This window comes from Schistocerca cancellata, chromosome 1, assembly GCF_023864275.1.
Source record: "Schistocerca cancellata isolate TAMUIC-IGC-003103 chromosome 1, iqSchCanc2.1, whole genome shotgun sequence".
In the NCBI taxonomy this organism is placed as follows: Eukaryota; Metazoa; Arthropoda; class Insecta; order Orthoptera; family Acrididae; genus Schistocerca; species Schistocerca cancellata.
Genome location: NC_064626.1, coordinates 799,477,104 through 799,549,192, shown reverse-complemented (window position 1 = coordinate 799,549,192; position 72,089 = coordinate 799,477,104). Strand labels below are relative to the sequence as shown.

At 38.5% G+C, this 72,089-nt stretch overlaps 1 protein-coding gene across 4 annotated transcripts; it reads right to left on the bottom strand.

The window, feature by feature from the left end:
• Positions 1 to 16,049: 16,049 nt before the first annotated feature.
• LOC126187824 (single-strand selective monofunctional uracil DNA glycosylase) lies at positions 16,050 to 64,521 on the bottom strand. Of its 4 annotated transcripts, none has more exons than XR_007537795.1 (5): positions 63,916 to 64,521; positions 59,453 to 59,716; positions 31,129 to 31,281; positions 17,981 to 18,341; positions 16,050 to 17,366 (listed from the first exon to the last, which is right to left on the bottom strand). XR_007537795.1 is itself a non-coding variant. In XM_049929123.1 (4 exons), the coding sequence occupies exons 1-4, from the start codon at positions 64,240 to 64,242 to the stop codon at positions 18,228 to 18,230; spliced, it is 858 nt and encodes a 285-aa protein (XP_049785080.1). In that variant the 5' UTR covers positions 64,243 to 64,521; the 3' UTR covers positions 16,052 to 18,227. The 4 variants fall into 4 exon arrangements, 2 of the variants coding, with proteins under 2 accessions (XP_049785080.1, XP_049785092.1); XR_007537797.1 differs by lacking the exon at positions 16,050 to 17,366 and adding an exon at positions 30,359 to 30,509 and having other exon boundaries at positions 18,214 to 18,341; XM_049929123.1 differs by having other exon boundaries at positions 16,052 to 18,341.
• Positions 64,522 to 72,089: the final 7,568 nt, after the last annotated feature.

Genomic DNA, 72,089 nt, shown 5'->3' with positions numbered 1-72,089 from the left:
TTCTAATATCCAGGGAAGTTTCAAACTCTCTTACTGGCTTCCTTTTCATTTGTGTGAATAGCAAGTAGGGGAAAAAAAAGTCTACTCAACTAGCATAGTTTGCAGAAAGAAAGCACATTGCCATATCCACAGTCGAGTTCTGCCAGGAATGATGTGAACTACCGGTGCCTCAGACCACGCAATGTAGTATTATAATTGTTTCTATAACTATACTGTGGGATCTTGCCACATTTTCCTGGCAGAATATCATGATGCAGAACACAATTTGTCGGTGGCATTTCATGCTGAATACCAGCTTCTCCCAACTCTCTTCTCAGCAAAGAGAGAGCACCACACTTGTGATCCATCATTGCAAGAGTTCTATCTGCTGCTGTTTTTCCAACAAAGGTCAGATTTGTCAATTATCTTTTCTTAGAAAGAAAATATGTTGTAGGCCATAGGTGTCATGTACTGGGACTAAATCAAAGAGTCCATCACACTGCACACTCAAAGTCAACACAACCCACAAACCAGCTAGTTGACCAACATCAATGCTTTTGTCCAAAGCCATAGAGAGAAAATGCCATTTCTTCAATACATATGCAAATATTTTTCTTTGAAAAGATAAAAATTTTTTAAAAGGGAAATTTCTACTGGACATAAAATTGTTGAGGCCTTCACAAAACATACTTCCACAAATTCTGCATCACTTAAGACCTAAGTAGTGGATCAGTTTTATTCGAACATTACTATGCACTGCACGACTTTACTCCCATAAACTGGTTACAAGAAGGAGGTAAAACTGAGGGCAAAACCACCTGATGTGTTAGCAAAATTCCAAAAACTGACCTATCCACTTGCGTGAATGGTTAGTTCTTTCTCTCTCTAATGTCTTAAGCTCCATGAAGCTTGGGTTCCTAATTTTCAGTATTCAGATTGATGACAAATTTCTCAAGCAGCAGTTCCCGCTGTTGGTTTAAATGCAAGGATTCATTATATTTCCATCCTGATGAGCGTAATTACTCCTCAGCCACTTCCTTCTGATTAGTTAAGTCTTCTTACCAGAAACAAGGCATTATCATAGACAATACTAGCCACACATGGTCAACAGGCAGTTTTGCTGTGCATGTCAGTTTGAAACAAATAGTGCTAGAAGAATGTGGGGTGGAGGGGAAATTCCAGGCTCATAGCATTAGTGAGAGGGAGGCAGAACCATGGGCAGGCAATGTCAGCCTCAAGCAGACACCTGTGCCTACATTTGCCCAGACCTGGTCTATCACATTCCACAGTAATAATGTGTGATTTGTTCCTTAGGCACTACTAGAACTACAGTGCTTTTCTTTTTACATGAGCAGCTCACATTATCAGTGACATGTACATTAACCAAAGTGAGAGTACCACAGTTTTCAATACACAGTGTATCAAAAGGTTTAGTAAGTTCTGAACAGCTTCTTGTACACAGTGGTCAGACAATTCTCTGCAGCTGTGTTACCCAAGTGGGCTGCCTCAGTTTGTGCTTATTATTTCCGGAGCATTGACTGTGATGCTTTGTATTTTGTACTTTCAATGTAGCTTATGAAATAACACTGTTGAATTTTAAATTATCCATTTTTCCTGTTTCGTGCTAGCATAATAATTCGTCTACAGACAGCTTTCAAAGCCTGGATCTCTGTAATGGAACAGTTACTGGAAGCATATTGATATGTTTTGTGTGCATAAGCACAATGAATTGCCTCAAGGATTCAGACCCAAAATATTAAGTTGGCAGGATTCTTAGCATTCATTTATAAATAATTCTGTATGAGAAATATAAGTTGGTTTACAAATTATGCTTAACCAACATGATACAAACTGTGTTTTTTATTTTTGTTTTCCTTCCTTTCATGTACAACACACATCACAGACCTGAAACATGCAACATCAGTTTGTCAGTGCAACAATTCACAATTACACATATTTCTGAGTGCTTACATAAAAAATAAATTGAAAATTTATCTTGATACACTATGTGATCAAAAGTATCTGGACACCCTGTTGAAAATGGCTAACAAGTTCGTGGCTCCCTCCATTGGTAATGCTGGAATTCAGTATGGTGTTTCCCCCACCCTTAGCCTTAATGACAGCTTCCACTCTTTCAGGCATACATTCAATCAGGTGCTGGAAGGTTTCTTGGGGAATGGCAGCCCATTCTTCAGAGTGCTGCACTGAGGAGAGGTATTGATATCAGTCAGTGGCCTGGCATGAAGTCAGCATTCCAAAGCATCCCAAAGGTGTTCTATAGGATTCAGGTCAGGACTTTGAGCAGGCCAGTCCATTACAGGGATGTTATTGTCATGTAACCACTCCACCACAGGCCGTGCATTATGAACAGGTGCTCGATCATATTGAAATACGCAATCACCATCCTCAAATTGCTGTTCAACAGTGGGAAGCAAGACGGTGCTTAAAACACAAATGCAGGCCTGTGCTGTGATAGTGCTATGCAAAACAACAAGGGGTGCAAGCCCCTCCATGAAAAACATGACCACATCATAACACCACCACCTCCGAATTGTATTGTTGGCACTACACACGCTGGCAGATGACGTGCACCGGGCATTCGCCATCGGATCGCCACATTGTTAACCGTGATTTGTCACTCTACACAACGTTTTTCCACTGTTCACACTCCTTACACCAAGCGAGGCATCGTTCAGCATTTACTGGTAAGATGTGTGACTTATGAGCAGCCACTCGACCATGAAATCCAAGTTTTCTCACCTCCTGCCTAACTGTCATAGTACTTGCAGTGGATCCTGATGCAGTTTGGAATTCCTGTGTGATGCTCTGGATAGATGTCTGCCTGTTACACATTACAACCCTCTTCAACTGTCGAACAGAAAACTTTTCCCTTCTTCCTTCAGTCATCAGGATTTGACAAACATAATGAGTAATAAATTTAATTTTGTTAGTAAGATGATGGTGACACACATCTGCAGTCAAATTTCCTTTAGTTAGTAAGAGTAATAACAATGATGCGCTTATTCCTATTGCTGAAGAAATTTATGAAACTTTCACAAGTAACAATTATAATCCCTTTTCTGAACACTATGATTTATTAGGTGACATTCATGCAAGGTGGGTGTTGATAGTGATTTTCTTTTCCATTGCCTCGAGTCTCACTGAAAATTTTCTGTGCTGAAGTGTTCAAGGTACAATCAGTCTTCAAAAGAGATTGCACTCATATGACCCATCCTAAAACATTGGTCAAGGGTGTGGGGCACGTACCACATGGGACTAACAGGTGATATTGAACATATTCAGAGAAGGGCAGCACAAATGATCACAGGTTTGTTTAATCTGTGGGAGAGTGTCACAGTGATAATGAAGGAACTGAACTGACAGACTCTTGAAGACAGAGAAAGTCTATTAACGAAGTTTCAAGAACCGGCTTTAAGTTATTACTCTAGGTATATACAACAACCCCCTATGTATCTCTCACGTAGGGATTGCGAGGATAAGATTAGAATAAATACTGCATGCACAGAGGCATTTAAACAATTGTTCTTCCCATGCACCATATGTGACTGGAACAGGAAGACCTCCTAATGACTGGTACAACGGTAAGTACCCTCTGCCATGCATCTCACGGTCGTTTGCAGATTATAGATGTAGATGTAGAAGCGTATGTTTTTCACAAAGCTTGTGTAGCATTCTAAAATTTAGGGGAAAAGCAATAGCTATTCAACCAGTCTTACCATTATTTGAATCAGATGAAAACTTTCGATATGAGGATTATACAGCTTTTTCATACTCTCTCTTTCTTGTGTGTATTTTCTTAATGTCTTTTTCTGGAGCTCTGAGCAGAAACACCAATCCTGTTTGTCAACAGAAGAGATCTTATTATTACTAACTAACAGAAGTTAGTGGACACTGTTGTGGATATACAAAGGTAATAATTATCTACTGCTGTTGATTGTTGCCATCCACTGTTGTCAATACATTGTGGAACGTGTTAATGGTATTACTGTATGTCATTTATAGGACAATTAATGGAAAATAATTTCTTATGCATTGCAGCACCACTGAAATCAACTGTCATTGACACAGTATAGGACAAGACTACTTTACGCTACTATAAAATACAACACAGAAACAAAATGGGTTGTCAATGTTCATTCCAGATGAATATGAAATAAAAAAGGATGGCCATACAGAGAATAACAAACACTTGTGCAGTACATATATTGAAGTATTGAGCTAAGACAAAATTCACATGGAATGTTTGGAAGCAGTTTCCTATGGCAAGCACATTCTGCAAGATACCATACCATGTGCATATGGACCTGACATAGTTTCATGGTTGTAGTTTAAGAACCGAGCAAGAGTGCTGTAGTATTTATGTATCACACTCTCAAAGTTTTGTCCAACATACAGGTAATCTGTGAGTGTACTTACTTAGATATGAGCCATAAAATCTAAATATTTGGTGACATTAATACTAATGTAATGATGGATGTTGGATGCCTTGAAGTCTTATAATTTCTCTTGCCTTAACTATAAGTCTAATAGGCAGAATGCCTGTCTACATATTGTTATTTCAGACGTTTGCAAAGCTGACATAGTTTTAAATATTGTTAAAATTATGCTTTCTGACCATGGCAGAATATTCCTAAAGTTAATGAAGCTCAAAAAAGATCATGCTCAGCCAATACAATCAGGGCAGTTGTAAAGTTAAGTCCACCAAATGTGACAAATCTCTCACACAGACATTTCAGCACTGAATGGTGTATCATTCACATGGTGAATGAATAATTAAATTATGCCTTTGATTATTTCTTACAAACCATTATCACTATCTATCATGAATATTATTCTCTCATCACTAAACACAACAGACTTGAATAAGTTAAGAATTCTGTTAAAAATTACTAATAATTAGTAAAGACACTGATAAGCCAAATTAAAAAAGTTTTACAGAATAAAATCATTTCTTGAAAGAAAAAAAGAAAAACAATGATAGCTATATTTCTCAGTCCCATAACAAATGTAAAGCAGCTTGGAAAATAGTTAAAGCAGAAAGAGGGCTAACTGCAGAGAATGTATCTTTTCCTCAAAGTGCAGATGAGCTATGGAAAGCTAGCTATGACAGATGAAAATAATTTAGATGACAATGAGGATGAACTTTCCAATTCACAGGAAACAGAGTTACAGTAGACTTGCTAAATTTGGTGGAAAATTATTTATCTAAAGGATATACTTGATGTAGTCAGATCATTGAGCAACTCCAGAACTGAAGGCATACATGGTTTCTCCAATTTTATCTTAAAGAAAATAATAGATACTATATGGATTCCACTGTCTTACTTCATCAACCGGATGTTTAGGGAGAAACATTGTTGGAGTGCCTGAAACTGACAACTGTCTTGCCCATATACAAAAAAGGGGACAGAAATCATCCCAAAATTACGAACATATTGCAGTAGTACCAATATTACTGAAAATTATTGAAACTTTAATGAAATACCAATTAAATGATTTTTTTCAATGTACAAGTTCCAATATGGATTCCGAAGTGGGCTATCCACAATTAAGGCTGGCCAAGAAGCTGTATTATCAGTAAATGGTTTTGACGATAGAGACACACCTACACTGATAAGCCAACACATGACCACTGCCCACTGTGATGTTGGATGCCGCCTGGTGGTGGTGTGGGCTCGTGATGCAGTAACGAAAGCATGTAAGTGGGGCCTACATGGACAGAGGAACTCCCTAGTGAAGATATGGGTTGCAAATAGGAAATCTATTTGACAAAGGGCAGATTACTATTATTGTTATGCAGAGCCTGTGAATGAGTATCTCAAAGACGGTGAAGCTGGTCAAATGTTCACTTGCTACTGTTGTGAGCATCTACAGAAAGAGGTGAGAGGACAGTGAAACTATCATTAGGCCCTAAATGGTTGGACATCCACGACTCTTCATGGAATGTGGGGTTCAGAGGCTTCTCTGCTCTATAAAGTAGGATAGATGGTGATCTGTGGCATCTCTGCTGAAATAGCACAATGCTGGTGCACTCACAAGTGTTTCAGTGCACAACATTCATCATACATCATTGAACATGGAGCTCTGCAGCAGACCACCCATACATGTTCATATTTTGATTCAATGACATCATCAATTATGATTGTAACTGACAAAGGATGATCGGGATTCAACTGTTGATCAATAGAAATGTGTCAGTTCTTTTGAAGAATCACATTTTTGCTACACTAGGTCAATGGTCGTCTCCACAAATGCCATCATCGAAATGAATGGCGGCTCAAAATGTGGAGCTCACCATGGACGCAGGATGGTGGGAGCAGTATTATGCAATGGGAGACAGTCTCTTGCACTTGCAAGGAACTATGGTAGTGATCAAAAGACACACTGACAGCTTTGAACCACCTGCATGCCCTCAAAGCTTGATGTCTTCCCTGACAGTGATGTCATCTTTCAGCAGTATAATTGTTCATGAGTTGAAGCCAGAACAGTGCTACAGTGGTTTGAGAAGCATTGTAGTAGAACTTACACCGATGACTCAGTGACCAGATTGCCTGATGTAAATCCGGAACCCATCTGGGTCGCTGTCAGGTGCTATTACTGCGTACACAATTCAGCGCCCTTTATTTACACGAATTAAATGACCTTTGTGTAGACATTTAATGCCACATATCTTCACAAACCTACCAAAAAACTGTTGGATTAGTGATGTATTTCATTCCAAAGATGGACAAACATGCTACTAAGCAGGTGGTCATAATGTTTTAGCTCATCAGTGTATAACCACTCTAGTAGATCTGACTAAGGGATTTGACACTGTGTCATAAAGCATTTTAATTAAAAAACTTGACAATATTACAAAAAGGATAGATTGCTACTCACCATACAGTAGAGATGCTGTGTCACAAATAGGCACAATAAAAAGACTGTCAAACAAGTAAGCTTTTAGTCAAAAAGGCCTTCATCAGAATTAGACAACATACACAAACATTTGTTGAGGCTTTTTTCGCCAAAAACTTACTTGTTTCACAGTTTTTTTGTTGCACCTATAAGCGACTCAACATCTCTACTACATGGTGAGCAGCAATCTATCGTTTTTATATTTTATTGGTCTGTCCTGTATTTTCCATTGTTTAATTAAAAAACTTGAAAAGATATGGAATAACAAACAGAACTAGCACTACTGAAATCAGGTTTGGCAAACATAAACCAAATGGTTGTTGTTAATTCGAATAAAAGATCTGACCACCTCAAGGTAAAATATGTGAGGCGGAAATCGAAAAGGGACCTCTTGTTTAAAATTTAGGAATCTGAGTTTTTGTAGTTTTTACATTAAGCATTGAGGAAGTTATGGCAGGTTGAATATTTATGACATAAAAGAGGTGTTTTGAGAGATGGGCTTTTAAAGTTTCACTTTATTATCATTGCTTAACTTTACATATTTAAGAAACAAATTCTGCATATATATATTACACTTAGAATGTCCTTTGTCAAGTAATTTGGAGTTTTTTAAATTAACACTTCACAATAAGTGGATTACTCCCTCAGACCTATACCACATCAGAGTGTAAATACATTTGAAACCAAATAAATTGGCCCCTTGTTGAGAAAAACATAGAAAGCCCTGTGCTTATTTTTTTGGCATAATATTTATATTTTTACACTATGTTATGGCATCTTTTGGATCAAATTTTTATTCTGGAGCATATTAATGGGACTAGAACCACAAGAAATTGGAATTCACAAAGCCTCCAACATAGATTACTGAGATCCCATATTTTGTAGTTGCCAAAGAACTTGATTTTCTGTTCATAAAAAAAAGTCTGAATGGGGTTAAAGGCACTTTAACACGAGCATTTTTGCCTCTCTGGTTCTGGAATATACATTCATTTCCATCAATGTCCAGTTTGCAATGTACTCTACTTTTGTAGCTAATCTTGAACTCAAAGTGGTTGTATTTAGTTATGTTACGTACTTTGTTAGCATTACTATCCTTCAAGAAATTTAGCCAGTTATATGTATTCATAGCAACTTCACCTATTTCATTTCCAACAGCAACAGCTGAGTTAACATGTGTTGTAGGTGTAGATTTCTCAATGCAGTCGGCAAATTCTTGTATGGAAGAGATATAGGTGACCCTAAATCTTTTCTTTAAAAGTCCAAATGCCCAGTCACATGCAAATTTCGCATGACGTACTGGCATGAATGACAAAACAATTCTCTTATTTTTGTTATTACTGATTATCCAATCAAGATATCCTAACAAGATATTGTTCTTATTCTGACCTACACAACTGTCAGCATGAATGAACACTGTGTCTTCTCCATGACTGTAGTTTTCCAAGTAATTGTAGAAAAGACTGACAACAACGTTGGATCCCTTTGTTGTTCCTACACTTTCTGGGAGTGGATAGTTTACTTGCTTGTTCACACTTTCACACATAACCCCAAATATTCCTATTCTGAATAGTACCAAGAAATAAATAGGTCCCGGCTGCAACGGGTTACTAGGTATGTGAATCTGCTGGGCCATGTCAAAACTGTAGTGTACACAACTTTTATTACCATCTTCAAAATTTTCCTTAGTCTTTTTGATAGAAAACTCTTTCTTTTGCAACAATTTGTAGATGGGACTTCATTTTTTTCAATAGTTTCCATTTAGTTTCTTCAGGCACTGAAGCCATTGCAGTTTCTGAAGTGAAATTCCTTCGGCAAAATGCACAAAGATCTGATTTGGGCTTCATGACAACTATTTCTGGGCATATCCCCTTCCAAATATTACAAAACACACTGCTTGATATTGGTTTTATGGGCATATCATTTGTAAAGCAAGCCATGTAAGTTTCAAAAATTTTGGCTTTATTATCACTTGAAGGTAGAAGTTTGAAATTTGCATTATACTGAGAGCTACTTCTGCCTGGTAAAATTGCGGCATATTGTTCTGCGTAATTGTGTAAAAACCTGACGACAAACTCTGAATCAGAAAAAGAAGTCACATTCTTAGGAAGTTTTCTTGCTTTACCATGAGCTTTGACAATCAATCCTGTATCATTATACATTTTTGTTAGGCACTTTAGTCTTTTAATTTTAATATTGTTGGAAAACATGTAAGTGTTTTTACAAACATGCCAACCTTTTACTAAGTATTTACTTTGTGGTTGTTTCCTCTCAGTTTGCACTTTATGTTTACGAGCTGTCAAAGAAGAATCTGAAGTTACACACCGCAATTGGCCTAAAATTACTTGATCTAATGTGTTGACATTGTTCTCATAATGATCAATCTCAGCACATTCACGACGCATTTCCAAATATTCATCAACTGAATAGTAATTGCAACATTCTTCTTTGCACCCGCAACCTGCTTTTAAAAACTCTGAAATGAGAGCATGGTCTCTGTCAGCATCAAAAGAGTCAATTAAATTTATGCAGTCATCAGTTACGACCAGGTCAAAGTCTTCAGCACCATCATTCTCATCTACAACTTGAACACTATTAACATTTCATTCTATTTCAATAATAACATTATCAATAACATTATCGTTGTTACCTAAGGCTTCATTAAACTTCAGAATGTCTTGTAATAAAGAAATATCAGATAGGTTAACTGACTCATCACCTTGAGGTTCCAGTTCCTCATCACTTTATTCGTCACTACTTGGCATTCTTTCAGAAAAATAATCTTGAAATACTTCATAATCTTCCTCACATAAATCACCACCAACACAAATATCGTTTAGTGCTTTCACAATTCTATCTTCACACATTGCGTACTTTAAACTGAGCAAGCTGTAAACACGAATTTGTAACGTCAGCTGTCAGCTGTTCTTTAAGGGCTACCAACTATACATTGGCAACATCTGTAGGCATTCGCAAAAATAGGACCACATGTGTTGTTTGGCATTATTGAAATCACAATTCAGTTTTCTTCTATACGAAATTACTCTGAGCTTCTTAAAATGCTTCTAAAATTTAAGAGAGGCTATTTTGTGAAGTACTGCATGTATAGCTGCGATATTTAGAAAAGGGACCTCTTGTCGAACCTATGTTATTTCCCCATAACGACAAGAGGCCCCTTTTCCGAAGACTGACATCAATTGCTTTTAATGATATAATTGACTCTTGTTGCATTTAAACAAGTTTCAAATCAATACGAGCATGTACAGAATGAAGTAAACTAATATATATATATATATATATATATATATATATATATATATATATATATATATATATAAAAAGAAAGATGATGAGACTTACCAAAAGACTTACCAAACAAAAGCGCTGGCAGGTCGATAGACACACAAACAAACACAAACATACACACAAAATTCTAGCTTTCGCAACCAACGGTTGCCTCGTCAGGAAAGAGGGAAGGAGAAGGAAAGACAAAAGGATATGGGTTTTAAGGGAGAGGGTAAGGAGTCATTCCAATCCCGGGAGCGGAAAGACTTACCTTAGGGGGAAAAAAGGACAGGTATATGCGGATGGATATGTGTGTGTGTGCGCGCGCGAGTGTATACCTGTCCTTTTTTCCCCCTAAGGTAAGTCTTTCCGCTCCCGGGATTGGAATGACTCCTTACCCTCTCCCTTAAAACCCAAATCCTTTCGTCTTTCCCTCTCCTTCCCTCTTTCCTGATGAGGCAACCGTTGGTTGCAAAAGCTTGAATTTTGTGTGTATGTTTGTGTGTCGATATAAAAATTGATATTTTACAAATTATTGTATGTTTTTGCTTGTACTGAAAATTTTACTCTTGCGACAAGAGGACCCTTTTCGCTTTCCGCCTCACATATAGGGTCCCACAAGTATGCGTGCTGGTACCTTTCTTATTTATTGTCTATGTGAATGACCTGCCCAACTTATTGCCATCTAAAACCCTTGGGCGGCTGTGGTGCCCGAGCGGTTCTAGGCGCTTCAGTCTGGAACTGCGGGACTGCTACGATCGAGGTTCGAATCCTGCCTCGGGCATGGATGTGTGTGATGTCCTTAGGTTAGTTAGGTTTAAATAGTTCTAAGTTCTAGGGGACTGATGACCTCAGCTGTTAAGTCCCATAGTGCTCAGAGTCATTTGAACCATTTTAAAACCCTTGATGCATGCCTTGAAAATAGGTTGACATTAAATGAAAATAAAACTGAACACACCATCTTTTCTGTTAGAGATATTAATAAATGACAAAATGATCTCTAGCATTCTGTAAAATTGTTAGGTGTATACTTTTATAGTACGTTATGCTGGAATGTCCACACAGAAAATCTCTGCAGTAAGTTTTATATCTCCTTAGGAAACAAAGTGTTAGAATAAAGAGCTTATGCTTAAGGCAGGCTTTTTCACACACACTTGCATTATGGATTACTTCTTTTGGAAAACTCTGCTGGAGCAAAAGAGGTTTTCCTCTGGCAGAAGAAAGCCATTAGATGCATGTTTGGTTTGAGCAACTTCTTGCAGACAGCTCTTTATTGACTATAAAATACTTACAGTCTCCAGTATGCACATACTCCAAGCATTTATGCATGTCAAACAGAATGACCACATGTATGAAAGTAGATCAGATGTGCACTCATATCAAACCAGAAACAGGAACTTACTGGACATTCCTCAGACTCATTTAAGTAAAGTCCAAAATACATGAAATGTATTCATAGTTGTGAATGTGAACAACCATTAGCTGTATAAGGAAATGATGACAATGAAAATTTGTGCTACACCAGGAGTCGAAATTGGATTTCCCACTTTACATGAGCAATCACCTTAACCATTTTGGCTAACCTGGCATAGCCCACTGTCAGACCAAATTTCTAAATGTTGTTGCCCCTATGTCACATCCTGTACTCTTACACACATCATGTAATTCCCATACAGGAAGGAACATTATAGCATTCTCCTTAGCAACACAGGCACTGCAATATTGTATTTATCTGCTGGTATCAGGCAGCGACTTTCAGTCTACATTTCCTCCCCTGTACAGGAATTACATAATGTGTTTATGAGTACAGGCTGTGATGCAGGAATAACAACATTTGGAAGTTTGTGTCTGGCCATGACTCGTACACAGACAGCTAAAGCAGTTAAGGCGACTGCTTGCATAAAGTGGGAAATTCGGGTTCAAGTTCTGGTGCGGCACAAACTTTCATTGTCACCATTTCCTTATGCAGCAGATGGTTGTTTGTGTTCGCAACAGCAAATACATTTAATGTATTCCATATCAGTTGTAGCTGCTACAGTGCCTGTTCTTTGGACATGCATGTTCCGTAGAAACATTGCTTTTTTTTCTTTTTTAATAACACTGGCACTGTAATATCACAAGGTCCAAAATAATTTTTTACATGCTGGCAGAATATTTGTCATCAATATACTGCACGACTCAAGGGCATTACATGAAAATAAATTTAAAATATTTGTAGAGATATGGTTGAAATAAAAAGCATTTTATAACACAAATTAATTTATGTATAATGAGAAAAAAAATGTGATCTTTTATAATGAATGTCATTGTAACAAGATCGTAACCTGTGATATACAACCTAATTTGTCATCTAGGCAACAAAGTTACTAATATTTGTGTGTTTTAACTATTTGTATAATCATTTGTATAGCCATTTTTATAATTATGTATGCACTGACAATTCGTTGTAAAACACAACAGCTGTTTACAGGCAAATAAATCAATTCAATTTAATTGCATGTTTTATAGATCAACTTCATTTTCAAAGCTTTGATTCAATAATCAATTATTACTTTTATGACACCACTGCAGATGTGGAACTATTAAGAGATAGGTGGACACACTGTTCAATAATGAAACTGAGAACAGCAGCAAGGGAGATGAACTAGAGTTGTGCTTCATAGTACACTGTCTTAACCTGCATTGAAAAGTTATACACAGGGTCGTTAACAAGTACAATTGTTGATTTCTCTTTAGACAATTCATACACAAGAGTAAATAATTTTACTCACACATCCTTTGGACAGAAGTGTAGATTTGTTTAATGCCCAAAGCTGCTGATAATATCAAAGTGCATACACTTAAACTGTTTCTGGATGAAAAAATCTGATGAAATTCTATCATCTACAGCAGTGAATGTAGCCAACTTGGAAACCAGTTGTATCGTGATGACAGGTTCATTGCAACATGTGAACTGCTCCAATTTATTTCTATTACAAATTCAATTATATTTATTCATAGTGCAAAAGAAATCAAAATTTCTGCACAAAGCAATAATTTTTTTATTCACTGAAAATGCTTTACAAGTCTAACATAATTTTCATTTTGCCTCATCAAATCATCTTCATGATAACTAGGCTCTAGCGGTAAAGAGAGGATATGGATGCAGCAGTGACTCATTCAGGCAAGCATGGCAGAAGGAATAAGCTTCAATCTTATTAAATACAACATATTGATATTTCCTTAAAGTGACTTGGGAAACCCTATATAACCTAAACCACAATGGTCAGCCAAGTATTTGGATCACTCTTCCAGAATAATGGTAGTGTTAATGACTGTGCTACATCTCCTAATGTGGTAAAGCCAGTACGACAAGGATTAATTTCTGATCTACTTCAAACTAATCAACAACTATTCCATCTGCCCCTGGTAGCTGAGTGGTCAGTACAACGGAATGTCATAACCTAATGGCCCGGGTTCGATTCCCTGCTGGGTCGGAGATTTTCTCTGCTCAGGGACTGGGTGTTGTGTTGTCCTTATCATCATTTCATACCCATTGAAATGTAAGTGGTTGAAGTGGCGTCACCTCGAAAGACTTGCACCAGGCGAACAAGAGGCCTTAGCCACATGGCATTTCCATTTTCAACAACTATTCCCCTGCATCAGAAAATATTTTCTTCTGTTTGGAAAAAAACTCACTCTATTGTTAGCCTGTGTGCATATGGAGGTGCTAAGTGCTTGCCTAGTATCTTGTGCTCTTGCTTTCATGGAAGAATTTCATCTAAAAGACACCAGGACTTTATTTCATTCTGTGTGATTAATAATTTTAAGAGAGTAACTTTCGCATCACTTGCATTTCAGTCTTGCAGTCTGATGCCATCACAGAATTCTCAGAGCAGTCTTTAATTAGTTTCAAAATACTTCAGTTAGTATTTTTGCTCGTGTTGTTATACTGCTGCAGCTGTGGCCAATCTTACTGAGAGGTCGTGGCAAATATAAAGGATGGTTATGATGGCCAGTGGAGTTCTTTATTTGGGCAAAGGAACTCTTCAGGAAAATAGCTGAAAGGTCAGGAAGGAATACCAAGGTAAATTTAACTGGGGAACGTTGTCCAAGATGTGAAGACAGAGCTGTTGCTGGCTACTGATCACAATGGCTGCAGCCAGCTATAAACCATAGCTCATGTTCACAAGCTAACAACTCACATTTTATAGCTACAGTTTAAGCTCATAGCAACTGTTCAAAGTGACTACCACCAGTTTTAACGCACGCGTTACAGTGGTGAATAACATTTTCTGTACTCTCTTAAATGTCCCTGTTGCTTAAATTTCATGATCAGCTAGGCAGCTAGGATCATGCCAACAAGTTCCTCTCTTCTTTATACTGAGGATTCATACACCAATGACTTGGGAAAAATATATGGGGAAAAAATTAAGTAATTGTGCTAGCTATGATGAACCTATGTGGTGATTAGATGGTCACATGCATTAATATCAATTTGGGTCATAGGCATTAATATCAGTTTGGGATAGTATATTCTCATGTTGAAGCACATCATCATGTAGGCAAAAGGAGGTTCTGCCTCCAACAACTGTGGCAGCACACCTCAAATGAGCACCACACAATGTGTGCCACTTAAGGGATAGCCACACCCAAGGTGCTGTTAGTCGATCTTTTACAATTTCAGCACAGAGAATTATTACATGCACTTAGAATGGCATATGGACTTTCTTTGCTCCAGACATGGCTTCTGTGACAATTGGAAGCACTATTATGGTTGAGAAGGCTTCATATATGTAGGAAGTTTAGCACTACAGTACTGCACTGAATAATCCACTGACACAACTGAACTCTGGTCCAAATTATCTGTCTTCATTGCCCATATGGGTTTTTTATGATAAATGTGTGACTGTTGCTCTAATAGTACCCTCCCACACTGTATTTCTGAAAGCAGACATTTCATGATTACTTACTCTACTCAACTCAACCCAAAACTATCTCCTCAAAGTCTAATGTGCAAACAATCATTTGTTGAGAACCTTGATCAGCTCTCTGTGGCTTGAATGGCCAAGTTTCTCTAAGTTTTATTGCTGTGAGTAGAAACTGTTCCAACCATGCTTATACTTCTTGCCTGTAACCCACTGCAGTATACATTAAATGACTATCTGCATGTTCATGTAATGCGTAACACTCCATCTCTGCCAGTCAGTCATGAACTGGAAACAGTGGTAAACTTTATGATGGGCATGTCATGGTCAATTTTGTATTGCATTTCAACATAGCACCAGCAACTATGATGTGACAGGAAGTTCTCTGCTACAAAACAAATCATAAGCCATTTACAACCTGTGCCTCACTTGAATCCCTCATATTAATTTCTGATCACTGGTTCCTGTTTTCAAAATTGTCATTTTTGTGTCCTGTAAGGTATGTAGAATTTTGCTCCTACAGTTTGGGGGGCATCTTCTATACAGAAGGAAATGCTAGATGAGTTAGAAATAAGCCCTGTGTGGACTACCACCTTTTTCCCTACATACCTTAAAAAAAGTAACAAATGTAATTAATCAATTTTTAAAAGCAAATAAGATTTATTTCACCTTACTACACATTACCATTGAAAAAACATTTAACTACAATGTCTTTCTTTAAATTTCAAAAATGATTTTCTTCAAATGGCCACCACTTCAACACCAAATGTCTCAACATCTGGTGGAAATCGTCGTCTATCAAATCTCAACCAGTGGATAGCATTGCTTTTTTATGTTTTGTTAATGTTGTTTTTCTAATCCAGACATCCTTACACATAACAAATATGTGTGTGTGTGTGTGTGTGTGTGTGTGTGTGTGTGTGTGTGTGTGTATTTTTTTTCAGTGCTTGATTTGTGATGGTAGGACACTACTGGTACCTCTGATGAAAAAAAATCTGAACGCAGATTTTGAGATGTGGTAACATAGAGATTTTGCTACAGTTGAAGCAATGTACAACAAATGTTGTATTCACACTTTTAGAATGCTCAGAAAAGTGTTAAAATAACATGTTAAGTCTAAATTTCAAAAATACTCCCTGGAAAGTCAAAGTATTTTTTTTAACACAAATCAAGCAGAGTGTGTTTGTGTTTCATATCTCCTCCTAAGCCAATGGACTGATTTCAATGAAACTCAAATAGCTTACTGTCTGACAACAATTGCTTTGGGGGTAAGAATCACTTACCCATCAAAGGGGTAGGATGGGGTGGGATAGAGAAAGAAACGGAGACATTCGCAGGCTTTTTTCATCCAGTATTTGAGAATTAGAACACTAAGTGGCTTGCAACAAACTTTATACATAATTTCAAACCTTCACAGAATTTGTTCTTGCTGAAAACCCCTACAAAATGATGAAAGGAAAAAAAAATTATCACTTACTTCTTTTCTGTAATTCATGCAGTAAAAGTACCACATGAGACATGACAGTTTATTACTTGTTTACTACGAACTGTATTCACAACACATTTTGCAGAAAGTATGAATGTATTATACTTTATGTAACTGCAAAATTATATAACTGTACATCACACAGCTCATGAGATATGACATCATAAACAATGAGATGTGTGAAATACTGCCACATCATGGATGACATTTAATTCTATTCCTTCATTTCTATTAACTCTATTTGCAAAACATTTCACAGACTGTATTCACATATGCTGCAAGATGTATGTATAATGTTATATAATTGTATGACTCATAGTTCAGGAGACAGGACATCATAAACAGTGAGATGCATGACATTTAAATTTATTACTTTGTTTCCACAAACTCCATTCACAACACATTTTGCAGGCAGTATCCACATATGCTGCTGAATGTACCCACAAAATTATGTATCATTGTATAGAACATACAGTAGTTCAGGAGATATGTCATAAACATTAAACACAAACCAGACACCGTATGGATGCATAGTTATAAATAAATACCTGCACACTGCCAGGTGTTTTGATAATTAGAATATAAATGATGGTCCCCAGGACAACAATGCAGGGGAAATTTATGTGCACATTTGGTTAAAGATACCTGCAGAGGAACAAATCACATGTTGCCATATCTGTTAAACTTGGAGGCCACAAAGCATTGTAAGCCACAAACTACTGCAATATCTTGGTATGGTGCAGTATCGTGCATGGCTTCCAGTGAAACTGGCATGTTGTTTATGGATCACCATCCTGTAAGAATGAGTTCAAGTGTGATGAATGTGTTTTATGTGGGTGTATTTTGATTTATTGCTTCACCATTGCTCATCTCCAAAAGCGACTGCTGCAAACTACACTGCCACTGGCTGTACAATGAACTTTCATGCAGGTCACAGAAATTTTCCTTCCATTGGAAAAGACACAGTCATGCAGCAAATGACCACTGGACCACTGCTAAAAGTGAATGTCATTATTCATTCACTGTACATATATAAATGCTATGTTGCCTTTTATTTTAGCCCTTAATTCTGCTTGTAAATTCACTGTCCGATCCAATTTACTGCTGCACACTCTAAGGTAGTAACCTTAAATTAAACCATTAGATACAATGCGTAGTATGCCTGGTGATCAGCATAGCTGAGGATAGTAATTTAATAGCATGGTCTGAATCTTTTATTGCTTCCTGTGCACAACATTATGTCTTACTTGCTAGTTTTTGCTCCAACTCATTTCCTGTTCTTCAAACAGTGTCACCAACATTCTTACTACATGTTACAATGGTACAAGATTATGCTTCACAAAAACTGAAATACTGATTATTCTAATACAAGTGTTGTGGTATAGTTAACTTTGTAAAATATACTCACAATTGTACCACACTGAGCTCCATGTCTGTAAACTGCCTTTGCAAGTGGTTTATCTATGAGTGACAAACAGCAATTGCTGTCAGCTACACTGCTGAAACATTATTGTTGACATAAGGGGCTCACTTTTATGCCACACCCTATATCAATTGGGCAATGGTGCACAGTCTTGGAATATTCAGTATTTGCATTGTAGAACATTTGCTCTCAACTGGAATGTCATTAGCAATGTTGTTCTGCATAATATATTTCAAGTATCACAAAAAAATTTCATTAAATCATTTTTCTGTAAAAGAGCTTTAGTTTCTTCTTCCCAGTTTTTTGAATTGAAATTCCGTGGGCTGGGATGTAGAATAGTAATAATCTGGAACACAAATAGATGATCATGAAGGAAACCATCATTCAGTTTGTGAGGATGGTTAAATACAGCATGTGTTAATTTGCAGTAAGTACTGGTACAGTGTATATTAATACACATCACCTGGCAGTAATTGTTTCATATTTAACTACGCTAGTAGCATACCCCACCCTCCAAAACTAAAAGTAAAACACAAATGCAAAGGCAAATGTACTGTAGTTTCAATTCTGCATGAGACACTCATTAAAAATAAGTATGTACATGACAGATGATGGTAATGAGGTTAAAATGCAACATCAATATTTAATGAAAGTGTATGAATGCATGCTAACAAGTAAGTTCCATTTATGATCTTATGATAAATTTTGTCTAACTGAGATTCAAATATTAATTAAGTAGCAGTTTTTTTTTTACTGGACTAAGATGAGAGAAAAACATTACTTGCGATTTCATAATTAACAGGTTGTCATTTAATTTGTGCCAATGGCATTATTTCAGGCCAACAGTGTCCTAGTTTTCTCAATAAGAGAACATTAGAATAAGTCCACTAAGGAAAGTATTCTGTAGTACTAGATTATGGCTGGAGATGTTTCCTTTAAGAAATTGAAGGTGTTGGGGATTCAAAATGTTCTCTATGTATACTCTTGTTGTATGAGAAGCTGATACATGTGAATTTTTCTTTTAGATGTATCTAAGCTACCAATTTAAATCAATTTCACTACTGTGCCAAATTTATGTACACAATCATAGGTGACTAATGACATTGACCTTCCATTCAATAGCCCAATTCGTGTTTCCTCTGCAGTGGATTTCCATTTTTGTGAGACAGAAGGGTATAATAGCTTGTTAGACAACAAAATGCTCACAAGAGGCCTTTATGTTTCTAGGATGGCAGCAACAGTTAGGTTTTTCTTATGAAAAATATGAAACACAACCAAAACAGTCTCTCTGAAATTCACAACCTAATAACACATATTACATCAGATTGAAATCCATGTGAGCCTGTCATATGTAGCAATCACTGAAAATAGACAATGGAGAAACGAACAGCAATCGATCGTGGAATCCATTGTTTTTATTACAGCAGATCTAGATTTCAACTATTACATAATCATCTTCAGTGCATATAACAGGTGGCATTAGTTCAAAGTGTCACTTAGTAAACAACACTGGTGGTGTAGAGTTTACAAGGGTCTAACATGAACTATGTGACACTTTGAACTAATGTCACCTGTTGTTATATGCACTGAAGATGACGATGTAATAGTTGAAGTCTGCATCTGCTGTAATAAAATGACAGATTTTGTGATCAATTGCTGTTCTTTTCTCCATGGCATATATTATATCTCAAAAATGAAACTACTATCAAATGGAGATAAGAAAAAGTGTGCTTACTAGGGAGCAGACAGACAGATAAAAGATGGCATATTTTGCAATTAAACAGAAATATCCATCAAGATGTACTACCAATGGAATGTGACAGGACAAGCAATTTCTTGCTTATCTACACTCATTGTGAAATTAGCGTCAGTTGCTTTTGATTATTTTAGTTATTCATTGTGTGAGATCATGGGCTTTCAAAAACAACTTAAACCGAAACTCATGAATTTTCCCATGCCAGTAAAATTCTAGTTTGCTATGCCATTAAAGGATAGCAATATCCTTATAACCTACATCTGCTGTTTGTGAGTGACTGTAAAGTGAAACAGTGCACAAAATCAGTACTCATCCAGTAATGAACAATGGCATTGACCTTTTGTGTGTATGTTCTAACTGACAGTAAAACCATGGATGGGGCCTTTCAAACTGGTATAGTTTTAAGAAGGCAAACTGGGTTAAGTTTTCTACTGTGTTTAACAAGAACAGTAGTTGCAATAGTTCATTAAGAATATGAAGGCTTCAATAAGTTAGTGCTCTTGGTTATCCATTCCCATATGCTGCAGAAATCACTTATATCACCGAAACAGCAACCTCACTGGAAGAGTGCTACAAACTCCATGTTGCACAAAATAATCTTTCTTCCATTTCCTATGCTAAGAAGTAGTAGGTGTTAAAACTTATGACACAACAGGATATGAGCAAGTGTGGTCAGCAAACAAAGTTCATTAAAATGTCTCAGAAATGACCCTTTCCAACCAAATTCACATTCTAACAAATAAAAGTGTGGGAATTCACCATTCCACTGTCCCAAACTGCAGCAACAGCATACACCCATAGACACTGCTTCTGACACCACAGTACCTGTGTGACAGACAGGGTGCTCCATGTCAATATTACATGTCACCTCTGAGCCAGCATTCGACAGCCTTCTTCCTGCTTATCACCTTCTCTCTTCACTCCTGAATATGGATGTGTTAATTGTAAATCATGTCAGAAACAGGTGGCTTGCCTTTGTGCAGTGAGTATCACTCATTAATAATTAATGAAAAGCACAAAGAACACTGTATGTTGCCTGTGCTGCTATACATATTATCAATAAATCAGTTTCAACAAAATCTTGAGGTATGGCACAGGAATATGTCCTGAACTCGATCTGAGTACCGACTTAACTCAAAATACGCTCTAATTATCTGCAGTGAGGCAACTGCAATCTCATATACTTCTGGAAGTATTTGGCTTCCAAACAAAAATTCAACAGTCAACTGTTGTATAAATCAGCAAGCTACTGCATTTTTAATGTACTGTAACAATTTTGAATTAAAATTTTGTATCTCTGGGAATCAACAGCTTCCAGATGCTTAACAAATTTAAACATGCTCCATAATAGGCTGAAATGCGATGTTTCTTTAATCATGTGACTAATTTTGACTAAGCATCATTGTCAAGAACATTTGTAACATCTGTATTTCATGTAATTTTCAAGTCACTGTTAATTACAAGTAAAAAGTAGCCATATTCCATCATTTTATGAAAGGTAACTCCATGTTGTTGTACAAAGAACAAAGTTCAGAATATGATCTTAAAAGGTATCACTGTAGTGTGGATCCGTTTGTAAAATGATGGAATATGGCTAATTTTTACTTGTAATTAAGAGTCATTTGAAAATGACATGAAATACACATGTTATAAATGTGTTTGACGATGACGATTAGTAAAAATTAGCTAATCACACTATCAAATAGACATCGCATTACAGCCTACTACGGACCATGTTTACTTTTATTAATCTTGAATTATGTCTTTCTGGCAGTCCTCATAATTTACTATAACTGTTTGTCCAGAAAAGCTAAATATGTAATTGATTTTACTGTAGAACTGATACCTGGTTCCTTCCTCACCCACCACACCTCAAGTGACAGGTGATACGGTTTAGCTCCTGGAGGCTGCTTGTGTGTCTGTGCTAATGCACCTCTGCCTACTAGTCTGCAACAAAGTTTCCTGTGGTTTAATTTATTTCTTAAGCAAATACAACAAATGCACATACTATGTGAACAAAAAGTCACAAAGGCAAACAAGCTGCTCCAACTCCTGTCAAGTGGAAAGCCAACTGTGGCCATCATGACAGAATAGCACATTTTTTCAGGCAAAGTGCCCATGATGTCTGCCTCTGGCCTCTGTACTGAGCAGTCACATGTTTGTTGTCTTCAGTCCTGAGACTGGTTTGATGCAGCTCTCCATGCTACTCTATCCGGTGCAAGCTTATTCATCTCCCAATACGTACTGCAGCCTCCATCCTTCTGAATCTGTTTAGTGTATTCATCTCTCGGTCTCCCTCTACGATTTTTACCCTCCACGCTGCCCTCCAATACTAAATTGGTGATCCCTTGATGCCTTAGAACATGTCCTACCAACCGATACCTTCTTCTAGTCAAGTTGTGCCACAAACTCCTCTTCTCCCCAATTCTACTCAATACCTCCTCATTAGTTACGTTATCTACCCATCTAATCTTCAGCATTCTTCTGTAGCACCACATTTCAAAGGCTTCTATTCTCTTCTTGTCCAAACTATTTATCATCCATGTTTCACTTCCATACATGGCTACACTCAATACAAATACTTTCAGAAACGACTTCCTGACATTTAAACCTATACTCGATGTTAACAAATTTCTTTTCTTCAGAAACGCTTTCCTTGCCATTGCCAGTCTACATTTTATATCCTCTCTACTTCGACCATCATCAGTTATTTTGCTCCCCAAATAGCAAAACTCCTTTACTACTTTAAGTGTCTCATTTCCTAATCTAATTCCCTCAGCATCACCCGACTTTATTCGACTACATTCCATTATCCTCTTTTTGCTTTTGTTGATGTTCATCTTATATCCTCCCTTTAAGACACCATCCATTCCGTTCAACTGCTCTTCTAAAACCTTTGCTGTCTCTGACAGAATTACAATGTCATCAGTGAACCTCAAAGTTTTTATTTCTTCTCCATGGATTTTAATACCTACTCCAAATTTTTCTTTTGTTTCCTTTACTGCTTGCTCAATATACAGATTGAATAACATCGGGGAGAGTCTACAACCCTGTCTCACTCCCTTCCCAACCACTGCTTCCCTTTCATGTCCCTCGACTCTTTATAACTGCCATCTGCTTTCTGTACAAATTGTAAATAGCCATTCGCTCCCTGTATTTTACCTCTACCACCTTCAGAATTTGAAAGAGAGTATTCCTGTCAACATTGTCAAAAGCTTTCTCTAAGTCTACAAATGCTAGAAACGTAGGTTTGCCTTTCCTTAATCTTTCTTCTAAGATAAGTCGTAGGGTCAGTATTGCCTCACGTGTTCCAACATTTCTATGGAATCCAAACTGATCTTCCCCGAGGTCAGCTTCTATCAGTTTTTCCATTCATCTGTACAGAATTCACGTTAGTATTTTGCAGCTGTGACTTATTAAACTGATAGTTCGGTAATTTTCACCTCTGTCAACTCCTGCTTTCTTTGAGATTGGAATTATTATATTCTTCTTGAAGTCTGACGGTATTTTGCCTGTCTCATACATCTTGCTCACCAGATGGTAGAGTTTTGTCAGGACTGGCTCTCCTAAGGCTATCAGTAGTTCAAATGGAATGTTGTCTACTCCCGGGGCCTTGTTTCAACTCAGGTCTTTCAGTGCTCTGTCAAACTCTTCCCGCAGTATTATATCTCCCATTTCATCTTCATCTACATCCTCTTCCATTTCCATAATATTGGCCTCGAGTACATCGCCCTTGTATAGACCCTCTTTATACTCCTTCCACCTTTCTGCTTTCCCTTCTTTGCTTAGAACTGGGTTTCCATCTTAGCCCTTGATATTCATACAAGTGGTTCTCTTTTCTCCAAAGGTCTCTTTAATTTTCCTGTAGGCAGTATCTATCTCACCCCTAATGAGGTAAGCCTCTACATCCTTACATTTGTCCTCTAGCCATGACTGCTTAGCCATTTTGCACTTCCTGTCGATCTCATTTTTGATACGTTTGTATTCCTTTTTGCCTGCTTCATTTACTGCATTTTTATATTTTCTCCTTTCATCAATTAAATTCAGTATTTCTTCTGTCACCCAAGGATTTCTACTAGCCCTCGTCTTTTTACCTACTTAATCCTCTGCTGCCTTCTCCCACTTCATCCCTCAAAGCTATCCATTCTTCTTCTACTGTATTTCTGTCCCCCATTCTTGTCAATTCTTCCTTTATGCTCTTCCTGAAACTCTCTACAGCCTCTGGTTCTTTCAGTTTATCCAGGTCCCATCTCCTTAAATTCCCACCTTTTTGCAGTTCATAACCAATAGATTGTGGTCAGAGTCCACATCTGCCCCTGAAAATGTGTTACAATTTAAAACCTGGTTCCTAAATCTCAATCTTACCATTATATAATCTATCTGAAAGCTTCTAGTATCTCCAGGGTTCTTCCATGTATACAACCTTCTTTCATGATTCTTGAACCAAGTGTTAGCTATGATTAAGTTATGCTCTGCACAAAATTCTACCAGGCGGCTTCCTCTTTCATTTCTTAGCCCCAATCCATATTCACCTACTATGTTTCCTTCTCTCCCTTTTCCTACTCTCGAATTCCAATCACCCATGACTATTAAATTTTCGTCTCCCTTCACTACCTGAATAATTTCTTTTATCTCATCATACATTTCATCAATTTCTTCGTCATCTGCAGAGCTAGATGGCATGTAGACTTGTACTACTGTTGTAGGCGTGGGCTTCGAGTCTATCTTGGCCACAATAATGCGTTCACTATGTTGTTTATAGTAGCTTACTCGAACTCCTATTTTTTTTATTCATTATTAAACCTACTCTTGCATCACCTGTATTTGATTTTGTATTTATAACCCTGTATTCACCTGACCAAAAGTCTTGTTCCTCCTGCCACCAAACTTCGCTAATTCCCACTATATCTCACTTTAACCTATCCATTTCCCTTTTTAAATTTTCTAATCTACCTGCCCGATTAAGGGATCTGACATTTCACGCTCAGACCCATAGAACGCCAGTTTTCTTTCTCCTGATAACGACGTCCTCCTGAGTAGTCCTTGCCCGGAGATCCGAATGGGGGACTATTTTACCTCCAGAATATTTTACCCAAGAGGACGCCATCATTATTTATCCATACAGTAAAGCTGCATGCCCTTGGGAAAAATTACGGCCATAGTTTCCCCTTGCTTTCAGCCATTCACAGTACCAGCTCAGCAAGGCCGTTTTAGTTAGTGTTACAAGGCCAGATCAGTCAATCATCCAGACTGTTGCCCCTACAACTACTGAAAAGGCTGCTGCCCCTCTTCAGGAACCATACGTTTGTCTGGCCTCTCAACAGATACCCCTCCATTGTGGCTGCACCTACGGTACGGCTATCTGTGTCGCTGAGGCATGCAAGCCTCCCCACCAACATGTAAAGAACCCGTATTCAATTCCTGGCACTGCCAGGTCTGCTTCCTCAGTGGGAAAGCTAACTGAAGAGCTGCTTGAATGAGAAGTAGCAGCTCCAATGTATAGAAAGCTGACAATAACTAGAAGAGCAGCAGCGTAACCTCATATGCACACAAATGATGCCATATGGCAAAGGAAGCTGGTCGGCACTTGGTGTTTAAAGTATCTAAGGAAAGAATTACTTGTGTCAGTATATCACTGTAGAACTGGAGCTTGCTTTGAGTAAGTTTAAGGCGAGCAAACCAGCTGATGTCAATTATCTAAGAATGTAGTACATTCGAATATCAGCCCTGTTGCTGTGAATTGATTTCTACAGTTGAAAAACTGTGCCAGTTCTGAAGAATGCTTAACCTGTCAAAGAAAATTAAGGTCACACTTGCCCAAACCCAGGCAAAGACACAAATGATCTGAAGAACTACAGACTAATCTCTGTGTTTTACCTTCTTTACAAAATGCTGGAGAGAGACCACTAATGAGGTTGATGAGGAAGCCTGATGAAGACTGATTCATTACTGACTTTTTCCCATCATAATGAGAAGTGCTATTACAATCCACAGAATATGCAATAATTAACAAACTACCCTTTTATGATACCACACATCACCATCTTTTTTGCAGGAAGGTCTGCAAGTTCACAAAGGACTTTAATTTCATGTAAATTGTTAAGATGATTCTTAACTATTTAAGATTACTCATACAGTTCAAAGGACAGAGGAGCAGTTGAGGAAGAGACAATTGAGTCTCCAAAGGATATTCACCTAAAGTGTCAGATTTTGAAGAAACTTAAAATTTCATGTATGTGGATGATGTGCTGCAATAGATCAGTGAAGCAATTTTGAAAGCAATGAGTGGAAGCTGTGGAAAGCCTTAGATTCTCTGCCTGCCTGTTAAAAGAAAAATCAATTGACACAACAACCAGTCAAAAAACAGACATATGCGTAGTATTTAAAAAACAAGGCAGCCACAAGAAACTTGCAGATTAGCTGTGAAAGAATTCAGCTGGAACATCACACAACTCCCAACACTTTGGACTTAGTTTCGTCAATTTGATACAAGATAAAGTATGTACAATGCACAGTAGTACAATGTGTAGCAGTAACTATTAGCTCTACAAAGTTTATGCAGTACATAATAATACAATTAAAAGTAACAGTTTTTAAAAGTTAATATAATAATCTGGTAAGTCATTTTGTTTCTAATGTTCGCCGGTATGAGGTACTTACAGAAAGTTGCATATGTATATTGAAAGTGTGAATGATGACTCATTTTATAAGTAGAAAGAGGCTTAAAAGTTCTTGTACCTAGCTCTATTCAATGGAGAAGAAGTCAAGAGATTTTCCAGCAGCCGACTTCCCGTAAAGAAGAAGGGCTGCAAAATTCCAAGCAAGTCATCTCGTAAAGAAGTGGAATGTGATTGGGGAAATAAATCAGTATAACCCACACCCACACTCACACTTTAAGTCATCAGAACGTTAGAATGCATGTATTGCAGAGATGCTTTGGGAACTAAAATGAAAATCCTGGAGGGAAGATGACATTCTTTTCACAAAACGCTATAGAGAAAATTTAGAGAACCAGCATTTGAAGTTGACTGTGGAACAATTCTATCACTGCCAATGTACATTCTGCATATGGACCACAAAGATAAGATAATAAAAAATTATGGATTGTATAGAGGCATACAGACCACTGTTGTTCCCCCTCTATTTGTGAGTGAAACAGGAAAAGAAATTACAAGTAGTGGTACAAGGTACCCTCTGCCATGCACCATGTGGTGACTTGTGGAGTACATATGTAAATGGAGATGTAGAATTTAGGATTCATTTAGGCATTTTGCTCACAAGAATTGTACTGTCCCACATACTTTAGCTTTAGGTTGTGTCTCCAGTTGCCACGCCATTTCACTCCCACAGTGCAATGCAGCTGTTATCTGTACTACAGGAAAACTGTCTGCAGGAGACCTGAAATACGTACTCTTTTCTGACAATATGCCACTCTTGTTGCCTCATGCTCTCATCATGGTAAGGCATGAGTAACTTACCTTTTGATGTCCCAACGTATATGATGGATAAGATTTCTGAGATGATTAGATTAAGTAAGCACAATGGAAGAAGTGGAAAATGAATTCATAGGACAACAATCAGGGAAAAATTCAACAATGCTTTAAACAACTTGAACAGCAACAAAGTGACAAACAGATAACAGACCTGCTGAGTTGTTAAATAATGCTGGAGATAAGGCAACAGAACAACTGTACAGATATGTGGGCATGTGCTGTCAAAGATGGGATACTACCAATGGAATTAATTAAAAAAGCCAATGACTGTCTAAATTGTAGAACCTTAGCATTTCAGCACTATGCTTCAAAAATTATTCTCAATATTGTTAAGAAACACTGAAAGATTAACCAATATTTAGGAAACAATGAATTTGGAAAGGAAAATGAACCAGGGATGCCATAATGGCATACAAATGATTTTAGAAAGAAGAATTAAGATGAAGAGGAAAACAAGTGCTGCATAGTATACTGGAAGAGACTGTTAGGAAAAATGAATAAAACTGGAATAGACTGGAGAGAGAAAAGATTGATTCTCATTCTATATAAAAATTAGAGCACTGATAACAACGTGATTCTCATTCTATATAAAAATTAGAGCACTGATAACAACAGCATTGAACGAGAGGCTAGCATAAAGTGAGGTATCCAACAAGGTTGTCTTCTCTCTCCATATTTATTTATAAAAACAGCAATACAAATGATGAATAGTGGCACATAAATGATCACAATTATTAGTGAAAAAATACATTGTATTTAATTTCCAGTCTTAGCAGATTCTGAAAAGGCTTTAACTACACGTTAAAAATTTCGTCATGAGCCTTGGACAACTAAAATCTGAAAATGAACACAAACAAGAATAGAATAATCATGATGGATAAATTGAACAAACCAGGATGAACAAACATTAACATACGAAATACACAGTCCGCTCACGTTAATATGACCACTATCTTCAGTGTCAATGTGCAACAACCACTCACAGATGGCAGGTGGCAGCATTAGCAGTGGAGGGAATATAAAGCACACCCTGGGATGTAGAAAACAGTGCAGTCATTGTCGCAATGCAGAAATGGAGTGACTCGTCCGGTATCCAAAAGGGCAGGATCATTTGATTTCTGGCCAAATGTGGAAGCATTTCTGAAATGGCTAAGTTTGTAAACTGTTTGTGTGCTGCTGTGGTTAAAATATACTGGGCACAGCAAAATGGCACTATCCAAAACTGGTGCCGAGGCAACTGTGGCACACCATGGGCCATATATGAGATAGGTGAAAGACAGCTGCAGAGATATGTACGAGTGAACAGAAGGGCAACTATTGAGCAACTGACCACCCAGATGAACCAAGGCATTGTCAAACAGTGTCTCCTCACTGACTGTTCAGCAAAAATTACTGTGTATGGGCCTCTGCAGCAAGTGCCTGGTTCATGCACCCGCGCCGACTGCTGTTCATCGGTGACAAAGGCTGGAATTTGCACACTAATACCACAGCTGGATATCCACTGAGTGGTGATAGATGGCCTTTTCAGATGAATTATGCATGTTAAGCATGAAACTTCTAAAAGCAAACAACCTGCAACAATCATCAGAAGGGTCCAGGTTGGAGGAGGAAGTATTATGGTCTGGGAAATATTTTAATAGCATTCCCTGGATGATCTCTTAATTCTGGAAGGCACAATGGCTCAACACAAGTATGCAACTATCCTTTGGGGCTGTGTTCACCTCTTCATGCAGATTGTTTTTCCTTGGAATGATTGCAACTACCAGCAGGGCACTGCAACATGTCACACAGCTCGCAGTGTATGTGCATGGTTCAAAGAGCACCAGGATGGGTTTTTTCTGTACTCCCCTGGACACCAAACTCCTCAAATTTAAACCCAGTCAAGAATCCATGGGACCACCTCAATTAGATTCTTAAACGAGAAATAAGAGCAATTTGTTAACAAACATTCACTTTCATGTAGAAGCAAGAAAGAAATTATTCAGGACCTATAATCAGAGCATTTTAAGCTATGCTAGAAGAGTGGATTCTGGTAAAAACAAGAGAAGTAAAAATTAGAAGCAACAGAACTGTAGATATGGAGATGAGGCATAAATACATCCTAGACTGAAAGAAAATCTAACGAACAAATATTAAAAGAGATACAGCATGAATTGTTCCAACTTTTACACATTTATCGGTATAAATCCGCTAAGCAGAGCACCTTGGTGTCAAGAAACTTAACCATGTAATGTTTGTAAACACTACATGATGGCCAATATCATGCCAATGTCATTTTTTTCCATGAACATTTTTTCATAAAGCATAAATTATGGTAAAATTATAAATATGTTGACGCAAAATTGGGTTTGAATTAACATTGTGGACATAGGAAACTTGACAAGAGCAATAAAAAATGTTGTAAACGGTGGGAAAATGTTAATACTGAGAACGTAAAAGTGGGGTTATACTGTATCTTGTTGATTCCTACTCCTTGAGTCAAGCAAATAACTGTTATTAAACTATAACCTTTTAGCAATGCCATTATGCTACTGTCTGAATACCACATCTAGAAATGATGGTAGTAAGGAGACAAAGTTTATTACACGAATAACTCAAGAGTTTGGCACACCACAAGAATTCTGCAGGATAAACATTAGTGACAAGTGAATTCACCATTGAATGGAAACAGTCTTAAATCTCCTTTTACAACATGTATTGCCAGACTACTTACAAGGGAAACTCCCCATCGCACCCCCTTCAGATTTAGTGGCAAGATGGCCCAATAGATAACCCGTCAAAAACTAAACACAGATCAGATGTGAAAGAAGAATGTGTACTGAACTACGGAAAAAGAAAAAAATAGAAACAGTGAAGAGTCCAACATCAAGACGTGGAACATCTTCAATTGCCATGGTGTTGTGATTCATGTTCAGACATCCCTCATGCCCCATTTTCTTTCATCCCCCCCCCCCCTCACACACACACACACACACACACACACACACACACACACACAGTGTGTGTCTCATCATTAACGTGTCCATTCACTGTAATCAAATTTGTGTCTGTATCACGGTGTAAAGTCTATTTACAACAGCAAAGTTTAACGAAGGGACCTCCAGACATACGTACCTTCTATTTGTTCTACACAAGCACCACTTGTTATGATTATTGCATTCTGTTTCGGAAGTTTTCGCTCTTGAATTCCTTTGTTGTAACACAGTTCACACCCGTTTATTTGTTGCTTTCATTTCTGTGAGAGATCCCACTTTATCACATTTACCTGCAATGGTAATATATTCTTACCATATGACTGACATTCTACAACCAATGTGTGGTACGACAATTGCCAAGACTGCAGAAGGAGAACAGACATGTCAATGACCGGACAGACAGATCATAAACTTGTGAATAACAACAACAGCAGCAACAACAACAATAAATATGGGATACGAGGAAGAGTTGAACATGGATCTCCCACTTGACAGTCCAACACCTTGACTACACAACCAAGCTTGGACCATTTGCTGTTTCAATTTTGCATCTTTTTTCACAGTTCAGTACACTTTTTTCCTGTTTTCATGCTTGATCTATGTTCAGTTTTTGACCTACTGGATCATTTGACTATCAAATCAGGGGAGAGGGGAATTTCCCTGGATAGTTCCAATTCATGAAATGGTGTTAACACAAAACATTTAGCTCAAGGGATTGTGGGGGATGCGTGACATCCATATTATATATTAAGTTGTTGATAGATAGTGTTAACAGTGAAAAGTTAATATTTTCTTATATATCTAACTGTTTTTGTAGTTTTTTAATTTGCTACAAGATCAAGATGAAATGAATTCTTAAACTGATTTGGTTTCCTAATTTATCTATACATTACTTAGCTATTAATGCACCTTTATGTGGTTCAATCCATTTGCTTTTGTCACAGAAGCAGCTCTCTTCTCAGCATACTTCCCAACTGCAATTATTGTATCCACATGTAACAGATCCAGTACTTTGCAGAATGCTCTCTCACAAAGGGAATTTATCATCTTGCGATCACTACTCTGAAAATAAATTAGAACATATTCTTAAAGAGTGCAGAGTAACAATAACTACTCAGTATCCATTTTTCACTGTGGCTATAGTACGAGTATACAATTCCGAAGCACTTACAATTCCTGTCTGTTCTCGCACGACAGCACTCAGCATGGTCCTTAGTGTCCACACATTAATGTTTGCATTCCCAGATAATTAATATATATAATAACAAAGCAATATTAGCTTATAGTGAATGTTACTAATAAAACAGCAAGGTGATTAAAACAGTATGTGCATAAAAACTGCTGTAAAATGTACAAAGAAGAATTAAAATAATTACAATACTTGGGAGGTACAGTGATGCTGATCAACACATAAGGTGCTCCTTTCAAAACCCTAGAGGAGCAGCTACAAAGAAATAAACATCCAATAGCTGTTTTGCAGTATTGAAGTCACCATCAAAAATAGAGAGTAAATGCCTCGTAAGTCATGGGCTGCTCCATTATTGTAAAACTGGATGCACTTAAAATTTTTTGTATACTGATGTTTGTGTTTCATGATACCACATGCAACACATATGATTCAGGTCCTCAAATTTGAGTTTACAGCTTGCAGAGGACCTTAACATTTTGCCACTGCAGATACTGTACAAGCAACCTGTGTTGCTACAAATTCCCATATGCTCAGATTTCAGCAGTGTCATTTCATCCTCTGCTAGATTGCTGTTCTTAAATAATAGGTGGTATAGAAAACACCTAACATATTTATATTGAAACCAACATCTCCATCAGCTGACAGATAGATACAAAACACAAGCAGCTTACAGAGTAAGCCCAGCAGAATTTATTTGGTTTCTTGACTGAATTTTCCTTAGATATAATTACATAGCCTTACTTTCATCTGTCTATGCAGTGGAAGTAACCTCAAAACTTGTTTTTCCCTAATTTTCAATACTGACAGTAGTTTCCCTACCAATGACATACAAAGAAATGTGTGCTAAGGAAAGGAAGAATCTTAATGCAAACAACTACACAACAGTATACCGAAAACAATTTTGCAAACACGTTTTGACACTGAGGCTGTACATCTTTGAAGAAAATCCCAAAATGTTCTGCAAGTCACATCATGGAGGAGATGCCTTCAGGGATGTGGATCGAGTCAAATTGTACCTTAGTAGGGAAAAGCAACCAATACCAGTTAATTATGTAAAGTAAATTACTAATAAATTGCAACTAGTGCTAATCTACCCAAACTGATAATTATGGAAACTACTTCTATATTACTTTAAATATGTATATTAAGAGAAAAACAGCTACTTTGAAAGAAGCCGCCAGACTTCTGCCTATACTAACTATAGCCGAGTCAGTGTTAAGTTGATTCTTGACAGTTTCAGTGGGCTGGGCACAACAACTTTACAGGTCTATGTCAACCAATAACATAACACAATTTTGTAAATGTCTCTATGGCAACACCTCACTGTTGTCACAACTCTACAGACAGCTACTGTTTTTGCTTGCAACCATTAGCACTTTGCAGTTGAAAGACTGCACTGTGAGCTGCCAGGAATCGTCTCTTGCCATCTCAACTATAGGCACTTTTTTCACCCATTACTTTAAACAAAGTGTAACTTTACATAGACCACTATCAGCTGTCTATATACTATACTGACAAAGATGGGACCTATCTAATAGAAATATTAAGGTGGTGATGATTTTACATTCCTAAGTGACTATGAGGTATTCTTTTACTTTGTTTAAAAGTTTTTGGGGATTTTCAATTTTCTGCATTATGTCTACTGGCAACGTGGATAGTCTTTTGCACCAGAATATAAAACTCCATTCTGAGCCCTAGGCAGAGATGCATAGTCAACTGGAAATTATTTTTACTCCTCCTGTTGTGGTTGTGTATTACTGAGGTTATAAATTGACTGTTGTTACCAACCAAAAATCCATTAGGGAGTATATGTAAGTATCAGAATTTGCAGTCCCTGTACACTTCTGCAGACTTATCACTTCTTTCACCTTAGCTACAATGTGCACAGAGATTCTGACACAGAACAGACTCAGTGGAAGTATGCACGGTGTGTTAGCAATGCCATCTGCAGGTCAAGACAGTGAGAGAGATTTCTGAGTGTAAAACAAGTAAAACTGAGCTCTTTCGCTAACTTATACACATGCTGCAGCCACCTTAGTTTATTACCAATCTGCATGCCCAGGAACTTCATATAAGAAGCATCAACCAATGTACCCCCATTGACATATCCTTCTTGTACTTACAAGTCATTCTTTTTTTCTTTATTTTTATTTGTTTGAAGCTGCATAACATGAGTTTATGTATTAGAGTTAAACTGTTGGCTGTGATCCTGTTCCATTATTCTTATAGCAGTGTTGGTGTAGATTTATTTTGGCCTGTTATCAATATACAGTATAAGCCCACTTTTACGTTCCCGGAATTAATGTTTTCCCACCATTCACGTCATTTTTTATCGTTCCCTTCAAATTTCCTGTGCTCACAATGTTAATTCACACCTGTTTTTACGTTAACATACCAGTAATTTTCCCGCAATTTACATTTTATGAAACAATGTTTGAGGAGGAAAAAAAAAAGACTGGCGTGATTGACATAAAATGACACAGACACTTTGTTTGCCTTCAAGTAGTGTTTACATATTTCCAGAATGAGATTTTCACTCTGCAGCGGAGTGTGCGCTGATATGAAACTTCCTGGCAGATTAAAACTGTGTGCCCGACCGAGACTCGAACTCGGGACCTTTGCCTTTCGCAGGCAAGTACTCTACCAACTGAGCTACCGAAGCACGACTCACGCCCAGTGCTCACAGCTTTGCACTTGCCCGCGAAAGGCAAAGGTCCCGAGTTCAAGTCTCGGTCGGGCACACAGTTTTAATCTGCCAGGAAGTTTCAGTGTTTACATATGTTACACATTTAACTTTCTTGACACCAGGGTGCTCCACTCAGCAAATTTTAAGTCGGAACAAACCGTGATTTGTATCCTGCCGCTGCCAACCACAACTTGGTGGGGTCAATAATGGGAGTAACTGTTTCAATAGAAGCCAAAAGAATGAGCAACTTCTGAGGAACATTCATTTGTTTCGAGTCGACACCAACTTTATCTGTCAGTACTGTGTGCTACAATAAGTAGTACCATTACTTTATAGTATCCACATCATTTCAGCGTTAACTTCACCCTGTGATAATAATCACATACAGAGGATATCATTTTCCAGTATTTGTAATTTGTCAATATACAGTAGTCTCCTTTACGGATTGTATACGCATTGTCCAGTGTCGTTGGCTGTCTAAGATTGGCAACGCGACAAGCCTGTTCCTACAACCAAAGTGAGTTGATTTCAGTCGAAACAGCAGTGCGTAGAGTTTGTGTGTACCACATAGCACGTTCATAGCCTTGTGTGAAGTGATCGAAGTCTGTGGTTAGTTGTTTCTTTCACGTTGTTTTCTGTCGCAGTTTTAAGATGGACAATGCCAGTACTGCCAAAAGAGATAGGAAAATCCTTTCTATGGGAGAAACAGTCAAAATTCTGGAAAGAGTTGAAGCTCACTGTGGAACACATGTTGCATTAGCACAGAGTTTAGGAATACCCATATCTACATTGAACACTATCATGAAAAATAGAGACTATTTTGGAAAGTGTAATCAACAGTGGGCCAAATTCAAAAAACATGAAATACGCACAACTGGAAGAAATCACAAAGAACATATCAGGCAGCACGTGCATAGAATATTCCAATAAACGGTGTGATGTTGTGCAAAAAGGCGCTGAAAGTTGCCAATATACTTGGGATCGAGGACTTCGCAGCATCAGACGGGTGGACAGATAGATTCAAGAAATGGTACAATGTAGTGTATAAAACTGTAAGTGGTGAAGAAAACAGTGTGGACATAATGTCTGTCATGGAATGGCAGGATACAAGAGCTTTTGAAACAGTATAAACCAAAGGATATCTTCAATATTGACAAAACAGGTCTCTTTTACAGCATATCGCAAAATATAATGCTTGCCTTTAAAGGTAAAAATTGCCATGGAAGTAAACAAAGCAAAGTTCGCCTGACAGTAATGTTAGGCACGAATGCGCATGGTTCCAAAAAAATTAAACTGTTTGTGATTGACAAATCTAAAAAAACCATGGTGTTTTAAAAAGCCGGCATTATTCGAGCACTTACATTGTCTTGATGCAAGAAGGGTACTCGCAACAGAAAAATTCTCCTGTTAGTGGATTGTTGCCCTGCGCATCCCAGAAACATAAGGCTATGTAATGTGCAATTAGAGTTTCTACCACCAACTGGTTTTTTAAAAAAATAGGAACTCCCATTTTTTATTATGTATTCATGTAGTATGTAAAGAAATATGAATGTTTTAGTTGGACCACTTTTTTCACTTTGTGATAGATGGCACTGTAATAGTCACAAATGTATAAGTACGTGGTATCACGTAACATTCTGCCAGTGCGGACGGTATTTGCTTCGTGATACATTACCCGTGTTAAAATGGACCGTTTACCAATTGCGATGACTATTGTGATCAAAATGCCCAATGGGCGTGTGCTATGTATGCTGCTCGGTATCCTGGACGACATTCATCCAAGAGTCCGGACCGTTCACCGGACAGTTACGTTATTTAAGGAAACAAGAAGTGTTCAGCCACATGTGAAATGTCAACCACAACCTGCAACAAATGATGATGCCCAAGTAGGTGTTTTAGCTGTTGTCGCAGCTAATCCGCACATCAGTAGCAGACAAATTGCACGAGAATCAGAAATCTCAAAAATGTCGGTGTTGAGAATGCTACATCAACATCGATTGCACCCGTACCATATTTCTATGCACCAGGAATTGCATGACGACGACTTTGAATGTCGTGTACAGTTCTGTTACTGGGCAGAAGAGAAATTACGGGACGATAACAGATTTTTTGCACGCATTCCATTTAGTGACGAAGCGTCATTCACCAACAGCGGTAACGTAAACTGGCACAATACGCACTATTGGGCAACGGAAAATCCGTGATGGCTGCAACAAGTGGAACATCAGCGACCATGGCGAGTTAATGTATGGTGCACCATTATAGGAGGAAGGATAATTGGCCCCCATTTTATCGATGGCAATCTAAATGGTACAATGTATGCTGATTTCCTACGTGATGTTCTACTGATGTTACTACAAGATGTTTCACTGCATGACAGAATAGCGATGTACTTCCAACATGATGGATGTCTGGCACATAGCTCACGTGTGGTTGAAGTGGTATTGAATAGCATATTTCATGACAGGTGGATTGGTCGTTCCCTGGAGTTCTTTCTGTGGGGAAAGTTGACGGATATTTGCTATCGTTATCCGCCGACAATGCCTGACAACATGCATCAGCACATTGTCAATGCACGTGCGAACATTACGGAAGGCGAACTATTCGCTGTTGAGAGGAATGTCGTTACGCGTATTGCCAAATGCATTGGGGTTGAGGGACATCATTTTGAGCATTTATTGCATTAATGTGGTATTTACAGGTAATCACGCTGTAACAGTATGCATTCTCAGAAATGATAAGTTCATGTACCACATTGGAACAACCAAAATAAATTGTTCAAATGTACCTACGTTCTGTATTTTAATTTAAAAAACCTACCTGTCACCAACTGTTCGTCTAAAATTGTGAGCCATATGTTTGTGAGTATTACAGCACCATCTATCACGAAGCGGAAAAAGTGATCCTACTAAAACATTCATATTTCTTTACGTACTACACGAATATGTAATAAAAAATGGGGGTTCCTATTTAAAAAAACGCAGTTGATATCCGTTTGAACTACGGCAGTGCCACATAGCGGGCCAACCACAGCGCCATCTGGTTTCCCCCTTCAAGCTAGATCAGTTTCGTTCTTTAGCCTGGGGGATGTTTCCAGAATGAGATTTTCACTCTGCAGCGGAGCGAATGCTGATATGAAACTTCCTGGCAGATTAAAACTGTGTGCCGGACCGAGACTTACTTTCAGGAGTGCTAGTTCTGCAAGGTTCGCAGGAGAGCTTCTGTAAAGTTTGGAAGGTAGGAGGCGAAGTACTGGCAGAAGTAAAGCTGTGAGGATGGGGCGTGAGTCGTGCTTGGGTAGCTCAGTAGCACTTGCCTGTGAAAGGCAAAGGTCCCGAGTTCGAGTCTCGGTCTGGCACACAGTTTTAATCTGCCAGGAAGTTTCATATCAGTGCACACTCTGCTGCAGAGTGAAAATCTCATTCTAAAAAAAGTAGTTTTGCACATTTTGCATTTTCCTACAGTTTACACCATTTTTTCCAGTCCCTTGAAAAGTGCAAAAGCGGGGTTTTGCTGTACTTACATGCTCAGCAAACATTACTGTTTTTGGGTCATGAGTAATCCCAAAGACCTGTGGTTAAAGGATGCTAAGTGCCTTGGAGGCTAAAGGATATCAAGCGCCTTGGGAGGGCTTGTAGTTTTGGATTCCTTATGTGAGGCAGCCTAGAGAACTATTTAGCAATAACAAGACCCAGAAATCTCACTGAATCACGACTAGTGTTGATGGGCTGTGAAAAATAACTGAACTGAAAAAATATAAGACTATTTCTTCCAGTGAAAACATCTACATCTACACGATTACTCTGCTATTCACAATAAAGTGCCTGGCAGAGGGTAACATGGAACTGATGCACACAATATCCTTCATTCTCTTGAGGGTGATCTGCAGTTGTCATGTTGCTGCTGTAGGATTGGAAAAAGAACGAAATTGACCCAAAGTGTACTGCACTACAAACAGATATTATGTTGTTAATCTCTATAATAAATGTGATAACACTCGGAATGTTGTCCTGATGAACTTAATTCTTCTGCTCGAACCTGTCTGACATAACTTCTGCAAATCTTTAAATAAAGCAGTATTATGACAGACAGTGAACAGAGGGGACACGTCCTTGGGAGTCCCAGTGATCGACCTATTTGAGAATAATATTCTTCCATGTCATATAAAAGGCTTGCTTGAGATCAAAGCTTGTACTTATTAGGTGGTGCCTGCATTTGGTAGCAGGAGCTGTGTTATCAACGATGCAATAACAGCATCTAAGTCCACATTGGAAGCAATTAAAAAATTGTCTGGGTTAAACATCCCAGGAAAGTGTGTGATCAATCATTCAATCTAAGGTCTTTTCTATGATGTTAGTGCACCCAACACTATGTAACCATACTTCAGTGGTTTCAGGAGGGTGTTAGCATCACATCTTTCCAAAAGTGTCTTCTGCCTCATCTGGTAGGGGGACATCCTTAGCTGCCCCTGTCAGGTGGTACAACATGGTTTAATACATTTTATTGTGGATGGACTGGGATGCACAACAGCAAGGTCTTTAGCACCTGGACGAAAATAGTAAGAGACAAATGGTAGCAAAATACACTAAACATGAGTATAAAACAGCAATGGGAATTAAAAGCAACACAATTGTGACAAACCATGTGGGCCCCCACAATGAAACATGAAAAGAAGTTATCATGTTAAGACTAAAACTGTGACAAAAAAGGAGAAAATGGCAGAAGGAGTTTAAAACAATATAGCAGATGACTGTGCTGGATTATGACTGACATGCAACTAGAATGAAAATTTTTGTGGAATTTGTTTCTTATTTTTGCTGCGAGCATTTACAGTCACAAGTCTTTGATATCCTACAATTTGCTGCAAGTGATCACCAGCCTGCATGGCCCAATCAGAGTGTAACATGCTAGTTTCCGATGAAGTAACTCAGCATTTATAACTAGTGCTCATGCTGCCAAGTAATACGAGGCCTGTTCAAAAAATTCTGGAACAGTTGAAATTTCGCAGCAATGGTGTATTGGAGCAAATGCAGTTGGCATCCCTGCACTTGCCTGTGTTTTAAGTGTAATTGCTGGTCGTTTCATTGGTTTTGTCTGAAATTGTTCAGTGCTGTCTTTGAGTAGAACGTTGTGTCGCACAGCATGCGAATTTCGAGATGGCAGAGTTAGAGCAGCAATGTGTCTGTATTAATTTCTGCATGAAATTCAAGAAACAGAGATATACCAAATGATGCAGGAAGCCTACTGTGATGAGCCCATAAGCCATACATGATGTTATGAATGGTTCATGTTGTTGAAAAATGGCTGGAACAAAGTTATAGATGACCCTCGTTCAAGGTTGCCTATCAACGTCTACCAATGATGCTGATGTCAGGAAGTCTACAAAATTGTGCTTTTCAGAAGAATTAACATTTCAGTTGGATCATGTCCTGAAAACCTGACACAGTGTCTTGGAATGCATCGTGTTGCTGCCAAACTCATCCCACTGCCCGTGAGTCAGGAGCAGAAATACCTGCGCTTCACGATCTGTTTACAGATTTTGGATCGCACAAGTGAGAATGAGACGTTCCTTAAGAAAATCATAATTGACGCTAAGATGTGGGTCTACATTTATGATGTCGGGACCAAGGTTCAATCTTCACAACTGGTCAGGAAAGGTTCTCCAAGAACAAAAAAAGCTTTTCAAGTCAGGTCAAATATCAAAGCCATGCTGATAGTTTTCTTTGACTTTGAAGGATTAGTTCATCATGAATTTGAGCCACAGAGATGAACTGTTAATCGATGGTACTATCGGGGTGTGTTGCAATGCCTGCAAGAAAATATGAGAGGGAAATACCCTGAAATGTGGAGAGACAATTCATGGCTCTTGCATCACAATAACGCACCCACACATTCATCCCTGTTGGTGCATGACTACTGCACGTTCTCCGTACTCTCCATGCCTGGCCCCCTGTGGACTTTTCTCTTTTATTTCCAAGAAGATTTAAAACAAAAGATATGACAAAGGCATGCAGCACTTTGTGTGAACCAGCAAGAGGCATACCAAGACTGCTTCCAGAAGTGGAATGGCATTGGGAGCAGTGTATCAATTGTGGAGGAGAGTATTTTGAAGGATACCACACACAGTAAGTAGAAGGTAAGGATACAAAAATTATTTGGACAAAGTTCCAGAATTTTTTTAACAGATCTCTCATTATTCCATCTGTGCTTCATGTAATTTGATTTATTTATTCATCCAGGGATCATCCCATAATGATACAGGATTTCTCACTATAAAACAATGACAATAAATAGCTCAAAATGTACATACACACAGACTAATTGCATGCTGCAAAGCTCATGATACCCTAATCCTCTAAGTATGCAGAACAACTGGAACCTGAAGATAGAACTAACTATGACTCACAAGGAAGTATCGGACTCCGTTTTTCCTTTAAAATGGCTAGCTATTTCCCAACTGAAGTACTGACACAAGAAATAACTGTGTTCTGACTGCATTTACAGAAACTCAGACAGCAGTATATTGTTTACCATCCTTAAAGCATTTCATATCCCTTGCATCAAGCATGCCTGAGAGGAAATCTTTAACATATTGCAGCGTGTCAGCAACTGTGAAATGTACAGCAAATAAACAATTTTTTCAGCCTTCAGTTGCAAGGTAATTTTACTCGTTTACCTAGGTTTCGATTCCAGTAATGGAATCTTCTTCAGAACAAAAATGAAATTATTTTGTGAGCCAAACACTGGCCATGTCACAGATTAATGTTTTAATTTTTAATCTGTGACATGGCCAGTGTTTGGCTCACAAAATAATTTCATTTTTGTTCTGAAGAAGATTCCATTACTGGAATCGAAACCTAGGTAAACGAGTAAAATTACCTTGCAACTGAAGGCTGAAAAAATTGTTTATTTGATGCCTGAGAGGAGTATTCTCCGATTTATCAATAGCTTTTTCACCCCCTAGGGAAAGAAAACTCATAATATATACATGGATCCTATGCTGCTGTCCAACTTCAATACATTGATAACTCAACAGCCCAAGCTAAAAATCCTATTAGAAGGAAGAGAGACATACCATCAAAGTATATGTACCTCTTTAATAGATTTTTTTTAATAGAAAAAAGAATATTTATGTAGGCACATTACACTCATGGGAATGGCTTTGTAAATCATTAACTCTTAACAGTCCAATTTGGGAGTCACATATAGTAACACCTTGTGAAACTGTCAAGCAAATTCCTTTCCTTGACCAGGAGTGGACTCTTGAGAAGTCAACAACTAGAGTACTACAGATAATATTTTAAAATTATCCTTTTATAATATCTTTTGCCAATACTTGGATTACATGCAAGTTTACACTGATGGTTACAAGCAAATGACATGCTTCAATACAGCAACTGCATTTTTCTCTGCCATTAAGCTATCCTTTTGCTTGTCCATATGAACATATGCCACTTACAGGAATACTGTCCTAGTTTCTTATTACAGAACATATTGAAATTGCTTTGCTGCTGGAACTAGTGTAAGTACAGGATCAACTAAACAGACAGACAGTATATTCCCCTTATTTTATCTCCATTTGCATTTTAAACAGGCAACAAAGATTGTTTTATTATAAATATGTAAATACAGATCTGTTGGGGATTGCCCTCTCTTGTCTACCTTTGATTTGTGAACCACCTAATCCAACCCACTTCACAGGAATTTAAAGTTTACCATGCCGTCCAGCCCAAATCACAATGTAAACTGACTATTCCACATACATGAAAAATTACCAGTGATGGAGGAGGTAGAGGGGAAACAGTCTAACAGCCTAGAAAGGTTTGAAACTTCAGTCTTCAGATATGCAGTCTAACACTTCTCCATGTAGCCATCACACCAACAGATGATGTTATTTCAACAATGTGGGAAAAGATAGATTGCTACTTACCACAAAAACAACACACTAAGTTGCAGACAGGTACAATTAAATGACACTTCCATAAAGCTTTTGGCTTCAACCTTTGTTGGAAAAAGAGAAATGCACAGTTTTCACTAACAAAAGCAAGCACACCTCACACACACGACCGCCAACTATGGTAGCTCGGGCCAGAATACCACAGAGTCAGCAGTCATGTGTGCTTGCTTTTGTGAATGAATAGTGTGAGTTTCTCTTTTTCTGACGAAGGCCGAGGCCGAAAGCTTATGTGTGCGTGTCTTAATTGCACCTGACTGCAACTTTGTGTGTTATCTCTATGGTAAATAGAAATCTATCTTTTCCTACATTGTTGCTATTCCTACCTGGAGTTTCCATTGTTATATGATGGTATTTGTTGCTCTACAGCATGGTCATCAGTGCCCTTGCAATATTGAGCAGGCATATGAAATCAACAACTTTCCCTCATTAATAACATTACTGTTACAATGTCACATGGAAAACCATGAAAAACAAATTGGGATGGTCAGATGGGAATTGTTCCACCATCGTACTGAATATGACTTCAGTGGATTACCACTGCACCAACTCACTCATTGTCAAATGCAGCCATCCCACATTTGCACAGGTGTTTCAGTATCTATAAAATGTAATGGTATTTAAATTGCAAGGAGCATGAGTAATTCTACACACATCCAGAATTGATTATTTTCCATTGAAATATGAGAATTGTGTTAGCAGTGAGGTTTGTTTTTATGATTCAGTCTTTACAGTGGGCCTAAGATGTCTGAGGAAGGTATGTTAACACTTGCAGACTCACTGCTGCCGTTTATTGGAGTCTCTGCATCAGATGCTTTCTTACTTGGTATTGCCTTTGGTGTCATAGGGTGTGGTCTCCAAAATTTCTCACTGAAGACTTTGCATCATTTTTTACAGTTTGTTGTTTAGCATTAAATATACTTTGGTTCACGATTATTTTTTCCTCTGCAAACAGGAGTGGGTTATTTTACACTGGATGGTTGCATGAGCAATCTGCTCTAGATGGTGCATGATATTCCCAGCTTGTGCTGCTGATTCACATTTTTCATAGATTGCTTTGTATCCACATACAATTATTATGCATCTGAACTTTTGAAAATTGTAGCAGCCCATGGAATTCAGGATATAGGCTCATATTATGAAATTGATATACCACAGTTCGACTGTCAACGGTAAGAATGAAAGGTATCATTTTATTCCAGGTTTCTGTTTACCTGTATTAAGGTACTGTGCACCACCATAATTATCCTTCTTATGTTCTCACATCCACAAGATCTCTGCACATTGAAATACTTCTCCTAAATTTGAAAGTATTGCACAGTTATTCCCATCACACATCTTTCTGAGGACAGGAGTAGTATTTTGAAATGTGGTTGATCCAAATAAAAGGGTTCCATTTTGTAGTTTGTAATTCCCAGAAAGGCCCTCTGAACCATTCTGAATATAAAAACTGTTTCAGATAACCAACTATATGCCTTTCTAAGCAAAAATATTTTTCTATTTATTCATCCAGACATAATTTTATAATGATTTAAGATTTGTCATTACAATACAAGAAAAGAAATAGCACAAAAATATGCATACACACAGAAAATGTAAGTATCCCTTTATGAGCATAGGACAGGTGGTTGGCGTTGGCTTTGATGAAGGAACAATCCCAGCATTTGCCTAAAGTGATTTAGCAGAACCACAGAAAAGCTTCAAGTGGACTAAAGTATGGAAACAACACAAACAGAACACACTACCATGCCCAACACAGGGTAGGAAAACCACTGGCATTCAAAACGGCACCCAGTTGCCTTGGAATGGAGAAATACAGGTCCTGTATGGTTTTCAAGGGAATCGTACACCACTCTTTCTGCAAAACAGTGGTAAGATCAGGTGAAGACGCTGCAGGTGGATAACTATTGTGTAACCCTCTCTCCAAAGTAGACCACAAAGGCTCAATAATATAGAGATCTCGTGACTGTGGTAGTCAGCGGAGATGCCACAAGTCATCCCTGTGCTCACAAAACCAGTGCTGGACACTGCAAGCTGTGTGAACTGTGGCCCTGTCATCTTGGAACACAGCATCATCACTAGGAACCAACATTGTACCATGGGATGTATCCGATCACCCAAAATTGTCATATAATCCTTGACAGTATTATGAGTTGGTTGGTTGATTGGTGTTGAAGGTACCAAACAGCAAGGTCATCAGTCTCTTGTTTCAAATGTGGTCCAATCAGACAGTTTGACATCTCAGAAAAGTCAGAATGATAAAAGGGAAAAGGTTAAAAATCGTAAAAGTGCAGTCGTGTCATCAATGGTAAAAACAGAATGAGGGAAGTCAGCAAGAGAGCAACCCCAAGACTATGCTTGAGGTAGGACATATCCCAGCTCTGAAGCAGTAGAGGCAAGACTGCTTGCTATTTAAAAGCATTCAACCGCTAGAATGTAGACGTGCGTATGGGAAAAGGAGACTAACCAATTCTAAAAAGTGGTAAAATCAGAGTAAAAGAGAAAGAAAAGAGGATCTTGGCCAGGGAGGGGAGTCGGGAATCTCCAAACACAGCTTACAGTGGGAGACACCTCAACCCTCACTGCCCTGCCCCAACACCAGAGTGAGATTAAAAACCTTAAAACTGAGAATAAAAACCACTTTCACGGAGGAAACAGAACCAGTTCGACCATCCGGGAATCGTTAGCTAACATTAAAGGTAAAGTGCGGGGAAGTCTGTACTTAGTATGCAGAGCCGAAAGAAGGGGGCATTCCACCAAAATGTGGGCTACTGACTGGAAGGCTCCACAATCACAAAGTGGAGTGGTGCAAAAGAAAACCATGGGTCAGCCTGGTATGGCTGATGTGGAGATGACACAGGGTGGTTGAGGCCTTTCGGGAGAGGCGGAAGGAAAAACACCACGGGACTGGTGTCACCTTAATCACACAAACTTTATTAGACAGGGAGGTAGCCTCCCAAGAGTTGGCCCATGATTGTGCGAAGTGGGATTTGATGTGAAGCCGTAAATCCGCTGAAGGAGGGGTTACAGAGAAGGGGGGTAAGTGACTGCTCCCCCAGCCAAACGATCAGCAAGCTCATTACCTGGGACACCCACATGGACAGGGACCCAAAGGAAGTCAACAGAACAAGCAGCATGGTGAAGATCAGCGAGATGGTCATGGATGGCCGAGACCAAGGGATGGCGGGAAAAACACCAGAAGGCCACTCATTGAGTCTGTACATAACAAAACGTGGTTGTGTTGGGACTGTTTAATAAAGGTAAGGGCCTGGGAAATTGCCATCAATTCTTCAGTAAACACCCCACATGTAGGTGGCAGGAGATGATTTTCTGTGCTAACAGAGGACGTGAAGACATATCCCACACGATCGGCAGATTTAGAGTCATCGGTGTAAAAAACAACAGCATCCCGAAACTCCCATAAAATTCGGCGGAAAAAACAACGGAACACCATTGGGGGAATGGAATCTTTTGCACCTCGGCAGAGATCCATCTGAATTTGGGGCCGAGGAACTAACTGAGGGGGAGGGGGGTGGTATTGGGGAGGGAGCGTGGGAGACAGGACAAAGAAGGAAGCTGAAAATCACGGCGAAGAGACGCAAGGCAGAGCCCAATCGGTAAACTCGCCCAAGGGCGGGAATCAGGTGGGTTACGTTCATGGTGTGGGAACAGGATAGAATAGGAAGGATGAGTGAGGGAGGAACAGACAGCACGCCGAACAGAAAGGGGGGGGGGGGGAGATCCCAGCTTCAACCAGGAGACTATCAACAGGGCTAGTAGGGAAGGCACTATGATGGTGGACCAGATCCAGGAGGTGCAGTGTAGAAGGAGCAGCCGAACCATAAACTTGACAACTATAGTCTAAGTGAGACAGCACTAAACCCTGATAAAGGCAGAGAAGGATGGAGCAGTCCGCACCCCAAGAGGTTTGGGCAAGGAAGCGAAGGACATTGAGATTATGGAAACATCCTACCTTCAGAAGTCCGGTATGAGGCAGCCAAGTGAGCTTGTTGTCAAAAAGAAGACCCTGGAAACGAAACTGTGGGACCAAAGGTAATCATTGTCCATCAAGATAGAGCTCCAAATCGGGGTGGACCATCCGCGATTTTAAAGGAGAGAATTGAAACCCCTGTGAGAGGGTCCATGCAGAGGCAGGCCGTATAGCTCCCTGGAGCTGCCGCTCTGCAGAGGCCATTGAAGAGAAACTATTGGGATGCCACTCTTCTGGGTCCATGGAGAACTAAAAACAGTACCAACCCGAACCCTGAATGACCGATGGAACAGGAACTGGCGGATAAAAATCTGGAGTGAGACCCGAAGACCCCACTCATGAAGTGTAAGAAAGATGTGATGGCGCCAAGCTGTAGCATAGGCCTTGCGAAGCTCAAAAACTACTGCAACCAAATGGCGGTGCTGGGAAAAAGCCTGCCAAACTGCGCATGCCAAGCAAAGTAAATGATCAATCAGAGAGCGTTCCTCTCAGAAGCCACACTGGTAAGGGGACAATATATCTCGAGATTCGAGGACCCAATTGAGCCGACGGGCTACCATCCTTTCAAGTAACTTGCAAACAATATTTGTAAGACTAATTGGCCGATAGCTTTTGACAAACAGGGGGTTCTTACCAGGCTTAAGGACAGGACCCATGATGCTATCCTTCCATTGACAAGGGAAGTCACCCTACAGCCAAATATGTTGCCATTGTGGAACACTGAGATGTTGAAGCAGTTGGTTATGAATGGAGTCTGGGCCAGGGGCCGTATCATGAGAAGAAGAAAGTGTGGAAAGAAATTCTCATTCAGTAAAAGGTACGTTGTAAGATTCTGACTGGCAAGGGGTAAAACATAAGGCGGAAGCTTCAGCCCGCTGTTTCTGGTGAAGGAAAGTAGCTGGACAGGAGGCTGATGCTGTTGCAAAATGGGTCGCAAGATGTTCCGCGAGAATCAATGGCTCCGTGCAAAGGCCATTCAGGAGGTGAAGGCCCGGGAGGGTAGACTGCCGATGGCAACCTTGGAGAGAGCAAAGTGTAGCCCACACCCTTGATATAGGGACAGTAGAACCAAGGGAAGAAACAAAACATTCCCAACACATCCATTTGCTCTGTTTGATTAAGTAATGGGCTTTAGCGTGAAGGCGTTTAAAGGTAATAAGGTTGGCAATGGATGGGTGCCTCTTAAGGAGTTGCAAAGCTCGATGGCGATCATGGATGGCAATAGCAATGGCCGTACTCCACCACGGGACTTGCCGGCGATGAAATGGTCCAGATGAGTGCAGTACAGCAAGGCTAGCAATGCGAACAATTGCGTCAGACACGTCACGTAGGATGTCATCAATACAACCCGACACAGAGGGAGAAAACATGGCCTGTGCAGTGTATATCGGTGCGTTGGAAAAACCAACATGGTAACCTGTCCATCGGGGAGTGGGAAGGGAGCAAGAGAATCAATGGGAAATGGTCACTGTCACAAATGTTTTCATGTGGCAACCAGTGTAATGAAGGGAGGAGGGAGGTAGAGGAAAGAGAAAGATCAATGGCAGAAAAGGTACCATGACCACCACTGAAATGAGTAGAGGAGCCATCATTAAGAAGGCAGAGGTCATGATCTGCAAGAAACTGGTCTACGAGAAGACCTCGTCTAGATGGAAATGCACTGCCCCACAAGGGATGATGAGCATTAAAATCCCTGAGAAGGAGGAAGGGAGGAGGAAGTTGCTGAAGAAGGGCAGTTAAGGCAACAAGTGTAAGAGTCCTGTCAGGAGGGAGATAAAGATTGCAAATCGTGACCTCAGAGTCCAGGAGGACCCTAACAGCAACCGCTTCCAATGTAGTTTGAAGAGGAATCCACATGTTAGCAACGTCCGTATGGACCAATGTACAAACGCCACCAGAGGCCCACAGGGGGCTGACCCGATTTCGACAGAAAATACGGAACCCACAGAGGTTTGGTGAGTGATCATCAGTAAAATGAGATTCTTGTAGAAACACACAAGCTGCAGAGTAAGACGAAACAAGGGATTTCAACTCCGGAAGGTGACAGTAATATCCATTACAATTCCATAGGATAACCACAGAATGATGATTCAAATGGGGGTTGAACAGGCTAAAGCCAGTCATGCCGCCGGGTCACCACCCATCACCGACAAGGCGGGGGCAACATCCCTGAACAATATGTCAGGATCAGGTTGCGAAGACGGGGATGGGACCTCTGGTGACACCAAGGCTCCTTGTCCCGGGACTTATGTTTCTTCTTCTTTCTGTTTGAGATCAAGGAGAGCTGTGTGGCATAAAGGAGCCAGCTGCAGCAAGATCGGGAACAGAAAGAGATTGGGTGACCTGGGGGCCCACAGACCGTGGTTCACGCACTCGTCGTTTGGCAGCAGACCTTTGGCGTGGAAGGGGTCGGGATGGGGTATCCCGGGAGGGGCGCCCTTGACCGGCAGACGCTGAAGAAGTGGGACACTTCTCACTTCTCCGGCTGGGGAGGGGGAGCGGTGCCCGGAGGAGAGGGTGTTTGAGCCGCAGGGAAGGGGGGGGGGGGTGCAGGAGAGGGGTTCGGGACTGGGGTAAGGAAGGGGGAGGAAGGGGTGAAGATGTAACTAAAGCATAACTAGACATCACGGACACAGGGTGAAGACGTGCATACTTCTTACGAGCCTCAGTGTAGGTTAAATGATCAAGGGACTTATACTCCTGTACCTCCTTTCTTTCTTATAAACTGGGCAATCTGGTGAACATGGAGAATGATTGCCATGACAATTAACACACACAGGAGGGGGAACACAGGAACTCCCCTCATGGAGTGGATGTCCACAGTCACCACAGAGAGGGGCCTGCGAACAGCAGGAAGACGTGTCCAAAACCCAAGCACTTAAAACACCGCATAGGTGGTGGGATGTACGGCTTCACATCACATCGATAAACCATAATCATCACTTTCTCAGTGAGGGTATCCCCTTCAAAGGCCAGGATAAAGGCACCAGTATCAATGTGATTGTCCTTCGGACCCTTCTGAACACGCCGAACAAAGTGAACACCCCGCCGTCCGAGATTGTACCGAAGTTCCTCATCAGTTTGAAGGATGAGGTCCATGTGAAAAATTACACCTTGAACCATATTTAGAGACTGGTGGGGGGTAATGGACACAGGAATTGTGCCAAGATGGTTACAGGCACGAAGGGCTGCAGACTGGGCAGCTGAAGCAGTTTTGATCAACAATGAACCCGACCGTATCTTGCTCAGAGAGTTCACTTCGCCAAACTTTTCTTCAATGTGTTCCACAAAAAACAAAGGTTTGGTACTGGTGAAAGTATCCCCATCAGTCCTGGTGAAAACCAAATAGTGGGGGAAAGGTTTCACCCTTAGCTGATGAGCCTGACCCTCCTCCCAGGGGGTAGCCATGGAAGGGCAGGCCGAAGGGGCAGGAGAAGCAGCACTAAAAGCATCAGTTCCACACATAGAGACGGCTGCAGAAGAATGGCCAGAGTTCTGGACCCATATGCATTTCATTTGTGTAACATCCGCTCTGATACCACCCAGTCCAATCAGGGGCTCTCCTCATAGGCACCACCCAGCCACAGCAAGGAGTTCCGATGCACCAGGACGACAAGCAACCACTCCTAGGCTTACATGAGGTGGTCACAGGTCGGGTATCAGAAGTGTGATCCCTGTGTGTTCAGGGGACTCAACCAAAAGAGTAAATAGTGACCCCACCACTCTGGCTGGCTACTGTGCTGGCTATGCACCCTAGCATCAGACAACGGCGTGAAAGAAAAGGTGGAATGAACTAGGAGGGCACACGTCGAAGACACTAGGTAAGGTGCTCTTCCCCAAATGGCTCACACTACAGAATAGAAATTTAGTAATCGAGGTCAAACCCCAGAGGGGGACCAGGGAATGCCAAAAGAATGATGTGATTATGCAACAAAACCAAATTGCAAAACCAACAGAACCAGGAGGATAGTCGGGCAAACATAAACAAGGACACCAAGAGAGGGAGAGGTGAGGGCAAAGGGGAAGGGGAAAGAGCTAGGAGAGGAAAGGAGGGGAAATGCAGCCCTGGAAAGACAGAAGGCTGCAATAGCTCGGGGCCCCGTGCTTGCCACACACGTACTCACGAAATAACCGTGAGCCCCCTGGTGGGAGTATTGTGGGTAAAACTTTACAAAGTACCATGAGGAAATCTAAGGTAGTGGAACAGCTAAACTTTGAATCAATGTTTCACATGATTTATTATTTTTTAATTACAACAAGGGGGTAGGCGAAGATAAGTGATCAGTTTTTATTGTCATAAATAATAACACATTCACTCTTATTCATACACACATAGGAACATGTGCACAGTTATTTTTTAGGACTTTGGCACCATGTTTTTCTGTTAAGGCCCTTTGCATAACTGATGACGGATTTTTGAATTCCAGCTTACACATCATTCCCTGCGCAGTGTGTTTTGTGAGTGTGACATTCATTTCTGCAGTGACTTTTGGAGCTGCTGTCCCCTTATTTTTCATCACAATCCTCCTCAGTGACCATCATAATGAACATTCAGTAGATACTTTGATCTGCTTTGTGACTTAATGGATATTTTTCTGCTTTCCCTGTACATGGTAAATTACATTTGAATTTGAGAGTGTTGGAAAACTCTCTCTGAACCAGTTGCGTTACTCTTCACCAGTGGTTCACACTGTCTATATAGCCTTTTTTAAAAGTAAATCCTACGATGTTCCACAAGAACTAAGAGAAATACATGTTCAGTATTGCAGAATCCCACAAACTGGAATGAGTCTAGTAAACTGAGGTGTGGCAAGGGCTTGCAGTCTTTTGACATTGTTTCCATCACATTGGAGACTGAGTTACGAATTCTGTTATACAAGGGTTGAAAGAGTTTCTATTTGAAGCTTGTATTCGTGTTTAGAAGCCCAAGAGAAAACTCTTTCCCAGATTCTTGAATGTTATAAAAATTGAGGAATGAACATAACCATATTGTAAGCGGTACTCCCGACATATACCATTTCCCTCCTTTTTTATAAGGGGCAGTCAAATGAAAATGAGACAGATGGGAAAAATTAAGTAAACTGAATCATACTTCAAAAGTAATCACCGTAACTGTTAATACACTTATTCCAGTTTGAGACAAGAGAGTGAACGCTGTTATGGAAAAATGTTTGCAGTTGCCTACGCAACCATAATTATATCCAGGAGTGCATGTCTTCATCCTAAGCAATTCAACAGCCATGAATGTCTTTCTTCTGGTCTCCAAAAATATGGAAACTTCATGGGGAGAGATCAGGACTGTAAGGAGGATGAGTAAGGTCTTCTCAGTGAAACCTCTGCAGTGTACTCTGAACAGCCTTGGCAACATGTGACCTGTCCATGCTGCAGATGGTTCACTGGGAAGCCCTTACACAGCCTCAGGGGGTGGGCCTCCATGTTGTCAAGACTCTTTTGATAAGGGTGCAGAAGTTTTGCTGGCAAGCCGTTGCACATTCTCCATACAGTCCTGTCTCTTCCCAAGTGGTTTCCATATTTTATGGCGCCCAGAACAGAGACATTTGTGACCGTTGATTTGCATCAGATAAAGAGGGGCACACCTGGATAAAATCATGATTACATTGGCAAATGCAAACATTTTTCCAAAAGGCATTGACTGTGTCACAGTAGGATACATCTATTACCAGTTACGACAATTAATTTTGAAACAACAAACAGTTTACTCACCTTTATTTTGTCTGTCTTGTTTTCAGTTGACTGTCCCTTTGGTCATTCCATGTCAGTTCAACCAGGGGCTCCAGCTCATAGTCTCGGATTTGACTGAAATTGGGTACATTAATTCTACCATGTGTGGAACACTCGTGTACAAAGTATTAGTTTCCCCTGCCAATTAGTTCCAGAATTATGACTTGTGAAAGAAGGTGGCGTGACCCGGAAATTGCAGCCTGCATCTGGCAATCTGTCTTCAGACCCAACTTCAGGTCTTAATAACTTTGGAACTATTCCAGCCAGTCCAGTGAAATTTTTACAACCCATTGCCATCCATTTAGAGAACACACTCCATTAATCAAAACACCAACAACATATTTCTGAAAAGAAAAGAAAAAAATCCAAATTGTGATTTAAAAAAATGTAATACATTAAAAGGCACATATTGTAGGTGCCCTCTATGCCAAATATAATTCACTCAAGAAGGGTATAACTTTTTTTGTGGTAAGCTTAATGTGGCCTAAACACACACAGAACTCATCATGCCCACATCAGTCACAAAAGCTGAATTACATGCACACAAAAATTTGAAAAATTACTTGAAAAACATGGATTTTTGAAGTGTGGTAGCACAAAAGGGACAATTGGTATCCAAGCCGAATTTCACACACTGTATAAGTAACCATAATCATCATGATCATGATCATGATCATCATCATCATCATCATCATCATGTTATCTGCTATATTAGCAGTTCCTTTGCCTCTCCATTTTCTGCGATCAATTGCTTCCTTCTTAAGGCTGCTGTATGTTGTACCGTCCATCATGTCATCCAGTATCTGGAATCTCTTCCTTCCTCGCTTCCTTTTCCCTTCTACGTAACCTTCTAAAATTGTTTTTATCATTCCGTCATTCTTTCTTAATATATGCCCAATCCAATTTCTTTTTCTTCTCTTTATTACATCTAGTAACTGTCTTTTCTCTCCCACTCTTCTCAGTACCTCTTCATTTTCTACTCTGTACATCCAACTTATTCTTTCCATCTTTCACCATGTCCAGATCTCAAAAGCCTCCAGCCTTTCTCTGTCTTTTTTCCTCATAGCCCATGTTTCAGCGCCATATAGAAGAACACTCCATACAAGACATTTTATGAGTCTCTTTCTGAATTCTCTGTCCAGACCGCTGCAGAAGATTCTCCTTTTCGTATAAAACGCCTCTTTTACCATTGCTATCCTTGTTTTAATTTCTGTGGTGCACTTCCAGTCGGTGTCTATCCTGCTTCCAAGATACTTAAAATTTTGCACCTGTTCTAGTATTTCTCCATTCAGCATAATTTTTATTTTCTTATTTCCTCCTAGTGCCAATACTTTTGTTTTATTTGTATTAATTTTCATTCCATATTTTTTTTTCCGTTAGTTGCAATGGTGTCCACCAAATCCTGTAATTCTTTTTCCCCTGTGGCTAGAAGGACCATGTCATCAGCAAATCTCAAACACCCTACTCTTCTTCCTCCAATTTCTACTCCTTTGTCATCTAATGAGCATTAGTCAATCATATTTTCCAAGTAGAGGTTGAAAAGAGTAGGTGATAAACAGAATCCTTGTCTTACTCCTTTTCCTAGTCTGATCCAGTCTGTACTTTCTCCTCTCACTTTAACTGAAACTTTTTGATTAAGATATAATGAGTTTATAAGTCTTCTGGTTTTCCATTCCACTCTCTTTTCCTTCATTATAGTCGCCAGCTTGTCCCAAACCACACTGTCAAATGCCTTTTCTAGATTGATGAAACACATATATACATCTCTTCCTTTTTCAATAAACCTTTCTCCCAAGATTCGTAGGAGCCCTATTGCATCTCTGGTGCCCGTATTCCGTCTAAAGCCAAACTGCTCCTCGCCAAGATTCTCCTCCATTACTTTTTCAAGTCTTTTATTAATTATTCTTAACATCACTTTGGCTGCATGTGAAATGAGGCTGAATGTCCTGCGCTCGCTGCATTTCGTGGTTCTTTGTTTTTTCGGTAATGGAATCATTACTGTTGTCAGAAAGTCCTCAGGCCATTCACCAATGTCATATTTTATTACATAACCTCAATATTTCTCTTATTCCATCGTGGTTCAAGCATTTTAGTATTTCTTCCGGTACTGTATCTGTACTTACCGCTTTGCCATTTTTCATTGCAGCTATGGCAGACTTTACTTCTTCCATTATGATGGTCCGTCCTTTCTCGTTATCACTTACACTGTTGTGTGATTCAAGTTCCAGAGTTTCTGGTTTGCTATTTGTGTCATATAGCTCTTTTATATATTCTTCCCATCTCTGGAGGACATCGTCACGATCTTTGTACACTACCTCTTCGTCTTTACTCAAAATTTCCATAGTAGCACTTCCTGCTCTGTTTTGTTCCCATGTCATAGTCTTTACTCTGTTGTATAGTAAGTCTTATCTTCCCTTCCTGTCCAGTTCTTCAATTTCATCACATTCCTCTTTTAGCCATTTTTTCCTAGCCTGCTCTGTTTCTCTTCGCAGTTCGTTACTTAACCTTCGGTATATCTTTCTTGCATCTTCAGTGTTCTTGTTTTTCAATTTTCTTCTCTCCTCCATCTTGGAAATCATTTCTTGTGCGACCCATGGTTTTTTTGACCTTTTCCCTTTTACATATCCTATATTTTGCTGTCCTGCTTTAATGATTCCTTCTTTCAGCATATTCCAGTACTCGTTGGCATTATCAAGTGCTTCTTTGTCTCGTAATGTGTTTAGAAACTCCCGAGACAGCATTTCTGTAATCTGTTCTTTGTTGGATCTTATCTTCTCTAAATCCCACTTCTTCAATACGGTCGCCTTCTTCAGTTTTTTCATTCTTATTTCTATTTCTGCCATAAGTAAGTTGTGGTCACTATTAATATCTGCACCTGGTAATGTGTGCACCTTCTTGATTCCATTCCTGTAACTTTCTTCTACCAGTATAAAATCAATTTGGTTTCTGTATTTATCCCCTGGTGATTTCCAAGGGTAGAGCCTCCTCTTGTGGTTCTTGAACCTTGTGTTTGCCGCTATCAGCTGCCTTTCCCTGCAGAAGTCAATTAACCATTCACCTCTGTCATTTCTTTTTTCCAAGACCATAACTACCTACTTTGTTTCCCTCTTTCCCTTCTCTCACAATGGCGTTCCAGTCTCCCATTACTATTTTGCAGCATTTTTTATTTTCGTCCATTATTCTCTCTATTACATTGTATGTTTCCTCTACAATTTGGTCATCATGTTCTGAAGTTGGCATATACACCTGGACAATCAGTAAATCTTTTTGTGCTCCTTTCAGCCTTACATCAATAACCCAGTCATTTGCATAGTCTACATATTCCACACATTTAGCCAATTCCTTTGTCATAATCATTCCTACTCCATTAATTCCTTTTACTTCTCCTCCTGAGTAGTAGAATACATATTCATCTGACAGCAACTCTCCATGTCCATTCCATCTTACCTCAGCAACTTCTACGAGGTCCATATGATTCTTTTCCATCTCTCTTTTAAGGTTTTCTAGTTTTCCTGCTTGTAGCAGAGTTCTGACATTCCAGGTACCAATTCACATTTTGATTTTTTGCCTCCTTTCAAGTTGTCCCCCCCCCCGGAGATCCCAATGGGGGACTATTTTACCTCCGGACACTGATTTAACATGAGAGGAAGCCATTTTTTGTGCATAAAATGGAGACTGCATTAAGCAGGGAAGATAATCTGTGGTGGTATTCTGTTGCCTTCCACAGTTCTGGAGGCCCCCCCCTAACATGGGATACAGACGCCTTTTGCAGCCGCCCGCTCCGGGTCAGACGCTGCATGAGAAGTATAGGTTGGAAAACGAAAGACCCCTAGCCCTCGAAACCTAATAGCGTCAGGGTCGGAAAAGAACAAGAGCTGGCCGAGGGTGGCCAGATAGGAAAGATAAAAGTGAGGAGCCTGGCATAAGTAAGTGGAAGCAATGCCAGGACTCAGCTCGGGGCCCGTGGTCGCCAGCCACGTATCACTAGGAGTGACTCCCTGAGGGAGCATGTTATTGCAAGACATTTGTGTAAAATCAAAGTTGAAAGATGTATTTGGTGATGTGGCCATTGTTCCACAACACAATTTTGTAAAAACATATCGTAAACTGTTCTGCCTCTTCTTATCCTCTCCCACAACTGTTTAATCGCTAAGCAACAACATATAGACAGACTAACACAACCTATCATTAATGTTTACTGCACCTTAACTGCTAAAAACCAGTCGATTGTGCTTCGAACAGAAGTTCTCCCACACTTAAGCTACTGCACTCTGTACATTGAGTGGCAAATTGTACTGTCTTCCTGACACTGTGGTAGGAACTGGAACTGTCATAAGAATATGTTCAAAAGGAATCCAACACCTGTCTGCCAAACGTGGCCAATGAAATCATCTTGCTGGTCCTGCTGGTGCCATGAAGTTCACAAATACATCACCTTCTGCTTCACAGCACTCTGCAACACATCCTAAGTACCATTTGTCATCATAAACAGCAATAACATAGCAACCTGGCTGTATGTTGCTGCTTTTGCTTCTGAATCCTGAATCAGACACACTGTGAAGACAGATGTTGTGCATGAACCTATAGTTATAACTGGACAGTCTGCTCATCTGCACATTGTCAGAGTCCACTGGAGAGAAGTGATGATGGCTCCTTGTGCCTGCAACAGTTTTAACGTGTTCTAGTCTGTTTTTCGACTGATTTCACCTCATCTTTCGAAACATAGAATGATTTTATGCCAGAGATATTTTTCTGTACCCAGGTAAATAATTGAAGAGGTGTTAGAATGTGACCTTCTGCAGGGTGCTGCAGACTAGCTCATGATGTAATGCGCTTCAGGGTAGTACCAATACCATCACATACATTTTTCCATGACTTGCTGTGAAAAAATTCCATTATGCGTGAATCTGAAAATCATGGTAATGCATGCATAAATTTTTGAGATTTTTACAGTTTTTGTGCTGACTAGCTGCCCCATCACTGAAGTATTTCGCAAAATGTATGTGAGGCAGCTTGTTTTTCACATATGCCATTTCATCTTGTTTCAAATTATCCTTACAAAACTGGAGATAAGTCGATTGTGCTGTTGCTGTGAAGCTGTGTGTGGTCAGTTTGTCTGTTTTTTGACAACACATTTCATCAAAATCTTCCACTGTACTTTGCTTCGTTTCAAGACTTGTGTGATCCATGGGTGTCCATTGTTTATGAGAAACAAGTTCCTCGTCATCCATAAGGAGTTCACCATACAGTTCATGTGTTTTGCAAGATTTGCCTTACCAGGACACTTTTCACACCTGTGTATCATGCACTGGTAGGAAATGATGTCACACACTAGCAGCTTCATTGCACCTTTGTAATCCTGACCAGAATCCTTTATAGCAGCAAACATCAGCTTAGGATTTTGATGGGTCTCACATACACAAACATTGTGTGTGCCCCTTGCACTTACAGGCACAACCCATTTTGGCCGAAGATTGAAACAAAAAACGATAAACCTACTTTGGTATTCAGATACTTTTCCTTGATTTCTACATATAGTTCTGATATGTTTCATAGCAATGGTCGTTTTTGCATCTGTACACATACATTTCCCACTTTCACCATTACATAGTCTTTTTTTCCAGGCATTATTGGGCTGTAGTCATTATTTTCATAAAACTCTGACACTACCACCTTTATTTCTGAACTCAATTGCTTACCCTGAGCCTGCTGAAGTTGTGGAAGAACTCCTTGGGTTGCTTTTATTTTCCTAGCTTGCTTTACCATATATGTAGAAACATTGAATTCCTTTGCAGTGTAGTCAATAGACCAGCTGGAAGGTGCAAGGGTAAGAATAGCTACTTTTCTCTGGTGTGTGGATACGGCACATTTTTCTTTTAAATCATGCACAATTTTGTCCAAATTAGAGCATTTCTGGCATGATTTCTGTTCCTTCGGAGCAGATAGTTCTTCCTCTTCCACCATTAGTGTGTCAGCTATTTTGTGTTTTAATTCCATTTGAGCTTCTTGTAGTTTTCTTCTACCATAGCTGGGCCTGTCTCTTTTCCCAACTTTGTGTGTCTTCATGGGAGACAAACCATGAGCAGTCACTGGAGTATTTAATTGCTCATCTGCTGTGGTTGTAGGTGGCTGATATTCTTCGTCACAATCATGTAAATTATCAGAATGTTCTTCTTGATAAATCTTCGTAATTTGTACAAGAGTTTCACACATCAGTTTCGACCATTTGCTATTATATAGTACTCAGTGTTTGAGATTTGATGTACTGAGGTGACTTGTCTACCCAACTGGAGGCCCTAGCCACACGCACATTTTATTACATTACTGCCCTGTGTTCAATGAGCTAAGACTACAACTTCTTTTGAACAAGGAAATGCTGTTAACTACAAATGTGCAGGTAGATTTGTTATGTAGACAGTATTAGAATCCTACACCTGAAATGCATCTTATGTCACTTTCATGAATTGACACAATATATGTAGACAGTATTAGAATCCTACACCTGAAATGCATCTTATGTCACTTTCATGAATTGACACAATAAATCTTTGTGATGACTCATTATTTAGTACAGAATACATTTTGGAAACACACAGAGCTGTCCTGAAATTTGATATTATAGGATATAGCAGAATAAAAGTAGAAGCAGAGAACTTCAAAGTTTCATTTGTAGCAATGGCAGTACTCCTAAATGTTTAACATAATGCTAATATGATTTCATTATAATGTGAACACTGTTCTCATCTAAGTATCTTTTGATGATTCTGTTCATAATTTTCAAGTACGTGCACCTCAGAGTGAGCCTTTGCCTTCTGCTGAAATGTGGAGTAGAGACATTTTATTCGTCATAGAGTTATTCTGCATTCATAGAAGCGATTGTGATTCAGCTAAGTTACATGCTTAACCTTGCTAAACACGAGAGGAGTACTTTGGCTTTAGTAACCCCCCCCCCCCCCCCAACTCAAATATTTCCTATTTCCCCTGATGTTTCCTCATACAGCCCTTACTAAATGCCAGAAAGGGACCATTCTGACACTGTGTTGCAGGGACTCCAGTACTCCCCAGGAAATTCAAAGACTGAAAAAAAGCAAAGGAAGATTGACTTTTAATGTTCCATTGACATCAGGGCCATTAGAGACTGAGCACAAGCTTGGATTGTGTCAAGGATGGTGAAGGAAATCAGCTGTGACCTTTGAAAGAACCATTCCAACATTTACCTCCTGGAGCAATTTAGGGAAATCACTGTAAACCTAAAGCTTAATGGCCAGAGGTGGATTTGAACTGTCATCCTCCCAAATATGAGTCCACTGCAGTAAGCAGTGTGCCACCTCAGTCAGTACGAAAGAAAGCAGTGGAATGCCATTTGTAATAGGACCAAGCTGAGTAAAACACTGTAGCATTTAAACCATACTTTGGATTGATGACAGCTTTATATAAACAATACCAGTAGGAATTTAATCTTCTTTAGACTAGTTTATCTACAACTTTGCAGAATGGCTGTCTGCATCTGCTTGTAAATGGAAGAACATGTACTTTTCAAAGAGCTCTACTAATCTACGAGGTCTCACTCTATAACAAACATTAAACATTTGTCAGTTTCAATTATCTATGAAATAATTTAATTTTTAGATAAACACTTGCTTTGTTGAAGATAGAAATGGTAGAACAAACCTTCATTTCTGCTGGTGTTACATTCTTTCCTGTTGCTGTCATAAATGCCAATGGACAGTAATTATAAACAAAAGCATGTCTGAAGAACCTGAATGGATTCAAACATATGCCTTTGAAGAAGTTCCAGAACTTCCAACCACTAATTTCTCTTCTCTTACAGCTGAAACCCAGCACAGGTCTTTTAGGGCATTGTTTAGACGGGCTTCTAACTTCCCCACTAATACCTAACCAGTCTCTCACTATAGTCACTTCACCAAATGGTACCTGAAAAGTTAAACGAAATGAACTAATCTTAATGTTCAATGTAACGCTTTATAAATAGAACGTCTTCAGTACTGAGTCATTCCATGTCAAATCAAAACACTTTAAATAAAAATTTTACCTCACCCTCTTAGATTTTGCTGGAAGTTGGTATACGGGCACTGAAACTAAGAAAAATACCAAATTTCAATTTTTTACCTCAAACCATTCCTGAAATATGGTCATGTAAACTTTTCAAAAACTGGCCAAAAACGTGTGAACGGACATTTTTTTTTAAATTGCCCTACGAGCTGCCCTAATTGAGCTAGAGAACTGGGAAAGGTGCCATTTTGCAGCATTTTTCATGCTCTTTCCAGTGACAGACAAAAAAACATAGCTTCTAATTAATAAGCTTTTTCAAAATGGTAATTAATATTTTGATTTAATTTTTTTTACAAAAAGTACATAATTGAAAATTTTCAAAATATTGCCATAACTACTTCATACTGTTGTAAATCACATGGCAAAATATAAATGTGGGATGATGATGGGTTCATTGATAAAAAAAAATTATTCCGGACTCTTGTTTTTCACTAAGGGCCCGAGTTTGACCAAACTGACCTATAAGGTAGTACGTCAGTAGAGGACCGTATACATAGGGCTTGATGTCTGTACTATAATTCAGAGACTGGAGCCATTGTTGAGATGATGTAGTCTGCATTGTTACCTTCTAAGGCTTTGTGTGCCTACAGCATTATTGTGCGCTGTGGTTTTAGTGCAAATCAATTGTTACCTCTGTGTTGACCAGTCTGTATATTATATTTAATAGCTCATTTTCAAGTAAATCTATACATTGAAGGACAGTTTATAAGTGGTTTTTGTGGTAAATATGGAACCAAGTAAAAAGTGCAGTGCTGTAAGAGTGCAGTGTTGTAATCCATTGAAGAAGTCAAATCGTTTTATTAGAGACAGAAAAAAACTGAGAAATGTCACAACATGGATGCCCAAATTATTTCCTCAAATACCAAGATTTGTGATAAATGTAGGAAAGATGTAACCAAATTGAAAAATACACCAGACCCCATCAGTGATGAAAGTGTTGAAGAAGAATCTCCTGGATCAGAGATAATCATCCGAGACCAAGACCCTGACTTCACTCCAACTTCCAGTAGCTGTTAAAACATTTAACACAACACTTCACTTCAAGAACGAGGAGTCCTCAATTGACAAGAGAAAACTAACATCTAGGCATTACGCCAAATCAAAAGTGAAGAAAATCTCATCAATGACACAAACTTCTTGTTGCTCCTGAAACTACTTCATCAGATACTGATACTGATGAATCCGTTCTTGAAAATCTTAAAAGAAACTTTAAAAATTCTATAAGTAGAGCAAAAAAACTAATGATTCTTACAAGTTTACCTGAAAAGTGGAGTGTCAGGAAAATAATAAGGGAATTTAATGCTCCTAATTACATTGTTCAGCAGTCCAAAAAAATTTTGAAAGAGAAAGGATTCATGGAAGGTCCAAACCCAAAACCAATCAAGTGTTAACCAACAGAAACTGTCAAAACTGTACATTCATTTTATGAAAATGATGAAGTTAGCAAGGCAATGCCAGATATTAAAGATTGTGTGACAATTACAGAAACAAGTGGAAATAAAACAAAAATATCAAAAAGACTTATTTTGTGTAACCTTAAAGAAGCTTACAACAATTTAAAGCCAAGTTTCCTAACATAAAAATAGGTTTCTCTAAATTTGCTGAGTTGAGACCAAAACATTGTGTATTAGCTGGCCGGAGTGGCACACACACTGTCTGCGTGTCCACAACTCACCAAAACATAAATTAATGATATAAAACGCCAAACTAAATACAGTAACAAACAGCAGCTGAAACAATTATAAGCAGTGCCTTGCAAAAATGCTTTGCAACCTGTTATCAGTTGATTGCAACATGGGGAAACTGAATACTGCCCAGGAATTTTATTAAAATAAAATTTTAAAAGGCTCTTTTCATGAAAACTTAATTGAACAAGTTCAGTTCCGACAGTGGATGTCAGTTGACCAATGTACTCTGGAAATTGTTCAGAAAACTTCTGAAGAATTCATAGATTTATTTTGTAGTAAGATGTCGACCTTGATTCAGCATGACTTCATTGGCAAGCAACAACGAACATTCCTTAACTCCACATGAGAAAACCTTATGGAATCTTAATTTGTTGTCATATGTGATTTTTCAGACAATTATAGTATAGTTCTACAGGATGAAGCTCAGAGTTTCCACTGGACAAGACAACAGATTACCATTCAGACTTTTGTTATATATTACAAACAGGAAGACAAAATTGAGCATATGAGCTTTGTCATTGTTTCTGATTGCCTGGAGCACAATACAACTGCAGTTTACACCTTTCAAAAGAAGCTAATTTCATATCTAACAAATACATTTTAAAAGATTCCAAAAAAGATATACTATTTTTCTGACAGTTCTGCTGCTCAGTATAAAAATAAGAAAAACTTCCTGAACCTTTGCCTTCATGAGGAAGACTTCAACGTAAAAGCTGAGTGGCACTTTTCAGCCACAGCACATGGGAAAGGACCTTGTGATGGAGTAGGGGGTTCAGTAAAGAGACTGGCAGCTCGTGCAAGTTTGCAAAGGCCATACCAAAATCAGATCCAAACTGCACGAGATCTATTTGAGTGGGCAGTAGATAATATCACAAATGTTGATTCTGCATATTCCACTCAAGAAGACTACACTGTTTCAGAAATATTCTTAAAAAGCTGACTTGAAGAGGCATTGACAATCAAAGGAACACAGCAATTTCACGCTTTCATTCCCAACACTACATCAAAATTAATAGTCAAAAACTTCTCAGGTGATATGCAGAGTTGGGAGAGGGAAGTAACTACATCACCAGACAAACTGAAGTTACAAGATGTATCAGGCTATGTCACCACTGTATATGGCAGAAACTGGTGGCTTGGGTACATTTTAGAAAAAAACGAAGAACTTGATGAAGTGAAAATAACTTTTCTTCATCCATGTGGACCAGCTAAGTCATTCTCTTATCCTGCACATGCGGATGTCTTGTGGGTGTCAGTTGTGGATCTTCTCACAAAAGGGAATCCATTTACTCCGACAGGGAGAACATACATTCTTAATTAAAGTGATGTAAACCAAACCCCGTCAGCTATATTAAAATGTAATATGTGAAGTTCCAAGACAATTTATTGGGAAACTGCTTTCAACTCAAAACTTAATTTTTGTCTCAGGTTAGTGTTAATGTATATTTTATAGAAAGTTGTTTCAAAATTATTGTTAGTACCTATTGTGTTAAATTTAGCTATGTACAGATACCTGTTACTCAAAATCAAGCATTACGTATTTAATTTGTTTAATAGTTCCATTTCAAACATCATGGACCAGAACTATTATGTAAATACTTGTACTTATTCATACTTTATTTCAGTTTGTAGTTAAATGCTCAATTTCTTGTTTTTGTTATATCGGTTAATATACTGTTAGTGAAGTTGTATGAAATTAAAATAAGCAATCAACTTAATTATAAAATATGCCGATTAGTTTTGGTTTAATAAGGTGATGTTTTGATATTTATAATACTCTTTTTACTTACCTTTCAGTATATTTTAAAGAAATTCCTGTTTTTTTAAAGGTCAATTTGGTCAAACTAGGGCCATTAGTGAAAAACAAGAGTCTGGAAGAATTTTTTTTAACAATGAACCCATCATCATCCCAGATTTATATTTTGCCATGTGATTTACAATAGTATGAAGTAGTTACGGAAATATTTTGAAACTTTTCAATTATGTACTATTGTAAAAAAAATTAAAATTAAATCAAAATATTAATTAGTATTTTGAAAAAGGTTATTAATTAGAAGCTATGTTTTGCTGTATATCCCTGGAAAGAGCGTGCAAAATGACACCTTTCGCAGTTCTCTAGCTCAATTAGGGCAGCTCCTAGGACAATTTTAAAAAAGTCCATTCACACATTTCTGGCTGGTTTTTGAAAAGTTTACATTGCCATATTTCAGGAATGGTTTGAGATAAAAAATTGAAATTTGTTATTTTTCAGCAAAATCTAAGAGGGTGAGGTAAAATAGGTGTGTTGATCTGACATGGAATGACTCTACTTGAAAAGTGTCATCTCTCCCATTAGGAGGAGGATGGGGAAAGGGGGTGTGACGAACGACTCACCCCAGTTTGCGACATACCCCATGGTCCAGGATTCATACCAAGAAATAAAATTTGCTTTTCTGAGTGGCAAAATTTATTTACAAATTGAGCATGGACATCAAAAGCGTAGTCCACAGGATTATAAATGTATTCGATTGGTGCCGAGAATGGTAATTCTGATAGCCTATTAGCTAATTCCTGGTGTATACTCAGTAACTTCTCTGGCACTGTGCTGTGTGAATGGATAATTTCATTATTCTTAGCAGTTTGTTGAAACTCGCGTTTTTCGTGAATTACTGGTAAAAACAAATTTTCGGTCTCCGCTCTTGATCTGCCGCAGTCGTGCATGTCAAGGATACGAAGTGGCAGAAAATCTTTTGCGAATTAACAGAGTATAGGAATCTGTATAAAGCCCAGTTCTTATTAGACTTATTCAGCCAACCGTTCAATGTTTAAGTCACGGAAGTTACGCGGAAACTTTTATGTCCTCAAACTTTCTCTTAAAACCACAAAGACACCGTCGCGGCTTCACAACGTGACGAAGTGTCACTACTGTTTAACATTGAATCCACTTCGGTGAAACCGTCTGTAGACTATACCACCTCCAAAATAAACACTGCAATTGACAGCGCTATTCGGGGAAATACAAAGATATTGCTGACAGCAAGTAATCTTTGGTTGTCATTTCCTACAACCATAAAGTTTACCGACTTTTACTAACGGTAAAGCGTTTGAAATTGGTTAGTGAATATATAAATAACATTACCCGTCGCCTTTTTTAAATTCTAAAATATGATTTACATTCAATATTATTTTTATTACTACACAGGTCGGATATTACTTTCTCAAAGGATTTAGAAAAGGGTGTCAACAATGAAACGCGTCGGTCATTGTTCACATCTCTTCATATGTTCCAAAGGCTTTAGCAAATACATATTTTAATTTGTCTGGAAAAATGCCCTGAATCAGTGATGCAATACATATTGTGAATGGGCAGTACTTATTGTGAGAGAACGTGTGTTTGAGAAACACCGCCAATCAACATTAGTTTTTATTTTTAAGATAGTTTATAATGTAATTTAGGAACTACTTTAAAGTCACAGATCACTAAATCTTATGGAAGTTGCTGATCATTCAGCGTTGACTGTTTTGTAGATCTTATTAGTCCATTAGTCTTTTCTCCACTTTAAAATTACTGCTAAGTAATATTATGAAAATTGGTAATCTCCTTGTTATTATTGTATTAATGTGAATTAAAAGTCTGTCGAGGGCATGGTACTATTTCTCACTTATCTGGCAGCTATAGGAGTCTCTTTCAGAGATCACTAAGATTCCCAAATACTTCATCTACCGATACTGACAGACTAAAGACAAGTGAGAGCTCTAAAAGAATGCTTAATACACTCAGCAAGGCTTGCTTACACGATTGATTCTATAACATCTCTTAACAAAAAATTTGATTTGCTATTTATTGCAACGTTTATATCGTCGGCAAACAAAACGAACTTGTCATCTGGTAATGTTACTGATGAAATTGAAGTCATGGATTACTCAAGGAATAGGGGTATCTTGTAAAACAAAAAGAAAACTGTATCTGTCAATCCGAAACAGTTCCAATGTTGATGCTACAGCACATTACAAGAAAGACTGCAAAATATTAAAGACTGTAATACAGACATCAAAGCAAATATACTACAAGGAAAAGATAGTCATATCAGATTATAAAATAAAGACAATATAGGATATAGTCAAGGAGGAGACTGGTAGAACCAGACATGAAGAGGAACAAATAGCATTAAGAGTAAATAATACATTGGTCACAGATGTTTATAGTGTTGCACAACTTTTTAACAAACATGTTATAACTGTTACTGAAAAGATGGGGTTGTCAGGTTCGGTAGATGCTGCTATGGAATACCTCAGACCAGACATTTCAAGTAACTTCCTTAATATGAATTTGACCCTCACTATCCCAACAGAAATACTAGTGGGTATGATGAAATATCTACAAAGTTAATTAAAGAATGTGATTCTGAGCTAAGTAACATATTAAGATATCTGTGTAACCAGTCATTTATCAGTGGAATATTTCCTGAATGGTTGAAATATGCTGAATATGCTGTTTAAGAAGGGAGATAAAGAAATAGCATCAAATTTCCGTCCAATTTCACTGTTGCCAGCATTCTCAAAAATTTTATAAAAAATAATGTACAATCGGCTTTATAACCATCTTATCTCAAATAACGTACTGTCAAAGTCACACTTTGGATTTCTAAAGGGTTCTGATATTGAGAAGGCTATCTACACTTAAAGTGAAAATGTGCTTAATTCATTAGACAAAAAATTGCAGGCATCTGGTATATTTTGTGATCTGTCAAAGGCATTTGACTGTGTAAATCACAATATCCTTTTAAGGAAATTAGAATATTACAGTGTAACAGGAAATGCTGCAAAATGGTTCAAATCTTATATCTCTGGCAGGAAACAAAGGGTGTTATTAGGAAAGAGACATGTATCAAGCTATCAGGCATCATCCAACTGGGAACTAATTACATGTGGGGTCCCATAAGGTTCCATTTTGGGGCCCTTACTTTTTCTTGTGTATATCAATGACCTTTTATCAGTAACATTACCAGATGACAAGTTCGTTTTGTTTGCCAATGATACAAACATTGCAAAAAATAGCAAATCAAGTCTAGTCTTAGAAAGATCAGCTAATAAAATATTTGTGGACATTAATCACTGGTTCCTAGCCAATTCTCTGACATTGAACTTTGAAAAAACACACTACATGCAGTTCAGAACTTGTAAGGGGTGTCCCACGAGTATATGCCTAACATATGATGACACGCAGATATAAAAAGCGGGCAGTGTTAAATTCTTGGGATTACAGCTTGATAATAAACTCAACTGGGAGGAGCGCACCACAGAATTGCTGAAGCGTCTTAACAAATTGTGTCAGACATAGGGGATATAAAAATGAAAATGCTGGCATGCTATGCTTACTTTCATTCCATAAAGTCATATGGGATTATTTTTTGGGGTAATTCATCAAGCCAAACTAAAGTTTTCCATGCACAAGAACGTGCAGTAAGAGTTATATGTGGTGTGAACTCAAGAACGTCCTGCAGAAGCCTGTTTAGGGAACTAGGGATACTAACTACTGCTTCCCAATATATTTATTCCTTAATGAAATTTGTCATTAAAATATATCACTTTTTCAAACCAACAGCTCAATTCATGGAATCAATACTAGAAATAAGAATAATCTTCACAAGGATTTGAAGTCACTTAGTCTTGCACAACAAGGTGTGCATTATTCAGGAACACACATTTTCAATAACTTGCCAGCAGCCATAAAAAGGTTAACAACCAATTAAATTCAGTTTAAGAGAAGCCTAAAGGATTTATTGGTGGCCACCTCCTTCCCTCCATTGATGAATTTCTCAGTAGAGCTAACTGATTTGTGTGTGTGATATTATAACTTCTGCACAATTTCAGTGCAGTAATGTGTTCATTGTAAATGTGTGTGTGTGTGTGTGTGTGTTTGTGTGTGTGTAAATACAATCTAACTTCTGCACCATTTCAGTGCAGTAATATGTTCATTGTAAATAAGTATTATAGTAGTTGTATTACACGTTTATTACCTTACAAATAAATAAATAAAACTTTTTGATTTTAAATTCAGTGCATTAGGATTTGTAAAATGACTCTTCATATAGTGTTCATTAAAAATGACAATCATTCCACTTGGGACCTGTGGAATGGTACATTAGCTTGTTTGTTTTTGTTGTAAATATTTGTCATGGGTTGTTTTTCTGACATGTTCTACATCCTGGAGGACCTCCTCACTACGGATCAATTGGAATGAAAGTAAATCTAATCTAATCTAATCTAATCTATTCATTTCATCTTGAATACATGACTGTTGTCAATGTCCTTTTTTATATTCAGTGGGAGATTATTGTGAATACGTATTTGAGGCTGGATAACTCCATATTGAAAATAGCTGAGTCTTTGTGATGGCTTTGCCTCTGGTTTGTGTTATGATTGTGAAAATCACCATTAGTTAAGCAAAGATATTTTTGTTCTTTCATAAACCATCAACGAGTATATGTACTGATCTGCGAGTGCCAATATCCCAGCTGTCTTGAATAGGTGCCTGCTGGATGTCCTGTTTGAAATGTTTAGATTAGATTTACTTTCATTCCATTTGATCGTTAGTGAGGAGGTCCTCCAGGATGTAGAACATGTCAGAAAAACAATAATACATGACAAATATTTACAACTAAAACAAATAAGCTAATGTACATTCCACAGACCCCAAGTGGAATGATCGCTATATATATATATTTAAATGAACACGATATGAAAGGATCATTTTACAGCACTCATTTACTAAGACCACATTAATACACTGATTTTAAAAATTAAAAAAAAATTTATTTTATTAATACACACACACACACACACACACACACACACACACACACACACACACACACACACACACACACACACACACACACACAGAATCAGTAGGTTGTACTGAGAAATTCATCAGTGGAGAAGGAGTTGGCCGCCAATAAATTCTTTAGGCTTCTCTTAAACTGAATTTCATTGGTTGTTATGCTTTTTATGGCTGCTGACAAGTTATGAAAATTTATGAAAATGTATGTTCCTGAATAATGCACACCTTTTTGTACAAGAGTAAGTGACTTTAAATCCTTGTGAAGGATGCTACAGATCAACCTCATTGCTCGTTTCTGTATTTTCAAAACTTTTTTTACTTTTGAGCATTTCCCCAGAATATTATGGTGTATGAGATCAGAGAGTGGAAATATGCTAAATTTGAAAAAATAATAGTAAAATGTTTTAAAACTGTAACCAAGACCACTTGTTTCTTCAAATTATTGTTTCCCTGTCAACAAAGGGCACAATAGCTCTTAGTGCAAAACTTTCTAAGCTTAGTTTCTTGAGCACGTAGACTATATGTTCATTCCGTCTTAATTTATTATTCATTTTTATTCTTAGACATATTATGTGTGAACATTTATTGTATGGCTATTTATATCAGGGACTTGAAGCTTGTTACTTGCTATCTGAAATTGCATTAAATTTGCTTTTGAGAGGTTTAATGAAAGACTGTTTGCTGTGAACCATTTGTATAGTTGTTAATGTTTCAGTTATAATCTACACTGAGGATTCCACAACCTTGATCAAGATATGAGCATCATCAGTAAACATTATTGTATTTGCACTGTTATTTACTGATGCTGGTAGGTCATTAAAGTACACTTGGAAGATCAGAAGAGCCTTGGGATCACCATACTTAATGGTTCTTCACTCTGATTTTACTGTTTCACCTGCACCTATTAGGGCAACTCTTTGTTTCCTGTTATGTAAATAAGACTGTAACCAAACCAATGGTTAGTTTTTGATACTGTAGTGTGACAGTTTTTGTACTAATACATTATGTTTTACACAGTCATGAGCTGTAGTGAGATCACAGAAAATCTCTACAGGATACCTTTTACAGTTTGGCTCATCCAGAATCTCTTTAGTGAGATTGAATATTGCCCTCTCTGTGGAGAGCCCTTCATGAAAGCCGAATTTGGAGGGTGTGAGATGAGGCACTTCGTATTATGTATTTACATATTTTTTTGTACACTACCCTCTAAAATATTTTTGAAAGAACTGACACCAGAGTGATAGACCAAATTTGGGTATTACATGTGTCTCCTCACCATTGTGTATTGGCATCACTGTAGCATGTTTTGATCTATTAGGAAATACCCCAGTTTCCATAGGCTGGCTATGTAAACAGTATAACATGTTGCTGATTAAGTCACCATCATGATCACATAGACCATTTGCTAGAGACTGTATTTTTGAATCATAATATTGTGAAGGGACCAGGGAAACAGTGTCAATCTTAGTCTTGCTGCAGTTATCTACCCTAGTTGGGAATGAGATGTTTAGGCACAAGCTAAAGCAAGACTCACTGTTTCTAATTATCTATGGTTACTGTTGGTTGATTATAGGTCAATGTTAAAATCTCCACATAAAATATCTTACTGTTGCTCTTGTAAAGCTGTATAAGGACAGTTTCTAACTGAGCAAGAAACTTTGGGATGTTTTCTACTGGTACTCTGTAGATGATTATAATTATGATGGACTGGTTTTCTAGTTGCAGTTTGACTGCATAATGTTCAAAATATTAACAAAGAACTACAAAATTACTTGTATTGTAAAGCACGTGCCATCTGCAAACAAATCAGAGGTAAAGAGAGAATGTAAATATTTATGTTCCAACAGTGATTCAACACTATACCACACACTGCACTGATATTACCACTTTTGTGCTGAATTAGCATTGCTACAGCATTATCTCTCAAAATATTTTGTATTTCTCCAATGACACCCCAAATACAGTGTGTAGATGTTTACAAAAAGAAAAAGAAATATTGACACTAGTAGAACATAAATGAATATATACTGCACTGTCATACAGCAAAGTGGTGATAGTTTCTGTGTGTTAACAATCTGAATAGGTTTGACACTGTTTGGGGTTGTTGTGCCCCTAGAATGCTTTCACTTGTCATGCAGTGGGGCACAGTGTGTAATCTTGTCATTTATTCTTTGTAAGTAACGACAGCCACCAGTTTTTGAAGGATAGAGTAAACAAATATCATATATTTAACCATACATTTGTGTTAAATGCAGTTTTAAAAATCGAATTGATTGAATGATAGTAGAAGATGAATGAAAGGTAGAACTCACTATAAACTGAATGAGGGAATGTGAAAAACAAATTAACACCCATAATTAGCTGAAAATGTTTTTATGAATTTTGTATGGCACATTTCAGTATTTTAACTCTGTCAGGTGGTGACCATTAGTTAATTAGTTTCATGGCACATAGATTATTTCAACGGTTCTTCTATCGAAATGATGTGGAACGGGTTAGTTTACAGTATATGCATATATGATTAGTGTTAACACTAATGAATACATTATTTATTGAGCCCTAGTCATGCAACTACGGTTAAAAGCTAGGGTTTTTATTACAGGCTTTCAGTTTTTAAATAAAAATTCGTCAATGGAATAGGAGAATAGGAGTTGCCCAGGAGACATGATTTTAGATTAGATTTAAAATTTACTTTGCTACCTGTCAGATATGTTATGTTATTGGACAAATGATCAGCTTCAATTATGCATAATACAGGCTATTTTTTTCCTCTAGTGTAGTAGGCATGTGCAACACTGTTCTTTTCAAATTGTGATGAATTATGTATGATGAATTTCATTAGCGAATACACATATTGTATGACATAGTTAAAATACCTAGTTCCTTGAAGAGGTACCTACATGAGTTGTGGGTGAACACCAAGTATTATTTTTACTGGTAACTTTTGTGCAATAAATACTTTCCTTCTAAATGATGATTCTCACCTGAAAATTATTCCATTAGACATTATTGAGTGGAAATACGTCAGGAGGTTGATTTTTTTGATTCCAAGATTAACAATTACATGAAGAGCGAAACTAGCTAAACTTGTTGTGGTTGCAGATTTGATAATGATAGAAGAGAGAAAGATACTTCTTGGTCAGTGGTGAGAGCACCTGTGATGGGAATATCTTTAGTTAGTTCAGTCTGCTCTGAACAAAAGTTTTATGTGCATAGGCTTTTTTTTGTATCATGGTGCCAGTAATAATGTGCATGTTATCTTCACTAACTGCCTTAGTTATTCTGCCATTAGTATTGCTGCTCAGACTACCACAAATGTAATTGTGTGAATAGGTCAGTAATATTCTGTTTCAAGTTGAAGTTTTCATCAATATGTAGACCTAAAAATTTGGCCATTCTACTCTGTTTATTGACTACTGTTCACGTGCTATGTCAATTGTTGGTTTGATTCTGGTTATTGAACAGAACTGAGTATAGAGTGTTTTCTTAAAATTTAGGGAGAGTCCATTTTCAGAGAACAACGTAATAATTATTTAAAAAAACATAGTTAACTATATCTTCTGTGGCCTTTGCTCTAATGGTATTTATTATAACAACAGTACCACCTGCAAAAACATACAAACTCTGCTTGATGTATGTTAAGTGGGATGCCATTCACATGTGTAAGGAATAGTAGTTGACCCAAAACTGAACTTTATGGGACTCCCTTCACGATTTACCCCAA

Excerpts from the sequence above, each read along its gene's own strand:
- LOC126187824 (XM_049929123.1), bottom strand. The coding sequence starts at position 64,242 with ATGCACGACTGCGGCAGATCAAGAGCGGAGACCGAAAATTTGTTTTTA. Across the intron at positions 31,282-59,452 it reads TAACACCAGCAGAAATGAAG|AGTAGTGATCGCAAGATGAT; the intron begins GTTTGTTCTACC and ends ATTTATTTTCAG. Across the intron at positions 18,342-31,128 it reads ATGGATTGAACCACATAAAG|ATTATTACTATTCTACATCC; the intron begins GTGCATTAATAG and ends TTTGTGTTCCAG.